Raw genomic sequence first — 58,722 nt, forward strand, 5'->3', positions numbered from 1 at the left:
TTCTCTCTCATTTCCCTTCCAGCTAAATATAAAAATTTTTTTATGAGGGAAGATACCAAAAATAGAAGATAGTAAGGATAAAAAATAATGGCACAATAACTTATATATTGTCAAATTATTAACTGTTAAGTGCATTATCTCCTTTTTAGTATTATCGGGTTGTTGGAGTCGCAAACTGAAGCTAGAAACGAACAGATGGTGGAATATCTAGGACTTTGGATCAATTTTTTTTTATACAAGAGATAAGCTCGACGAGAAAAAATATTTTATCGTTATTTAATAAAATACGCATTACCTTAATAGTAAATGAATGTTAATTCCGTATCACGGTTTAAGTAATTAATATTAAACAAACTATAAAGATAAGTTTATATTCGGTTATATTATCGAAAAAATACTTTAAAGAATTGTTTCGTATACGTGTTACAATAGCACATGTCTGACATGTGCCTGAATTGTAGCTAGATACAGAGTGCCCCCTAATTTTTTTTTTAATTTTTATTTCTAAGGCGGTCATTTTCAAAAATAAAATATTAATATTTTCATTATTTTTTACTTTTATTTACAATTTTATATTATTTAAATTAACGTGGTTTATTTTAATAATTATTAAAGCAATATTTATTCCGTTACGCGAATTAAAAATCGCTCCGTAAGATTTACTTTTTGGAACCGGTTTTGCTAATTGTAAGGTATAATATGTTAAATTAAAGTCGATTAACTAATTTATTTATTTTTTTATAAGTTTTTAAATTTATAATGTGCGATAATTTAAATTAAAATTGTGTTTGATTAGTATTAATTAAAAAACATATTTAATGATGTAACGAGCGGTTCCCTCAGATCCGTGTCGTTCCGCCGCGTGTTCTCTATATTAATGGTTAAAACCATAAAAATCTAACATTTAAATAAGAATTCAGCTTTAATTTAATAGTTATTTCTTTATTTTAACAAATTTACTTTAATTTTCGGCATGTCGAAGGTTCAGTGGATGCGATTCAACGCTTTATATTAAAGGAATTCGGAAATAATTATCGCCGACTCGAAAGCGTTTTTACGTTTAGTATTTGAAATAACGAATTAAAACATTTGTTTTTCTTTTAAATAAAGCGATGTTTCGTATGAAACACCTTGAAATATTTAAATAAAATTTTAAAAGTATTGGCGTCATATACAATGGGGGAATTAACAGATGTTTATGAGAAAACGTTATCATTTTCCCTTGGTAAACGATCCAGATGATGATTTGGAACCGAATATAAATGCCGGGCGCAAGCAAATCTCTCTCTTTACAGTCACTCGTACAGGTGAGTTATGAACTATGAATATTTTATTAATATTTTCCCGTTTATAGGGAATAAATAATATTTAATATAAATATTTTATAAACTTACAGAAACGAAAATGAAAATCGCTTTCTTTGTCGTCTGCTTAGTTCTTGGCTCGGCAACTTCGTCGCCATTACAACGTGAGTAATGGAAATTCATTCATTTATTTTAAAAAAATATGTAATTCAGTTGAATTTTAAACAAATTTCGTATATTTAACGATTTAATCGAAGTTTATCCCGTAGATTCTTTTGGATTGGAGACGTTGTTGGAAGAAGTCGGCGAGGGATACCAAACAGCTTCAAAAGTGAGTACCTTCGTAGGGCCTTGGCAAATTTGAATTAGGGGGCCCCACGTATAGAATTGAATCTTCAGATTTCTTTCTTCGGGGGGAATTTTTTGAGGGAAAATATTTTTATATAAAAAATTTTTTTGAGGCCTCCCCCACCAACGGAGGAGGCCTCCCCAGGCAGTTGCCATTTTTGTTCACAGGATACGCGCCACTGGTTTATTTATTTATTTAATGATTAAACTTACATTTTAATACTTTTTTTCAGTAATTTAAACTGTTTTTTGTATGTTTTAAGGTTGTGGAAGTCGCTCACAAAATCGAAAGATTAGTCGTCACCCTTAAAGAAACCGTCCCCCATCTTTATCACGAATACAAAGACGTCATAGAGTTGCTGCGTGAAGAAATTGGTGAAATTGTAAGCGATATAAAGTACTTACTGAACAAACAAAGTAAGTTTATACATCATAGAAGCATTGCTTCCATTCGAGTGTTACGTCAGTAGCTTACTGGGAGGGAAGAGGAGTTTCTGATGACACCCCTCCTTTATTTTTCTCCTCACTCATCACAAATTGAGAATAATTCCTGGTTTAAACTTCTGGCGTTGACATAATTAGGGGGAGGGAGTACCTTGATTTCTGATGACTGGTGATGATGAGGAGGAGGAGGATTTCTGCTGATATAATACTCGAACGGCTCCGTATTGGAGGAAAAAAGTCATTATTTAACGGAATTTCTTTGATTAGATTACTACTACGGTTTTGATTTATTGGATGGCTTGACCGAACTGACGGACGGAACAAAATTGAGTACTGTTCTTCGATTATTGAGTCTGGCTGACAAAGCTCACAAGTTTGTCAACGACCTAAAACACGTGAGTGTGAGAAACATTTGTGTCGTGTAATGCGTCCGGTTAACGATTATAATGGTTTCCTGAGTTTAGTCACACGACTGTTGAACAGTTTGGTTTTACAAATTGAATGGGCACATCGGTCTCCACTTCAAAAAAATAAAATCAACTTCAGAGATATTAAAATATAATTAACACTAGTTTCTAACGGTAGATGGCTCTATGATAAATATTCAAATGGTCCCAAACATTAATTTTCACTTCACTATTGATTAAAATTCTTCAACTTGATAAATTTAATTTAAATTGTTAAAATCGTAAATAATTTGCGTTTATAACATGTAGAAATGAATTTCTCAGCTGTTAAGAAGTGTAAATTAAATTTATACAGTACATATTTTCGGGATATGCTAACAGTTATATATATATAATTGCTCAAAGTATCATTATATTTCTCTGAATGCATATTTTATTTTTAGGCTGTTCCCGACGCCAAGGAAAGGCTTCACAGAGTCTTGAATGACTTGGAAAATTCCATGACTGACTTAGTTCATCACGTCATTCGGGAACTTGGTGGAGATAATTTCCTTGCAGCTGTACCTTTCTTAGAAGAATTAGAGGAGATTTTTGATGAATTTGCCGATAAAACCTTAGGCAAAGTAAGCTTGAATAAATTTAAAAAACAAAAAAACAACAAATTAATTAGAATAATTGATATTCGAATGCAGAGTACTATTATGTTTTATATAAAATTTACGTATAAAAAGTAATAGTAATAATAATAATTTCTAAATAGAAAATTGGTCTTGAATCCAAGTTTGATTTGTTAAATCATTTTTAAACTGAAACATAATGCGAAAACTTCAATATTCTTTCAGAAGATTCATCTTTTTATTCAAATAAATTGCAAGTAAAAAAATTTTTTTTTAGGTAGTTGATCTTGTTGTTGCTATGGAAGGCGTTATTCATAGAATTGAGGAGGAACTTCCAGTCGTAGCTGAAGATGTGAGACATTTGATTCGTGACATCAGACAAGATTTTAAAGATATTATGAGAGATTTGAAAACCACCTTTTTGGGTAACATATGGTTTATTGTTAAACTTTAAGTTGTAATTAGTTTTATGTAGCATCTAATTAAGATTTGTTAGATTATTGTGAAAATAAACCCAAACTCTCCTAATTTCAAATAATAAACTTCGGAAAGTATTTTTAAAAAAATCAAATTTTTAATAGACTAACGACATCTAGCGTGTAAAATTTTAACTATTGTTATAACAAATGATATATATTGATGTTCATTTACAAATGTAGGTTACAGTTTTCTCGATGTAATGGGAGATCTGACCGATGGAACCAAGTTGGGTACAGTTATGAAGGTCGTAAGTCTCATTGACAAATTCAATACTCTCGTTAAAGATGTCAAACAATTGGAACCAAGGGCAGAAGCTGTGTTAGAACACAGCGTTAGCGTCGTTGCCAACCATGCCCAGGAGTTTTTAAATCACGCTTATGATCTTTTAGACAAACAACAATATTAATTAAACTTGTAACGAGAATTTGAATAAAATAACATAAAAAAATTGCAATTCTGTTCAATTTATTCATTTATATAGTTTTTTTTTTAAATCAGAACAATTAAGCCATACACATTTGTTAAAATTTTACAAAAATTAGCATTAATATTTATTTTCATAAATTTAAATTTACTTAATTAGTTCTTTCAATAACAATATCGAAGAACAATGCTTAAAACAGTTTTATAAACTTATTGCTAAAGTATTGCGTTATGTTACAATATCACACATTATTCTATCAAAATTCATTATGAATTAGTTTTATATACTTATGTAAACTTTATTATATATATAATGTGACATTGATCGGTACGAATAGCCCATCAAAACAATTATTTATATTGCCACCGTAACGAATTAAAAAGATCGCAGATATAATTTTCTCTTTTAGAAAAAGCATACAAATATTTCAAAATTTATGCAATTTCCTACAAGAAAAAATTTATATATAGTACTATAAGTTAAATCAAGTCTTTGCATAATCTTGGCAGCACCTGATACTTTTGATTATTAATTTAGATTGAACGTTCCTGCGATGTGTAACATATTAGATATGTAAACATTAAATACATGCTATAAATTTGCATATTAAACTTATAAATACTAAAATATATTCCTATGAAAAATTATGGCACTATTTTATAAATCTTGCAATATTTTTTTTTAGATAACTTTCATGATTTACATAAAAACTTCTTTTAAACATTCACAATATATCTCTTATAAATAAAAAAGTAAATAAATAAATAGCAATTTTACAAAAAACTGCTTTGATATGTAAAATATACATAATCATGTAAAATTGTATAGCATGGTTGTAAAGTTTTAAGAACTTTTTTAAATATATTTTTAATTAAGTATTTTTTTTCCCCTTTTTAATTTTTTATGGTAAAACTTTTACAAATTAAAATATATTTTTTCCTTTTATATATATGTATATATCTATAATTTTAACTAATTATTCAAATCCTTAATTATCATGGAATATTAATTTTTAACACAACTGAGATGGAAATGTCAAAAAATAATTGGATTTCTGCATCTAAATTTGATCTTATTTATCTTTATGGTAAATTCAAAATCAACTACAGGGTGCTAAACCTTTAAAATTAAAAATGATATATTAATTCATATATTAAATTTAATTAAATATATCTCAATTTATAAAGTGGCACTTGATATGTTCCTGATTTATATTCAGTAGATATAAGACTGTTTAACCACTCCTGAATATAAATTAATCAAAATAAATTATACAAATTTAATAAGCTGATATCATCTTTGATATGATTTAAGATTTATAAGAACAGTTACTTCAAAAAAATTAACAAGTTAAATATGAATACTATAATTTATATATAAAATAACATAACATGTATACCATTATTTCAGTATAATAGCTTCAACAAGTTTTACTGTATTACTATGAATATAAAATGTTTTTAAGCAACAATATTCATTTAATTAAAACTGAATTTGTTAATGGCTAACAAGTTTCTCAACAGCAATTCAAAAATTAAAATTCTCTCTGCACACATCTTTTATTTATTGTTTAAGTAATGCCATTGTTGTATATTCATACCAATATTTTAATCATAAATTCAATTTAAATATCAGTACTGGAATTTTGAAAAAATTCTTTAACTATAGATGCTTCTTGGATTATTCATATTATGTTTGTTTCCAATAAAAAATTTTTTAATCATCTTTCTATTTTAAAAAATCTTTGTTTCATTAAATAAACTAGTTGTTCTCTTTGGTGTGTTTTAAAATTTTCATACCATTCTACAACTTTAATTCGCCTAGCCGATTTTTCCTCTTGTGAAAGACTTTTCTCTTGTTTTAATATAGCAGGCAATTCTGACCAATTCTTTACATAAATTATTGGTGCATTTAGAGATTTTAATAAACGGAATGGTGGAGGAATGTTTCTGAATGCCGATGTTTTAGAAGATGCACAATTACCTGGAGTGATTACATCTTCTACTACAGGAACAGAACCATAAGCCATTGCTTCATAAATTCGATAACATTCACTGTTCATTCCAACAGGACTCAGTGTTAGATCACTTAATTTAAGACTATGAACATAAGTTTCTAATGTTTCTTTTGTTTCGTGTGGTTGCCACCTGAAAAATGAAATTAGATTTATGTAGACGTAAACAATAAATAGGAAAAAGAATTGTTAAAAATAATAATTTAGGAAAAAACTTACTCATATCGTACTTTAATAATACACAATTGGCTGAGATTGTTTTTCTCTAAAATTTCTAATAAATACTGTCTAGAAGATTCTGGATAAACAGTTCCTAGGAAGTTACATATAAACGGACGTTCAGATTCTAAGTCTAACTGTTTAGAATCTTCTTTTGGAAAATTTCTGTACCTGGATGAGAAAAAAAAACACTAACTCAAATAATCAGAGATCAATAATGTAACGTAAATGCCAATACTCACGTTGCAACACCGAGAGGCCATTGAAAAAAATAAAAATTATCTATTAATGGACTGTCATAGACTAGAAGAGTTGCATTTATATGTCCTCCGTTAAAAGTCATATATGGCAGGATCCAATCATTTTTACACTTTTCATCACCTAACAATATTAGTATCACACCGTGTAGGTTTTTGAAATATGGCAAATAATTAAGCCAAGTTTTGGCAAATGATACTTTCTGATCATTTCTTCCATTAAGAATCAGAATGAGATATTCAACATCACTTGGAACTTTGGTGTAAATAACACCTGGACCTGTTCGAAACCTAAAATTTTAGAACAAACTAAAATTATTATGATAATTTATTTCATAAAACCTTAAATCATGTAAATTTATACTTCTTATAATAATAATTCTAATAAAATTTTAAGTCTCTTTACAGATATAAATATAATAAAAATTACATATACTCTGTGTAATTTATTTCCTTTCATTTTAGTTTAATAGCAAATGTTATAATTTTAACAGGTGATAAACACCTACTTAGTTAAAATGTTTGTTAGTAGATGAACTGTTTTCAGCTTAAATTAAAATTTTTATGACTTTGTTTTAAAGTAGTTAAATATTAAACATTTTAATCTTACTTAAACTTTATATTATCAATTTTTCGGAATCCATAACTCCAGACACCATCCATTTTCTTTTCTGTTTTGCCATTGAAAATATGCTCCCATAAATATAAACCTACACAATTACAACAAGAATTTATGAATTTCACAGAAAAAACAGATTTAAAACACAAATACAATCATAGAACAGGTGGTTCATATTAACAATAGTAGTGAACATTAAATTTATGTAAATTGCTAAAGTAATCAAATAAATTTCTGGCTAAATATACTGAAAATCAATTATTTTTGTTTATATTTTTATTGTGAAATTTAAATAAATATAATTTGCTGTAATAAAAATATTATCTAAAGTTACAAATAAACTGATATATACCAAAACACACAACAATAAACTAAAACTGCTAGATTTCTGTTACTATTTTTACACAGAAATTAGTTTTTAAAGGGATTCAAGACTAAAAAGCAGAATTACCCTTCATAATTGCAATAATTAGATTAATATAGATAAAGTTTTAATTTACAAATAAACAATCTTCCAATTTATTCTTCAAGAGTAAGAGTAATCTAACTCCTACAAGACAAACATACCTATCTAGTTTAAGAGCAAGTTCAAGCCACAATCTGAGTTGACTTTTCTAAATGTTATAACAAAAATAAATCTAAAATTTTAATAATAATAATAGGTTACAAATGCTGCATACTTTTAGTGTCAAATTCCTTTAATTGTTAAATCTATGCAAAAATATTAGCATAAATATAGCTAAATAAATCCAATCATTGTAGTTTAATGTTCAGAAAGATTAATATTAAAAAAATGCATATACAGTACTCTGCTCATTATACTTATGAATAATGTTTTATCAAAATTAGCAGATCCCAAAAATACAAGTTATAAAAATGAAAATTTTACTTATGGTAATCAGAATTTGATCATTGTTGTTATCTTCAAGTAAATAGTTCTTTTGCACTTTTTTTTCACGCTAGTAGTCTCAAAATGAGACTGATAACAATAACTTAAAATGCTTTTATGTTATCAGTTTTAACCAGTGTTTTAAATTAATTAAATTGTCTTAATCATTATTTGCTCACAACACAATAGTTTAAATTTCTGGCATTGCACTAGTTGTTGAAGTTGGTAACAGACAAAACAATGATTATTATTAATTAATTAATATGTCAGTTATTGTAATTATTATATCTTCAAATTATACATTTTTAAATTGTTTTAACATGTTAATGTCAGAGAGTCGGAATTTCCTCTAATTGTAATCTTATTCACTTACTATGCCCACAATAAGTAGCACCTACTGTATAAATAAATATGCTAATACTCTGTTTAATTAAATTATTTTTGTTTTCTATAGCATAGAAAAATAAGAAAAATTCTTACCAATTGCTGCCTTTCCCCATATTTCAACACTATACGTTTGTTGATCAAATATTTTTGAATCATTTGACTTTGCTTTGTGATATTGTTTACCAAAATCCAAACTATGATTATTCCACCATTTTACTGATGATCGATCATTTACTAATGTATGTTGCTGTTCTCTTTCAAATTCTTCACCCCAAGGATTCCATTCTTCTTCTTCTATAATTTAAAATTATCTTAAATATAATTTTTCAATAGGCCTATATTTAAATCTTTGTAAAAAAATAATTGTTAAACTGATTTTCAATTCAATAAATCATCCCTTTTCATTTAAAATTATATCAAAAATGTATAATCTAATATTACTAAATCATTAAATTTTATAAGTAGGAATTTCATAAAAAATTTAAAGTTAAGATTAGTTGGTATTAACAGTTACAAATGAATCAATTTTTTATAAAAAATTCTTTCCACCCTGTAGCTAAGATCCCATTATGGATTTGGCCAGGCCCACAATGGAGTGACTGGCGGTGAGGGATGGGACCTGACAAATCCAGACAGACCACCCCCTGAAAAATTCCTGGAATATTTTGACCCGGATCCTGGGTCTCCAGAGTGTTGGCTGCCACCTTAACTGCTAGCCATCCAACAATCAAATCAATCAATTTAGAATCATCTAGAAGAAAAAGGATCAAACAGCTGCAGGTCAATTTAAGACATTAATAACTTTTTAAAATATTTCTTTTATGCTAATGTAGCATGTATGTCTCTATGTAAAAACAGACAAATTACAAAAAATAGTGAGAAGAGGCCATGGCACGTGGCAGAGTCAATCTTTGTTTTGACAGTCTCATCTTTTTTAATCAATATGCAATATATCCTTGCAATTATATCATCATTGCAGAGATTTTTTTAAAAACACCTTTTGCATATTGAGGTTGACATGAGCTTCAACATAAAGCTTCATAATGGCCTTCTTCAGACTATTTTATCCAATGCTGAAGTGTTAAAAAGGTTGAATTATGGAAAGACTTGTTTTATTTTAGTGTTTCTTCTGACTTTGTAAAATTTTTACTGTAGTTATCATTCTGGTTTAATACTTTCTTTTATCGATATTCATTTTTATTTATTTATGGATTATAAAGTAATACCATGGGCAAGAAGTATCTCCCCCAATTAACAATACATGATCTCTTTAAATTACAGTAAATTTACTTTATTTTTTTACTTATATATACAATTTTTTTTAATCAAAATTACTGAAGGTGTAATAGTTTTTGGCCAATAATAACCAAATTTTAAAAACGTATATTGAATTGTCTTTTATATAAACAAATTTGCTGTCGTTCTTATACATATAATAGAGTAAATCAGAAGAAAATAACACTATACATCCATTTACAAAATAATTTGTTTTTTTCTTCTGGTAGAAAACACACATGGAAGTAAAAATAACTTAAAATTTACCATATCAGAGTTTTATCTATTGTTATTTTGTTATTTACTTTTGCTTATATTAGCTGTAAACTTAGAGAAATTCAAATAGAGTTTGATATAAAATAATTGTTATATGTGTTAATCAATTTTTAAAAATAAACAATTATTATTTTATGAAATTAAATTTTATATTTTTTCTAACTCAATATTATACTTATATAAATAATACTTAAGTATGCAGCAAATACAAAAGTTAATAAAACATCACATAAGCATTGATCATTCTATGAAGTTAACTTGATACATGACAAATACTCTTTGTACTTTATTTAATATAATTATCGCAAAATGAAACAAATTATATTTGTTATTCGTAGTCAAAGTAATATGATACAAACAAACATTACACTGGTTATATTTTTACTATAATTGTACATTTAATGATATTATAATATCATTTGATACTGTTGAGTCTATTAGCAAAATGGAAAATTTAATTACATATAATAAGACAGTTAAAACATATCTCCGCAGACAAAGATACGATGTTTGGATTTATAAGTTTTAATAATGTAAAAATATAAAGTTTTGTAATTGTTAATATGTTTTAAGTATGGTACATATTAAATCTCAATTCATTTTTATTAGGCTAACCATATTTACAATTCAACTAGGTTCAGTATCAGTAAAAACAGTGCCCTTTAAAATTGATTTTATCTATTTATTGATCTATAAATTTACGATATAATATCAATGTGTTTCTATTCAAAGATTGATTCTACAATCAAATATTAAAAACAGGATAAAATTGGGAACACCTTGTCACCCCCATTTTTATTAAAATTTTCAGATCAGTTTCCTTTTCAAAACAAAAATTTGTTTATACTTTGTGGGGGAGATTAGTTCTTTCAGTTCACTGCATTACTTTGTAAATTTTCGAAAAATGAATAAAAAATCATAAAAAGACATTCAGAAAGTATCACATTTCAAGAGAGATAAAATGACATTGATATAAATCTAGCATATAGCAATATATATTCTGTCTAACCAAATGTATTATTTGACTGTGGCAATAGAATACATTGGCTGCGTTCAGCAGACTCAACAGTTGTAACTGAGCAAATCGGTAGCCGTTACGTAGCAATCTGGATCTGCCAAACAACAAGTGACATTGCATTGGAACAAAAAGCCTCGTTACTCAGTTTCAGATAGCTAGCGTAAATGAAAGATGCTACCAAATGTGACGTCCAAATGCCAAACATGTTCCAAAAGTGCACTACTGTAGAGGGCATTCAGCAGAAAAACACTCAACTGCTTCGGAACTGTTGAGTCTGCCGAACGCAGTCACTAATAAATTCGCAAACATTTCTCAAGTGGAAGGAGGCCAGTTTCAAGAAGAAAATTAGAAGAAAAGTATATATTAATCTCAATAATTTCAGTGTTCCTTTGACTTTCTGCTCCTACAGATACAGCCTACAGTGTAGTAAGGTCCCATCTCACTCAGAAGTGTAATTGTATCATAATTTCATTATCATTCATAAAATGTTGTCTTATTACTCTTGTATTAAAGTTATTAAAAGCTATCATTTGATGATTTAAAGTTCTCTTAAAAATAACAACAGCATTTACCTTATAAATTCATTTTTAAATCAAATATATTTAAAAATATTCATTTTTTCAAAGATTTGAATTTAAATAATACTCTCATTTGATTGGTAGAAGTTACTTTTACGTCAATGCACACGTATTTATATATGGAGCATTTAACTAAAAGTAACACTTACCGTTTAATTAATTCAAAAATATATATATTTACCTGATATAGAAAATATATGTTTTGGTGGTTTCCTAGTCTTAGTTGGATTCTTTCTTAAAAGTATATAAGCAGTGTAACAAGTTAATAAAAAGTAAACTACCACAACAAAAATAGTTACTCTTTTTAACGTCAACCGCATCCCGCCATCTTTAAAAATTATTCCGATTAAACCTTTATCCCTCCGGTGATGGTTTATACGATACGATACTATTGGATGTTTATAGGATAAGGTTTAATAGCTATCCAATCAAATCGATGAAACGAAAAGTTATTTGTTGACGTTAAACGCGTCGATAGATGGAGCTATTATATTAAAAATTTGAATTTTACGTATGGAAGGCTTGAATTTTTTTTTTTTTGTTTTTGTTTTTCGTTTTGAAATTATCTTTGAAATCGAAAGTTTATAAAATTTCTTACTTCCATTTTTAATAGTGTTTATGAGTGTGTTTGCTTTTATATTTTGTATTGGAAATTGATTATTTATTTTTGTTAAAATGGCGGATGCTGAGGAAAACGTGTATGAAGCGCACGTGAGTTGTTGGAAGGATCCGGCCGGTGTGTGTACCATAGAAGCTACTGTTGTCACTGGCTTCGAAACGGTTGCCAAAGAGGAATGCGAAGAAAAACTCACTTGTTCAGCCAAAATTGAGAGAGGAAGAATATTTTTTGATATTCCATTTGACAGAGTTTCAGAGGTAGCATTAGTTATAAATCTCCATATTTTAAGACGTTTAAACTGTAACTTTTTATAATGTTAAGTTTTAAACATAATTACTTAAAAATATAATTCTTAAAATCTTTAAATCCAGCATTTTTGGCCAGCTTAACTAGCTATTGACAAGTTGAAATCAGGTTAATGTTACCTTAGGTAGCCAAGATGGCGGCTCGTCTCTAATTCCAGAAAGGATATGATTACAGAACTGTAGGACATGGGTTCAAAATTATTCAAGCATTGCAAATATTCCAGTAGGGTGGAGATTCCTATTGCCAACTGCTTTTAGTAGACTATCGTGTGAGTCAAAATCTGTGCGTAATGGGTATGTCTGAGCTGGTTTAGGCAAGCCGTCTTTGCGGGAAGTAGGAAAAGATGATCCCATTCTCTATGACATGTTCGTATTCTTATAACAAGTTGCCTCACTTGTGATGATGGGAAAAATTATTCTGCAATGCCCCTTCTGGTAGTCTACCACCTGAGGCATGTCGGATCTTTAGAAGATAACATGGGCTCCATGTTTCTGTTGAATATTTTCTATAAAATGCTTATTATTGAGCTTGCCATCTTTTCACAGTTGACACATTTGTCAGACTATCAATGAAAAACTTCCATAAACAATCGTGCAGCCTGCTGGTCGACTACCAGATGACTAGCCCAGTAATTAAATTTTTTTTTCAGAATGTAAACAAAGGTCTAATAAAAAATGTTTTTTTCCATTGCAAATAATGAACATACTTTATTTTCATATATGAATTTTGCTTTTTGCATTACTACTCATTGTAATAAAAAGTAGCAGTCTAAAACAGCTTTAAACAGTCAAATACTAGTGCCATTACCCTGTATTAAAAAAAGTCACATGGTATATAGTACAAGCATTGAAATTAAACAAATAATAGTAACAATAAAAATTATAACAACATTAGGAAACAACAAAATCTGAATTACAAAAATGCAAAGATATTGGCTAGTTTATAAGCATAAATGTAAAATAACATAGTGATACAGAAACTCATTGGACAGTTTCATACAGTGGTTTATGTAACTTCAGTTTTATACTGCATTTATAAATCTTTAGAACTTGCAAAAATTTGGCTAAGACTGGACTAGGCATTTAGCTTTGCCATTCTAAGTGCCAAAATATACAAATAGATCATTTTAGTGCAAAAAACTGTTCACCAAGACTAATGCATTGTTATATGATTTAAGTACAAACTCCTTTTGTTTTAATTTTAATAAGCATCAACGAATGGGGCTTGTGTTGTCCAGAACTCTGTTCATTAGTTGATTCTAAACTAGTTTACAGTTCCTAACTAGAGTTACACTTGTAAGATGTAAGTGATTTTTAGATAAAAAGCATTATAGCTATGATCGAGAAAAGATCTTGGCTGGATTTTCTACAAAAAGTGTTTCAGGAACTTAATAGAATGGGAGAAATGCTATATGTTCAACAGGAGAATAATTCTCCAAGATATCAAGTCAATAGAGTTATACTTAGGTATACTGCCAGTGATTGACAACAAGGAAGATATTTGTTCTATGCTGAAGTTTATAGATGAAGAGAACAGAATTTCTTCAATGCCATTTTAAGTGAATAATGATTGTGGACTTAAATCTTTTATTTTGTACTATGTAATTTGTCTTGTTTATGTCTGTTTCTTTTGTATTTAAACAAAAAAAAATCTCTAAACAGTTGCCTTACATGTTTCTGAAGAGCTTTCATGCTTACAGATATAACATTTGCTCTATTTGCCATGGACAAACAATTTTTTCCCTTTCTCTTTCCCAGATTTGCCACTCTAAATGTGTTTATCCAAAATTAAATTCTCGATTAAGTTTTATTGATTTTTGTATTATTTTATCCACTTTTAATAATGTATTATAATTCTTAAATTAAATTTGTTATTTTCAGGCCTTAACATTACATTCAGTTGACAATGTTTATGTGTTGATGACAGAACCAAAAGAATTTGAATTTCCTGATGAGAAAGAACAAGTGTTTGACAAGTTAAAGAAATTAATATATGAAATTGATTGGCCTACTGGATTAAATGTCTGGAAAAAAATTTCAAAGTACGAAAATAGATGTTTAGAAGAATTGTTTCAGTGTAAATTCACACCAGAAGTGTCAGAACAAGGCGATGAAAAGAATTTAAATATTCCAAAATTTCGAGTGACTTGTAACAGAAGTGGTAAAAATCATTGTTTCACATCTATGGAAGCTGCGGCTGAATTTGGAGGTGCCATTAATGATCTGTTTCATTGGAAAGTAGCCATGAAAAATTATGACATTGAAGTAGTTTTAACTATTAGTGAAACAAAGCTGTACGTGGGTATAGCTCTTACTAAAGAAAGCCTTCATTATCGTAATTTGGAACATTTTGGACCTACTTCTCTGAGAGCAACAATTGCTTATAATTTACTCAGGTATAATTTAATAACTTTGTATTTTTATTTTCATTTTATATTTCTTGTTGTATTAATTGTTTTAATGAAGACAAAATAAAAATTTTTAAATTATATTGACTAATATTAAATTGTAGAAAAGAAAATTTATGTCTGAAATAATGAACAAACTCCATTTGGTGATAGAAGTTAGCTATTATTTGAAATTTAATTATACACGGTGTTCAGAAATTCTCATTACAAACTTCTAGAACTTGTAGAGGGGAGTGAGTACATAATATTTTGATTGGGAACCCATGTCCAGAAACGTACCGTTTCCAGACATGGTTCAATTCAGATGTTTAACTCTTCCACTTCTGCTTGAGGAATTTGAATTAGCTGTGACGCAGTGCAATTATTAGGTAGCTATTCGAAAGGAAACATAATCAAACATTTATTTATCACTTAAGCACATTTGTTTTTATTAACACTAAAACTTGATGTGTCTTACATTATTCCAAAACAAAAAAGAACCCAGCATGCTGAACGTACAGAACAGTACTGATGCATTAGAACAGCGGCTTGAAGTGGCAACCACCAACATTCTTACAGACATTATACCTACGAAGCATGTTCTGGTACACACTCTCCATCCCACCTGGGGTCTCTTCAATTTCTAGCGCAGTGGCCATAACTCATGCCAGCAGATTTTCCTCTGTCTCTACAGGAGTCTCGTAAATTAAACTTTAATACGAAGTGAAGTGAACTCACTGTGTATGGCTTTACCGAAGCGGGACTCGAACCCGCAACTTCTGCTATCCGTGCAGACACGTTACCAGTACTGGTAACCTGTCTGCACGGATAGCAGAAGTTGCGGGTTCAAGTCCCACTTCGGGCCGTTTATTTTCTTCCAGTTAGGCTTAAATTTATTTAAATTATTTAATTAAAATTCTAATTATTAAATTTAGCAAGAGATGGCACCTAACGCCTAACTCTAGTACCAAATTATCTTAAATTATTAATATTACTATAGCCATTTGCTAGCCCGATGATTCGGCAGTAGTTGATCGTTATCTATAATGGGCTAGTAGTTGTTTATTTGCAAAAATTACATAAAATAATGTTAATGAAACAGTTTTTTCTAATGTGTTTTCAGTTGTTATCACTTTATTTTTCCAAGATAGTCCATATAAACAAAATATCAATCAAAGTTGAACATCCTTATCTAAAAACTTTTACAAAATATAATTGCTAGGCTCCAGTAATCTAATTGACTTGGTCCACTAGGCATACTTCCAATGTTTTCTACATACATTCAACTGGAGAAAATTCATAGATTGAAAAAAAACAGAAAATGCTGTCGAACTGAAAAAGTCTTTCTTCTATTAATATAACAGTATCTGGATCTAAATAATCATATAATTAGATTTCTATTATTCAAGACAGTTAAAATAAAACAAACTTCATACTTTACTGAGAACATTTTATAATATAACTATGCTTTTAGTCTTACTCTTCAGAGTAAGAATAAAAATATTTGAATATGGAACAAATACAAATTTTTGAACATCTATGTTGATAATATGTTGAATTTACATATAAAAGTTTTAAAAAATAAATAAATACAGTCAAACCTGTTCTTATGCAGTGAATAGGGACCGCATAAAAAAAGTCTCATGTAGAAAATAATCGAAACCGTACGAAATAACTAGGAATTGCTTTTTTAACTCCTTGGGCCTTTTTCTGCAACACCTAATGGGGAAAAAAATCCTCTAAGAATTTTAATTTTTATATTAATTAATTATTTCCACTTAAATATGAATCTAACATTAAAAAGTTAAAAATAATCCTTAAATACTGATTTTATTTGATAAATATAGCTGCAGGAAGTGTTATTTCATTTAACAAGGCATGAAATTTCACCTGCAGTCTAAAGCTGGAGGGAAGCTAACTTACGGCATCTGTTCAAATATAACATAATATTTATGGTTTTTATGCTATTAAAATAAGAGGGGACCGAAATAAACATATGAGAAAAAAATTTTACTGAATAAAAAATGAAAAAACCTGCTGATGTCATAGAAAACAACCAATAGAGTTTTTAAAAATTTTACAGGAGTCAATTATGTTCCAATTTGATTGAAATTTTCATATACCGCACAAAAACAAATCGCACAAATAAAAATCGCACAGAAAAAGACCGCACAAAAACAGGTTTGACTGTATAGAAAGTAAATCAAAATTTAATAAAAATTACTTTTAGAAAACAATTTTATAGTGTTATTGGTTTAATCAACAATTAAGTTGTAGCTTTTTGTAAGAGCAAAACTAATTTTCTTGTAATTAAGGGGCCGTCCATAAATTACGTAAGGTATTTTGGGGTGGGTGGGGTCAAGAATTTCTTATGATTTCTTACTCAGGTGTAGGGGGTATTAGATCTCGTTTTACATAATATTCTTATTTTTATTTTTTGAAGCCGGCAAATTGAAGCCAAATTCAAAACTCCACCACTCAACGAGATGGAGTGGTGGAGTTTTGAATTTGGCTTCAATTTGCCGGTTTCTATTAAGAATGCTTATTGTACTAACGCCATCAGGTGTGACATGATAGAATAATAACGCTAGCAGACACATTTTTTATCATGGGAGAAAAGCCGTGTGGTGGTTTCTCTTTTTCTTTTTATTAGAAGTGCACCACTCCTATGGGTGTATAACACTAAGAATACATAAACCAAAATACATGATACAAAGTAAACAAAAAATTAATATTCGGCTTTTAGTGAAAACTAAAATGTAAAACTAGAAATTAGAAATTACAGTAGTCTTTTCTTCCATATTTTTTGAACATAATTGTAAAAAGGCATCTGGTGAACAGTGGTTTCTGAACAAGCTTATCAAGTGGATATGGCCACCTGAAACCAAGTGTAAAGATTTCTAATTTCAGAATAAGTCTATCTTGATCGTAAATTGGACAATAATAGATCATATGGTCGATGGTGTCTAGGTTTTCTGTAGAGCAAAAGCAAGAGGCAGTTTCTGCCCATTTATACATCACCAGGTGACTTCTAAAATTATCATGCTCAGTAAGTAGTTGAAGAGTAGCAAACGTTAAATCTTTAAGTGGTGATGAGAACCTGCATTCAACAGTAGAAAAATAAAGTCTTGTTATTCTACTAGTTTTACTGCTCAACCATTGTTGATTCCACTTTTGCATAGCATTGTCATGAATATAATTTTTAAGGCTGCTACATGAGAGAGGGATGTGAGTGTAGTCCAGTCAGTGTCCTTTGAAGCTGACTTAGCCTCAAAGTTGGCTTTTTTATTTCCTAGTATACCAGTATGGCCAGGAACAAATATAAAAATTATCTTATTAACGAGATTTTTAATATGGTGCTGGATATATGTGGTTTTATTGCTATTGCAATTGGGATTTAATAGAGCTTTTAGGACAGACTGAGAATCACTGTAAATGTTGATAGACAAAGTTTTGTTTGGTAGTTAAGTGGCCCAACTGAACAGCTTGGTAGACAGCATCTTCTTTAGCTTAATAGATGGGGGTATCTGTACCTTCTAACTTTGGGCAAAATATGTCAGTTTGGAGGAAGATACAGATACTTGAGCCCACACTAAGACCCATCTGTGCAGATATTAACATCTGCATGATTATCCATGGAGGAAGCAGATGACACAAAATGTACTCTGGCGAAATGTACCTTGTTTACAGGATGATCATCAGAGATAGGGTAATTGCAATGCGAGAGCATATGAACAGCCATAGATAGGAGTAGAGCCTGTTGTTGAGCCTTTGATGTTTGTAGTTCTGATGTAGTAGTTTAGAACATTTTCTACAATACATAGTGGCAAAGGAAGGAACTCTGCTAGTATCAGAGAGGCATTAGTACAAACAGTTCTGCAGCACTTTGAAATTCTGATGGCAAACTGTCTTTGAAGAGAGAGTAATTTACTTGCTACTGAATTTTTACTAGTTCCATGACGTTCATGACCCATCTAGAGGCCATGTAAAGTAGTATTGGTTGTATTGCCCCATTATATAGAATTTACAAGCTTTATGATTTAGTCCCCGGGTGCACCTAGCACATTTTAGCAGCATGTAGTTTATTTTCTTGGCTTTAGCCAAGATGTAATTAATATGGCAACAGAATGTTGTTTCTCTCTATTCTCTCTTGTTTTATTTTGTATGACATTTCTGTTTACACATGCTAGTCGATCTGTCAAAGTTTTTTGCATCATTTTGTTAAAATTAAAATTATTATAAAAATGAATATTATGACATTGATTAATGATAATAATTATTAACAAGCTTTTTATTATTAAAAAATAAAGTTCTTAAAATAAATTGTTCATTTGAATTCATTAAATTTTTATATTTTTAAATTTGTTCACATAAAGTCTTTTATAAATAATAGTACATATTAATTAACTAATTAATAATTATATATTTTGGACCTAAGGTTTTTAGGATTTCGTAAAAAATTTTTTTGTTAAAATCTTTCTATAAAATCATGCCTAAATATTATGTAAGATAGGGAAGTGGAGGGGATCAAAGAAAATATTACGGTTTCTTACACAGGGGTGGGTGGGGGTCTAGAATGGCCAAAATCGCCCTTAAGTAATTTATAGTGGTCCCTAACACCCTTTTTTTATTAGTAATTTCTAACAATTTAGCAAAATTTAAAGAAAGTAAATCATAAGAGGGCTTGGGAAAACATTTCTACAGTTTTAAGTGTTCTATGGGTTTATCATCAGAAAGTACAAGTTTAAGTCCATTACAACAATTTATTATTAAGGAACTATATTTATTTTACATTTAGTATATATGATATTTTTATTAGAAATATTAAAATTTAAAAATGTATATAATATATTTATTGTGTGGTTGCAGATTAGGTGCTATTGCTCCTCAAGATATTGTATGTGATCCAATGTGTGGAGGTGGATCAATTCCAATTGAGGTAATCATATGAAAGTTGTTTAATACATACAAAAGTTCCTATTAAACTATTAATTTCATTTGTTACAAACATGTTTGATAAATAGGAAATGATTAATTTAAGAATTAATTTAATAATAAAATTTAATTTATCTTTATTGAATAAATTAAATGGAATTATTGAAAAATAACCTTACAAGACCCACTGTCCTGTAGGTACTAAGGGAACCTTTTATACATGCTTGTTATGGGTTGGACAGGCCCATAATGGAGACAGTAATAAGGTGAGAGACAGAGCTCAACATATCTGGGATGATTGCCCATGAAAAATTCTTGAGAATGCTTGTTAGATTCAATCTTGAGTCCCCTAGAGCAGTGGTTCCCAATCTTTTTGAAGTTGGGGAACACTAAACTTTGACATTTTTTTTTGCGGAACACTTACAATACATCAGCTTTGAAGCAGGGTGGCAAACCTTTTTGAAATCAAGCGCGCTCGGTGTAGTAGATGACATTGGCATTTGCTGATTACATTCCCATACAAAAATTCTTTTACATTGTATTGATATTTTTTTTGCAACAATTTTTAATTGTATATTTGATTTTTCACGGAACACATGAAGTGGTTTCACAAAGCACCCGTGTTCCATGGACCATGGATTGAGAACCACTGCCCTAGAGTACTGGGCTGATACCTTAACTGTCTTGACCAGCCAGCTGTTCAAATCAAAACAGTCAAGTATAACTTCAGTGTAAAATAATAATGACTCAGGTTGGCATCATTAATAGTCACAATGATGCATGAGTGCAGGACAGTTATGCTGTGCATTTCCAAATGTTGACAAGATTAGAAAAGTGGTATCAAAAAGTCAGCAATTACTTGATTTTTGTGGACCAAAAACTTCTATATGCTAAAACTTTTAAGATACCATTTGAAGAAAATATTCTGGATTTTTTAATCATATTTATTGTTTTCTTTATGCAGTTTTGTTTTGCATTATTTTGTATTTGTGTATGCAGTCTGGCATTGTTAATGCCAAACTGTATACACAAACTGGAATTTCTGCAGATGTTCTTTGTCATCCTCTATACAGTAAGATCTTGAGCATTCTGACAGCTAATTTAGTGGATTTGTTTATGGTAAAAAAGATTAATTTAGTATTTTATTCAATGATTTCAATTATTCATACATATATAGTTGTAATATTATAAAAATCCAAACTGTCTAATTAAGTTAAATACAGTAGTTCAAAAATTAAGTCAAATGGTATTTATTCTCATTATTTCCATTGAGAATTTAATGCTGTTTTATGAGGTAATACTTAATGATAATCTTAACATTAATATAAATACAAACCTTAATTCTATAACTGTGGGATCTGGCCATTTACAGAAAGTTACTTCTAAAACTTCTAAGGACTGTTATATATATAAATATTGCAGTATTATAAAAGGTAGAATCAAGTTTAAATCCAGAAATAATACAACCATTAGTGCTTCCAAACAAGATTTTATGTAATATAAACCCCAAATCCAACAACAATACTTATACCTATAGGTGAGATTACATTAAAACTCAGTTGATCATCATGATTTTCTGTCTTTATGATCATCAGTGTCTTCAAGGTTTGCAATGTTATCAGGTGCATCAGAGTCAGAGGAAGTACAGAAGGTGAATTTTCTACATAGGAATGAGTCTTTAGTCTTATTAACAAACTCTTCCACCCACTGTTGCAATGTTGCTTGCTTCTGGTACTCTGGATTTTTGTTAATCAATTTTCTTTGAATCAAATAAACAAACATGACAGATTTACAAACTAGTGGCAGCAGATCCAAAACATGCCAGACTGTGGAACTTGATCAATGACAGAATACCAGATTAGAGGTTTAACCTATATTAATTTTATACTATACATATTGCATTTATGTACTTGGAAAAATATAATTATGTATGGATCTTTAATTGTTAGAATAATACTTTAAACAAATGCTGCTGAACCTATAGTCATGTTTAAGTAGAACCGATTTGAACAATTTATAATGAGATTTTAGTTAAATTTCAAAATTTTATGTATTACATTAATAAAATTATTTAAAAGTCTTTTAAAAACATATTATTTTATATTATACGTGTGTCCACTTTGGACATTCTGACAGTATTATTTTATTATTTAAACACTTAGTGCCAGCGGTGAACTGACAATTGAAATTATCCCAGGAAGTTGCTTGAACCAGGCTACAAACCTATTTTTTCAAAATGATTAGAACCGATTTTGTTGTATTTTTCTTACTAATTTGGTTTAAAAATTTAAAAAAACTGCATTTAAACTTTATCTCTCCATTTCATAATTGTTTTCATTTAATTCCACAAAAATGACGTGTGAAGGATTGGAATGAAAAAATGTGTATGTGTAATCAATGTGCAAAGACAATCGTCTTTATATGTTTAACATTTCAGCTGATGGAATTCTTTTTCTCATAATTTATCTCAAAATTGTAAAATGATACAATAAATAAATAATTTATAAAATTTTAAAATTCATAAAAAATATTAATATTTTTTGTTTTTATTTTATTTTTGGTTTTTTCTGTCTTATGAGTATTACAAGAATCTTTTTTAATGCCCATTGTGAGTTAGATCAGGCTCATGATGGGATTGACCAGATAGTGAGGAACAGAGCCTGACCTGTTATGCATGATACATGATGCATAATGGATTTGCACCCATGAAAAATTCTAGGGAGTTTTAATCATGCAGATTCACTCTCAGGTTCATCAGAGCAATAGGCTGACACCTTAACCATCTTAGTTATCAAGTCATCAATATTAACAACAGGAACACACCCTAAAACTTTTATGATGTTGACCTTTGTTTAGACTATTCAACTGTTACTAGATTTGTTTCAATGCAATAGATATTTATAAATCACAGGCTAGTTATTTAACGGATGTAATTGTTTATTTATATAGAAGAAATTATATTAACGTATTGAATTGTAGTAAACATTTTTTTTAAAAACTATTTAGCTTATGTAAATTTTTCAAATTTTAAATATATTTCTTTTTTTAATTAGGGTGCATTAAATTGGCCTAATTCTTTTCATATCTGTGGAGATAATCATCCCTTAGCTTGGTCTAGAACACTGCAGAATGTTCAAGCAGTAAACAGAAAATTAGCCAATGGAAACAATAGGTAAGAATTTATTCAGTTAAGTAATAAATTAGAAAGTGCCTTTATGTATTGAAAGCTTAAATGAATATATTCATGGTAATTACAACAATTGATATTTTTTTACATATTATGAATCATAATTTATTAAATTTATAAGCTCTATTTTCGCTAGACTTATTACACCATCATTCAGAAGTCTAGCGAAAAAGAAAAGCCAACATAGAGCTTATAAATTTAATTCAAGACTAGGCAAGAAGCGTATTATAGAATTCACAATTTATTGTTATAATACTATTGTCTATTAGCATATATTGTGTGAAATAGAGTAAAATATGAATGTGTACATTAAATTTAGGAAATGGTAGAAAAGATCTAACAAACAAAAAATTTCATTTTCATTCCTGATCTTACATTTAATTCAAGAAAGTTACATCAAGAAGAGTAAGGTTGATTGATTTGTTGTAGTAGTACAACACATGGGCAACTGCCAAGGGTGAATTTGTTCCAGGATACTTTTCTATGGGAAACTGGTTCTATTTAGATGCTAGACACGTGAAAAGAACCCAGAAAACTCCACATGGCTACTGGTCAGGCAAATGGTAAATTAAAGTAAAAAGTGTATTTAAAATTCATCCCTTTTATCTACATTAAAATCAATAGTGAAAAATAAAATGGAATATTTTACATATTAGTTGAGGAAAAGTAAAAGCAAAACGTTCATTAAAAAATTAAACACCAATATTTTTATTTTGAGAAATAATTTCCATCATAGTTAACTTCTCCAATGAACTGTAAAATTATATACTTTTTCCTTAAAAAGATTCGGTTTTTATAATTTAAATAAATTTGCTATCAGTACCTCTTATTTTTGACTCTATATGTGACTGTCTAGCAATAAAGGATTGATAATTAGATGATGAGCTATTTAGAGAGTGAGATGGGAGTGAGATGAAAATTTTGCCATCGGGTCTTCATAGTGTCAGTCATTTACATCATACAAGAAAAATGTTATGTTATATTTCTCTGATATTAAAATAAAATTGAATATACAAATAGAAAGTTATTCTTTTACAGTTCCTGCAAAAATTTTCCCACCTAAGAAGTTTTTTTTTTTTTACAGTGGTCCCTTCAAAAACTTCTTAACAGAGTTGTACAGTATATCATGAACTCAGTGCAATTCTACCAAACAGACCTGACTTTTAATTGTTTAGTGAATGGATAGATAATAAAAGGATATCACTAGGTACCTATCAGAACCTTTTCATGATGAATTACAAGATGTCAAAGATTCATTGAGTGATAACAATTCTGAGATAATTTAGCATTACTTTAAAAAAAGCCATTTTTTTAAAAATTATTTATCAATATCTGATTTAAAAGTGACACATTCTTTATGAGACAGACAAACAAATTGATAATTTTATAATTTGGAACTGATATAAATTTATACAGAATTTTTTTACTCTGTTTATAGACTATACTGTGCAGACTGTGCAAATGAATGATTTGTCATTTATATGAAATTTTTCCATTAGATATTAGATTTTTTATTTGAATTTGATTCACTGGTAGCTCTTAATTTCTCATTACCAATGATGATCTGTCATCCTTCATGGAAACATCTTCGAGTGTTTCATCATTTAATGAAAATTTCTTAAACCATTTTTAGATACTACATTTACTATTGTGTAGATTTATGCTTATGTTATATTGTTCTGAATTAATTCATATTTCATAGCTATGAACTGAGTTTATCACAATTACTCTTTGAAGTACAAATATTGAAAACTCAGTTGATAATAATATTAAAATCATACAAAATCATACAAAATGTAAGATTTTGTATGATTTTAATGATATTAATATCTACTCAGTATAAAAATATTACATTTAGTATACTAAAAATACTGGAGTTTTATAAATTGTTTCTATCACTTATATTAGAAAATAAAGTTTCAGTAATCAATATAGAATATATAGATTTTCTCTTATATTGGTGGTTCTCAAATTACGGTCCTAAGATTATTAATGGTTTGCAAACGTGTGCCAAATGGGTCTTCAGACTGACTCATAGTCATTTTTCCAAAATGAAATTCCATGCTGTTTAACCAGAAGAGAAAACATTTTTATGCATTACTTATCATATATGTGATAGATAAAATATTGTGTGTATAACTAAGAGAGATTTATGGGATAGAAAGTGGACGAAGGCTTAGGTGGTCCATTGTTCGTCTGTGACTTAGTATAAGTAGTCTGTGGATCAAATAACTTTGAGAACTACTGTTTTATATTATGTTGTAAGTTACATTTTTACAGAAGTATAAAACTATTTTTAATAATTTTTTTTTTAGTATTCGATTAGATATATTTCAATGGGATGCCTGTTCACTTCCATTAAGAAATAGTTCTGTAGATGTATTTGTTACTGATTTGGTGAGTAAATTTTCTTAAATGGTTTTACAAATTAGCATTTAATATTGTTGTGAGAGAAATTATGTTAAACTGCTCTTTTCGTATTAACAGTTAATATAAGTAATACTTATTTGATATTTTTATTATTAGAAATAATTAAAAAATAATAATTTTTTCGTAGCCTTTCGGAAAAAGAATGGGATCTAAATTTGATAATCGCAAATTATATCCAAGTTTACTTAATGAAATGGCAAGAGTCTGTAAAAATACATATGGTCGTGCTGTACTTTTAACTCAAGATAAAAAGACCATGACACAGGTAATATTAAGATTCAGTGTAAAATATAGTCAAACTTCAATTTAGCATCACCATTTGTTCACCTCCAAAATTGACACTAAATGGAATATGGCCTAAACTGATGAATTCCAAATAATAAGAATTATATATATAATTAAGAAGTTCATATATTAGTTTGAGAGTTTCAAAGTTGTGCAATTTAGTGATAACAATGTCATTTGCAGTGCAAAAACATATCTTTAGTAATTCATAGATATTGAGGGATTCCTTGTTTAATATTTATGGGGAAGATGTGTTTGTTAGTATTCATTGGCACTTTATGAGAGTAGCTCTAATGAATACTGACAGCAGTATCAGAGACTATTTCAGAGGATGCTATATCAAGATTTGACTGTATTTCATAAAATAATTTATAGTTATTTTTATCATTTTTAAACTGTTTTTACGTTGTTATATACATAACACATAAAAGAATAATAAGTCTTCAAATAAAATTAAATATTTCAAAACTTTTCAAAATATCAAATATAATTAATGATCAGTGATCATTTGTAAATAGATCTGTAGAAAAACTTTTTTAATGTAATTTTTGTTATATTTGTGTGTGTCTGTTATTTAACTTTCAGTTATTTGTAACTACATTAGGGAGTACATTGTAACTACAACCATAGGGTCTCTCCCTCCCTGTGTGTTCCAAGATCTCTTGCAATGAGTGGAAATTTGCATAAAATAGCAAACTCCATTAGTTATTGAATATTTCCTATATTAACAAACCTATCACACATTATTTTATATAAATAAAGACAAGCAGTCACTATACAGTACAGTCCCACAAACTTGACTTAATATGAATTGAAAATGTGACAAGTTATTAAAAATGACAAGACTCCTGTGTCAACAGTAAAGCGAGAGAAAAGAGATTGTATTAAAATGCAGGTCAAATTTGACCATCTCTTCATTGATGAGAGCACATTGCCAACTGTAGTAGAATTATGCTAAATTAATGAATTTGTTTAGCATGCAATGGCATAATGATGATGCCATTGGATGTTAATAACATTTTTGTTAAGGTATGCAAATTCATATACATATTCACATATCATTAATGACTGTTTATATTTGTAGTTAAATTTTATTTTGAAAAGTATTGGCTATTCAGTAGCTACTTTTCACTTAAAAAGGAACTGTCGAAGTGTCTTTTAATAAATATTAATAAATTTTAGTAAATAATCAGGTTAAAAGTATACAAACTCTATATTAAATTTAGATTAACACTTCTAGTGAATATTACGAGTTAGTAGCAATCAAATGTCATACTATTTTATATTAGTTTAACACAAATATGTAAATTTTTAGTAGTGAAAGGATTGTAGAGGAAGATGACGATATTACATTTACAGAGTAGAATAAGGAATAAACTCAAGATAAGGTGGAAGAAGACTTGAACCAGAGGGGACTTAAGAGAGAAGAAACTCTTGATAGGGAAAAATGGAAGAAATGTATAAGAGAAGGAAACGCTGACCCCATAGAAACATGGGAAAAGAAGAGGATAAAGAAGAATAGGAATAAACTCAAATAAATATTATATGAAAGATTAGATTGTGGCAGTTGGCAACACTGCATTTGACCACTTTAGTTCTGTAAAATAAACTCATGACAACGACCATTGGACTCCATTGTCTGTCCTGGAATCATTCATTCGACACGAAGATGACACTATTTGCAGATGTAATTGGATTGATCAACATAACCGATTTTCATTTTCAAGAGGTACACCTTAGTGGCCTCTTCACTAGTGAGCCAGATGTGACCTCCGCAACATAGTAATCTGGACTGGGTGATCTCACGACACTGACCATTTCAAAACCTGAATCCCACACTTCATCAACAGGAATCCAGATAGGCCTCCTTTTTTCTCTCTGCCAGTCAAGCAGCCGAACTAACAGTTAGTCTGGCTGCTTGACCAGCGTGGAAAGACCAGGTTTTGAAATGGTTGGCATTGCTGGGATCGCCTAGTCCAGATTACTACGTCATGAACGTCACGTCCGGCTCATTTGTGAGGAGACCATTAAGGTGTACCTCTTGATAAGGAAATCAGTTATGTCGATCAATCCGATTACATCTACGAATAGTATCATTGTCATGTCAAATGAATGATTCCAAGACAGACAATGGAGTCAATGGTTGTTGTCACAAGTTTATTTTACAGAACTATATACAAGAGTTATAATTACATCAACCATGGAAACAGTGATTTAGAGCGCGCGGTGAGGTGAGCGACGTCCACCAAAATGTGGAGTTAGCAATGGTCTGACATCGTGTAGGTTGGGGACTGTGGTCAAATGCCATGTTGCCAACTGCCACAATCTAATCTTTCATATAACATTTATTTGAGTTTATTCCTTATTCTACTCTGTAAATGTAATATCATCATCTTCCTTTGCAACCCTTTCACTTCTAAAAATTTTCATATTTGTATTAAACTATTATAAAATAGTACGACATTTGATTGCTATTAACTTTGATTAACACTTCTAGTAAATACAGTGATACCTCGGTTTTCATCGATAATGTGTTCGAAAACAATCGGCAGTATCCGAAACCGATGAAAACAGAGGTAATTATTTCCATATGAATCAATGTAAATCCAATTAATTCATTCTAGACACTCCAAAATACATATTAAAAACACATTTTATAGTGTTTAATACTAAAAACAATAAGAATTTAATATATAATGAATATAAAACACTAATGTAATGAATAAATGAACATTTAACATGGCATTCGAAGAGCTGATTGCTCTGGAGACTTTCTTTGGTTCCATGATGGAGTTAAAAGGAAAGGAAAGCAATAGAATTGTTTGGCTTTTTTAAACTCTTTCCACCCTGTGGGCACTAAGAGGGCCACTTTTAGCAAGGTCATTATGGGTTTGGCCACACCCACAATGGGGCGGCTGGGTGGTGAGGGACTGGGCCCAACATATCTGGATGGACCACTACCCGAAAAATTCTTGGGGATTTTTCGACCCATCCGGATTTGATCCCGGGTCTCCCAGAGCAGTTGGTTGCCACCTTGACAGCTCAGCCATCCGGCTGTCGTGGCGTGGTTTGGATAGATGTGTGGGCTAATGCTCACACAACGAGAAACAAAGCCACACTGACCAGGAAAATGCGTGGGTCGCCTTTTGTTTTTGAAAAATTATCAGCGAGGTCATATGGGCGTGCCAACGAAATCTGAGACAAGCAACAAAAACGAAACAAATTTTTTGTGAAAAAAATCAACGAAAACCGAAACCGACGATAACCAAAGTCAACAAAAACCGAGGTATTACTGTATTACAAATTTAATATAGAGTTTGTATAGTTTTAATGTGATTATTAACTAAACTTTATTAATATTTATTAAAAGACACTTTGACAGTTCCTTTGTAAGTGACATTCACATTGTGGCATTTTGCAGTGGCACCTTGGAAAAAGGTGTTATATTCTTTGTTAATATGTGGAATTGATGCTATAATCAAGAGTTGCCAGTGAAGAATGATAACTTATTTGATCTTAGGGTTAAGTTATAGATGTAAAAATTAGATTACATATATTTTGTTCTTGAATGACATGACGAGTTTTACAGAATGTCAAGTATAATCATTCGAAAAATGAGGACATGTCAAAAATTACTTTATTTAAGATTTTCTCCTTCTCTAAATCTTTACAGTTTTTGTGATGATTTATTACTATGTATATTAAATAACATTATGTAACTAAATTGTTCCACCATTGTAAGAAATAATTTAAATCAATAAACATTAAATTAAATTAAATTTTATATTGTATCATAATTCAAAATTATCCAACTTCCTTCCTGGTCTGCTTAACCTTCTGTCAATTCATATATAACATCCAGTTTTTAAGTTAATGTTATATGTAGTTAAACTTAAATAAATAAATATCATATTTTTTAAACTATAATGTAGAATCGATAAGTCTTGATATTAACTAAAATATATCTTGAAAGATAAACAAAAAGAATTAAAAACAAACAAACATCAATATCAGTCCATTTATGAAATTAATCTTCTTTTATTTGCAGACAATAGCAAGATATGGTCGATTTTGGAGACAGACTCGTGTTTTGGGCGTAAATATTGGAGGTCTGTCGGCATGCGTATATTTATTAAGCAGAACAACTGTGCCTTTCAAATCCCAAATTTATAACGTACCAGCAAATGTCTCTTGTAACGAAAAGGTACAAGATTGAAATTTTAAAATTATTTTGAGTTTAATATGTTTTATTTAAAGTTTAAAAAAATATTTATAAATATATATGCAAAGCATGTGTATTGTATTTATATACCAAATAAAAACAAGTTTTGTTTAGTTTCAATGGGAGTTAACCATAATATATTTTATTATTATAAATTATTCATCAAATCTTTTACAAATTATTAATATACATTCTTTTATTTACATACAACTTTATATCAATAATGAAATTTTAATAATAATTTCTATAAAGGAATCTATTTACATAGCAAAATTTCTTTGAATTAACTGCATTTTTTCTAACAAGTTTTCTTTTTTTGGTTTATTTTAACAAGTGGTTAATATAAAAATATATTGAAAATACAACTTGAATAACAATTAATAATGTGAATTTTGTTGTTGGCTCAAATTAGAAAAAAAATTTACAAATTCAGTTTAAATAAAATGATTTATATATATTAAATTAAGCATATAAAACTGTCCGAAACCTCACTCAAGGAATAAAATATTTTATTTATTGTAATGTTTTTGAGAGGAATCTTCTTATCTTCAGCAGTACACATTAAAATTTAACTACAAAAAACACCTGAATACCATTTGAACAAACAATATATCATCGTATAAATTGAAATAATTCTACAAAATACATTCTATGAACTGTTATTCATACTTCTTGGGTGAGGTTTGACAGTTTCATATATGTATTTAATGGAACATGGAGTCTCTTTTCCCAAGTTTCAATATTTATATATATAATTTATTATTTAATATAACTTTTAATGACTGAAGAATTTTATTATTTTCACATTTAAACATGAACAAGATAACAATTTATGTATTTCATTTAATAAAATTTTTTAGATTCTTTCCAACTTTAAGCAAGAATTACTAAAAGTATTGTAGTCATCACTTAAAAATAATTAATCTATAAATATAAAATATTTTAGACGAATTCATTGGAATATAAATCAGGTGCATTTTCTGGCTTAAGTTAAGCTACCGGAGATTGCTTGAAGTAATTTATTTTTGAGGGAAATAGTTCTATTTCTGCTGCTTTGCTTTTTGTAAATGCTATTTGCATATAAATAAAAATGTTCATATTGGAAATGAAGCAACATTTGTAGCGATGCTAAAAGGGGTAGACACGACATGCATTTTCTCGTCTAAAACATTTTGCAAATATTTTGCTATTTGTGGCAGCCGTCTGAAATTTTATCACTGGTGCTGCAACAGCTAAATTTAAGCAGAAGTTGCTAAACTGGCTTTTAACAAAACAAGTTTAAGCATCTTTATCAGGTAATATGCCCATAATTTCTCACACATATTGAAACTAAGTTAATAAATTAAAAATTTAGTTATGTAAAATTTAACATATATCTACTTTTATCAAAACTTAAATATAATCGTATGTCATTTTCAAACTAACTTACATTAATTATATATATTTAAGACATATTAGCATCATACTGACTTTATATGATATCACATAAAATCAATATTACTATAAATATCTATATATCAATAACAATTGGTCTGGATACTCAATTAAAATAAGATAAGAGATTCTTTGTAAAGATTGAATGGGAGTGAGTAAAGAAGGTCTTCAAAATTTAAAGAATTAATGCTTTTAACATTAATTGCTTTTTATTATTTAGTATTTTTTTAATGAATTTGGATTGATTAAATTAAATTATATTCCCCAAAAATTAAAGTTTTATTGATGAAATTCCAGGTAGCAAGATTTTACTATAAAGAAAGTATTGTATATATCATTAATATATTTCATATCTTGAAATTAAATAGAAATATTTTTCAAATAAACTATCAAATGAGAATAAACAATGATAAAATAATAATTTTATAGACTTTTTTTTAGCTGTTTTTGGTATTTTAAATTAAATTTCCATGTACAAGCAATGAAGTTCTTACAATTTGTAAGTGAAATCTATTTATGTTTTTATCAATTATATAAATTTAAAATGCATAAATTTATCAAAGTAGCAATATTTTTTGAAATTCATAAAAGTAACTAAGATAGTAATCAAAATAGAAAGTTATGGCATTATTCAAAAATATATATATTTAACTTCTAAATATTTTTGATTTTAAAGGCTATGGAATCTAATCTGATACTGCAAAGAAAATACTGAATGCTATGATATTATTAAAATATATATATATAAACATTGTATTCTTTTTTTTAACACTTCTTATGGTACACATTCAGAAGACTAATATAATAATATAATTGGTATGTCACATGATGTGTTTTAGTTAAACAGAATATCTGTATATTAATTGAAAGAAGTTTCAGTTTTTCCAACTTAGTTTGAGTAAACAGCCAGGACCCCAAAAATATAGTTCAAGAATCCAATTAAAGATTTTATTCTGTAGATGATGTTGCTGAAGAGAGATTTGATAAAAGTGTAACGGTTCAGGTGTGGCAAAGTGGCAATGTATCGGTACAATGTTTAGTCTGTGGGACAAATATGTCAGGGTCTAATCCCCTGTTATTTAACTTTAATCTGAGCAATTTTTTTTGTGTTTTGCATTTTCGTTTTATAGAATACTGAGGTCAATAAATGTACATTTTAATTACTAATACCATTTTTTCGTCACTCTCTCCCAACTCAACCCCACCAACCCCCACAACTTCAAAAGCACAAGCAATGCCTTATATCCACAGCTAAAGTTAAAATTGTGTAAAGTGTTTCAGTAATTATTGTTATGATTGAAATATTTGAAACACCATTTCTTTATGATTACATTGAACACTAGAAATGTCTGTGAGAGCTGCATTCAAACAGTGATATTTCGTGAAAAGTATTTTGAATTTTAAAATGTTTTTGTGTTTTTTGTTGCTTAAATTTATTAAATAATATATTTATGATCTAAATGCAAAATTAGTGTGTGTGTTTATTATTCATTTAGTTTTGCAAATTGTAACTAACATATCAAAATATGCTTGTAGCCAAGATATGAAGCACAGTATTAAATGATATATGCATTTTTAAATAATACATCTGGAAATTTTAAAGATAAATAAATAAAATTATGTTTATTTAAAACAAATTTTGTTTTTATTTATTTATTTATAAGGTTTCCAAATAAGTACACTTGAATGTTATGTTATATTTTGTATACAAAATATAACATAACATTCAAATGCATTTGACATTACTATTATCACGTATATGTATCTGTATGTGCTAACAGCAACATACTTACCTGAATGAAAATAAAACTCAAGGATTATTATGTTAAATATTATTAAATTTTCATAAAATTGCATCATTTCCTAAATAGGCAATAGGGGTTTCACCGAAATATCTGTAGCTTCCTGTACTTTTTTTATGTTTAGATAAATACTTATCATTGTATTAATATAGCATAGATGAGTAGTTGACTATACCATACAGGTTTGTCTAAGTACACTCTATAATGATTGCTTAACAACATATTTATTTCAGAACACATTCCCATTGTTAAGTAGTGCATATCTGTAAAAGTATGTACTGTACCTATGATTTTGGATAATGCTTCATCTTTATTATTTATTTCTACATTTTTTTAGTAATTATTTTATACATATTATTTATCTTTAAAATTAAAAAATAACAACAACTTATTACTTTCCCGTCTGTTATAAATAAGACAGAACGTATGGCAATTGGTCAAAAAATGACCTCCCAAGAATTTTACAGTTTTGGACTCTGCACCTTGAAATGTTGAGAAATGCAAAAAGAAAGAAATTGGGGGGTTTTTCTGTATATATGTATGGATGTTAGTGTGTGTCGGGGCATGATTTTGTTCACTCTCTTTGAAGCTTAATAATTCCTGTGCATTTCGTCAAAAATTTCTGAAATTTTGCAGGGAAGTTTGTGTATTAGGGGGATTGATACCGTTAAATTTTGGTGGTAAAAGGTTAAGGGGATGGGGAGATAGAGTGGGCTTATGTATCAAGTGGAGATGACTTAATGAAAGATTATACTTGTTATTAGCATTTATAATTTTTTATGTACCTTTTCGTATACTCAAAATTAAGCCATTTGCCATTTTATAATAATTAATAATTTAAAAACGTTTTTAATAAAATCTCATAACAGATGGCTGCACACAATTTTTAACTCTTGCTGAAAAAGTTACACAGCTTTTTGCAGGATTTTTTTTTAAATTTTAATTAAAAGTTATCTTTCAATACTAATAAAAACATTAAAGTTATCTTAAAGAGTTTAAATAACAATTTATTAGTGATGATAATGTCTGATAGTACTATATACATAATTTAAAAATTGCTTGAATTAATTATATATTATTTACATTATAATTATTTAAAAAATGTAAACCACTTGGAGATTTATTAGAAAAAATCCAGTCAATGTTACAGGAATTATTTTTATATCTAAGTTTAAAAAATTATTTATCTACACTTTGTTCTTTTTATTATGATTGAGCTAATTTTATTTCATAAACATTTTTTAAATTAAAAAAAAAATTAACAAATTTTACTTATTTATGATATGAAAGTTTATGTGCAGAACTAAAAAATAATTGAAGTATCTTACAGTAATTTAATTCATTGATTTACTCTTACTTTCTGTGCAAATGAATAAATAAACTAGGCTGAAAATATGAAAATGTAAATGGTAAAATCTCAAAATATTAATACTTCAAACTTATTTGTTTGTTACATATAAACTTTTAGCCTTTTAAAGTACAGTAATATATTGTGAAGGATATCGTGAATTATGCTTCATGTCCAGGACTTGTTGTCGAACATTTTCGACGAGAGTCAGAATATTTGGACGAACGGGATATTCATTCGGCACTTTTTGGCTAATTACTTGGCTGAAGATATAGTAACTATGAAAAGTAATGAATCATTTATCAAATCTTTTATCATATTTTACTTATAAATTAAATAGTTTCTATGTATTAATTGTGGTGTGTATGTATGCATATGCATTGCCCTACCATTAATATCAAGACCAAGGAGTTTTTTAACTCTTTTCACCATGTGGCAGTAAGAGGGCTTCTTATAGCAAGCCTATTATGGGTTCAGCCAGGCCCATAATAGGGCAGCCTGGTGGTGAGGGACGGAGCCTGACATATCTAGACGGACCAGCATCTGAAAAATTCTTGGTGCTTTTTCGACCCATCCAGATTCAATCCCCAGAGTGGTTGACTGCACGTTGACCACTCGGCCATCCAGCCATCCAAGATCAAGGTTTTAAACATATTTTACTGAGTTTGTTATCTTGTACTGAAATCTTTGGTGCTGTGATGGCCTTACTCTTTGCGGCATACTCGTCACCAGTTTTTTTTATAAATATGAAATTTTTCTCTATTCACCCTTTAACAAGGCCACTAGTTTAGCTATGTTCCTCAGACAGTCCTTGCATGCACACAACTGATTCTCTAGTCCATGCCAAAGATATTAATAGAAGGGCACTGTACACTCATAAGAGCATTTATGTATATTTTTTAATGACAAGCATGCATTGCCATATGAATTAAATGATAATTAATACAGTTTTATATTAGATATTTTAAAATGATATAAAAACTAGATTCCTACCGAAATTCTTCAGCATAATTTAAATGGACATGATCTGAGATTCTGGCAGAGTAACTAACTAATGTTAACAAAACAGATAATTGCTGATGGAGTAAAACACTTTTAGTCGGAGTGAGAATTTCATTATTTGAAGGAACTGTTAATACTAAAATCTGGCACATAAGTCTTGCAAGAAAATTCTCCTGTATTTAGAAAAAAGACATAATTTATTACTTAATAAATATTAATTTGTTTGTAAACACTTGTCTAATCTTACCAAAAATTGCTGATCAGATAAAACTTTCACTAACCATGGTATATTATAAGTTTTCTGGTTTGTGGTTAATTCCTTTTCCTGTATTATTATTATGTAAGTTTTATTGCTTTATTAATTAAATTAAAAACATACAAACAAACAAAAATTACCTGATAAGCGAGTTGAACAAATTGATAGAGAGCAGCAGTAGATGTATTTGTTAGTTCTATTAAGGACCTGATAAGCTAAATTAAAGATAATTTAATATATCTCTTAATGTTTATTATTTATCAGAAATAAGATAATACAAATTGTTTATTATTCTATATACATACAGGTGCTTCAGGTAACATTTCCCATTCTTCCGATAAAAGTTGTTCATGCGACGTGATGATATTTTGTACAATGTTCTGATAATTGGCCGGAATCCAAGGTTCACTAATTAGAATTGTTAATAGTTCCTGAGTCCTTTGAGCACTAGAATTTAAATGATTTAGAATATTATACATAAATCATAATTAATTTTAAGCAAATTTACTTTAATGTATTTAGTAAATTATTCTTCTAGTTCATGCTTGTTTTTAGATGTAGAACTTAGTCATGTAAAATTTAAAAAATAGTTTATTTAATTAAAATAATTTATACATAGTTTATAATACCAACATTATGCATTAAATATGAATGAAAGATGATGATTTTTTTATCTCTCCATTGATTTAAAATTCAATAATTCAGAAATAGAAATGATTACTTTAATACATCACTGATACAGACTAAAAGTAGAGTAATGCAAGTGCTATATTATATAACAATTATATAAAATTTTGATTTTATAGATATCCTCTTTCAAAGAAAACTTTAAAGTAAAAGTTTTTCTTCATTAATTGGATTACAACAGCATGGAATTAATAATAAAATTTTAAAAATAATGCTTTTAAATTGGTATTTACGCTTTGTTCGTTAAATGCCTGTTTCTCTCCGGTAACGTTTGAGTTTCTTGCAATGCCATTGACAATACCATTATAATAGAAGAGGCCAATCTATAGAAGTATTGAAAAATTAATCATTTATTTTATCTATTTTAATTAATTAGTAAATAATAAAATTATTCTTACTTTAATTTATCCATAATCTCTCCTACTGTAAAGGTTTTCAAATGGTTTGGTGTCACGACCAAAATTCTCAACCTTTCCACTATCGTTGGAAACAGGTGGGGATCCTGAAAGTTTTCAAATCGTGAGAACCTACCATTGAATGATATCATAATCTATCTGTCTACAATATTTGTATTGATTTTTCAGACGATTTCTAAATTTTACTGACAATAGAAGTAATAACCATGCATGTAAATATATTGCTTACATAGAAAAATATTTTGTGTACTTCGACAACGTAAATATTCATTAAAGTAATTCAATTATCAAATATAAAATTATTATTATTATGTTGACATTTAAGGAAGAGGATCAATAGATAAAATCAATAGTCTTTCTGGAGACAATTTTAAAATGACTAAAAAATCCATATTACATACTTCATATATATATATATATATATATATATATATATATATATATATCTGGGTTATATTTTTACATATATTAAAAGTTTATCTTATATTTCCAATATATTTTTTAAAATATTATTCAAACATCTAACAGATTTTGTTTTTCGTTTCATACACATTTAAACCATAGACCTTATCACATAGTTTTCATTTTCTGGATCAATCCTTGACTGCTATATCATTATTTTGTCTATAGCATACACGCATCAATACAGACAGCTGGGTGGCCAAGGCAGTTAAGGTGCCAACCTATCACTCTGGGAGATCTGTGATCGAATCCAGATGGTCAAAAAACCTAGGAATTTTTCACAGGTAATCTGTCCTGGATATATTGGGCGCCATCCCATATTATTCAGACAAACCTGTGATGAGTACAAATAAGAAGCCGTCTTAGTGTGTACAGGATGGAAAAGGTCAAAAATGAAATATTATAGCACTTATGTTAAGCCAAATACCACATAAATAATGTATATTTTTTTATTTCTTTCCATATACTTTCAAACTTAAAAATTTACAAAAATTCATCATGCAGTTTATGTGCTCTCCAACAGTCCTTGTTGTTTGCCATTGCTGCTTTGTATATAGAACAAACAGCTAAGTATAGAGCTTATATTAAATAGAATAACTTATTACATAAATACTACAGATTTTGTTTGTGTTTTCATACATTTTTGCACCAGACTTAAAAATCTATAAGAATTCTATTGGCATAGTTTGCATACTCTGGATCGATCCTTGTTGTTTGCTGCTGTTTTATCTGCAGCAGAATAGTACAAGTGTACTCAGAATGCTACTAAAACAATATAAAAACATCATTGGTGAAATAACTATTTAATATTAATATTTGTATTTCCTGTGTAAACAAACCTTGAGCATTAGTAACATTAATTAGACCCGTTCAATAAAACTAGCATTTCTATAACAGAAAATCAATTTATATAGTAGATAATTTATAAAATTAATTTGTCATTAATTTGCATGCAATATTATTTAAATTCAAACTTAATACAATTATTTCCAAGAAATATATATATATATATAAATTATATACATTTGACTATTTGCATATCTGTAAAATTATTAATTTATCCTTGAAAATATTTTAAGATTTGTGTTTGTAGATTTTTTGATTAATGGCATCTAATGAAACTAGCATCACGCCAAGAATAATTTTTTTTCTTTTTTTTTAAAGAATATAACACTCTTTCTAAGCAAAATCAATTATATCAACATGCATTAGCATTTAATCTGAACAATTGATCAAATTTTAATCTTGTTACTATAATAGCGTTTTCTTGTGAAAATCGAAATTTCTTTCCTTATTTTTGGGCTGCAATTTGAAAAAATTGTAGACCTATAAATTCCCATTGTCGTACGTCTGTCTGTCTTTACTTAATCTCGAGAACGGAGTTAGATAGATGACCAGCATGACTCTATTCTGACAGAAAAAGTATGATGTACAGGGACAAGCCACTACTAATTTGAGGTGGAGAGCATATATTTTAAAGTAAATAATTAGAAAATAACACAGAACGGCAAATAATTGCCCGTTCTGTGTTATTTTCTAACATTTAAACTATATTTTTAACCTAATTATATGGTTGGTATTATGAATCTATAGCTTAGGGCCTGACGTTTTTACATGTATCATTATTTGGTGGAGGAGAAGGGCATGTTATACGTTATGCTATAGGGCACAACAAATGTAAGTCCAGCCCCGAATTTATCTCATGGTTTAATATAATAGCAGAGATGACTGGTGTGGTTCTCTTCGAATTCCCAACAGTAGGCTTCAGCTTACTGTCTGGAGATCAGTTTTAATGGGCGGATATGTTGGGCCCGTCCCTCACATCGGTCCCCCATTGTGGGCTTGCCAAATCCACGATGGGTATGAATAAAAAAGCCTTATAGTGCCCATAGGGAAGAAAGAAGGGTTAAAAATAACACAGCAGAATATTTCAATAAATTAGCTCAGAATACATTGCTTACGTGACAATAGAAATAAGTACAATGAAACAAACAAGTATCTAGGAAACGTAACAAACAGTATAGACAGTAAAGGTCAATAATGTAAAAGTCGTAAATTCGAGTGAATAACATTAAAATATTTATATACGTTCACATCACTACATATTATATTACATCTTAGATCTATATTCGCCCAGGAATGGTGTAAAATCACGTAAAAAAATGAAAGAAATTCAAGTAAATTATAAATTAATGCGTCTCCCTAGAGATACCAAGAAAGGCAATTTAAATTAATCATGCCCCATTTATAATCTCAGTTAAGTGATCGATCGATCAATCTAAAGATCAATCTCGATTCGTTTCTATTTTTAAATCTAACTTTTACGAAGGCAGAGGCTCTTATCTCTCGAGTCCTACAACATTATCTCCCCCAGTTCGAATTGTTATTATAGAAGTATTGAGGTCTTTACGTCTACCAAAGCTACACAACATTAGATCGATACGTAGTGTACACTCGATATGATCGATAACCTTGACGATTTAATGTTTTATAATTGCAACATAGGTTAGATATTGGATAAAAGTGGTTAAAGAGCGTCTTCAGTTTAAAATTCATTCTGTGGTTTAATTTTCCCCTCTTGGCTCTTTAAATTATTAATCGCCCGAAAAATATCCCTGTAAATTAAATGTACGAGATAAAAACGGATGTAATTTGTATTCTTTACATACAACTTAACAGCGAGAATGACGTAGAATGAGCATGATGAGAATTATAACTAAGAAACTTGGGCAATATTCTAAAAATACAATATATATAAAATGCTGAGTGTATATAAACAGTAACGCAGTCCCTCCCTGATATTTAACGTGAATATAAATATATTAAAACTCATCTAAAAATGGATTGTGCCCACTAGTCTCCGAGTTGATAAAACCGCAAAACTCTGGTAATTTGGTCGCGGGTTCGGGCCTCGCCACGTGTAGTTTTCCGGGTTTTTTCACGACTCTAGCACCGGATTTTCTTCACGTTTCTAACACTTAAATATGGGGTAGTTTCCGATAGAAAGAACCCTGAAGGCACCCCCTTTGCAGATCTCCCGAAGCTCTTATTCCATCAATTCCGCTCCAATCCTAAGATTGGTTATACTTTCGGAAACAGTTCCAAAGTCTACTTCACTGTACCTAAGTGAGTAATGGGAGTCATCGTCCTACAGAGAGGGAGGATTCATTAACTAGAAAGGTTGATAGTTCAGTAATTGGAGCGTTCAACTGCTGTAAGCTCAATCATAAGAACCTTGACCATATTTTTATTCAATAAATACGTGAGCCACTCACCTTCCAAAATAGCTTCCTAGCCAAAGACGACCTCGTTAACTCCGCCTGAAAGTTATCCATTAAAACTCTCAATTGAGCCATATCATCTTGATTAATTGCATTTAGTTTACGGTATACGTCGAGAAGAATTTGGTCGAAGTGCTCTCTGCAATGTTAAGAACCCCATTAAAGAATTATTTAAAAGAGTAGATACATACACGAGGATGAACTCTGAACTTTATATTTAATATTTAATTAAAATATTATAATTAAAAATATATATATATATTGATCTTGAAAGCAATTAATCACGTGTTAAAGGCTCTACCAAGTGGCCTATCAACACGCAACGAGCTTGTAATCCCGTCGACACGAATGTTGATTTTCAAAGGGGGTGCAGCATTGATGACGGTGTCAACGTTCTTAAAACGGAACAACACGGCTCGTATTATTTTTCTATCAATTTGATATTCAAATTATAAACCTAAAAAAGGTCCCACGATTCATTTATAACCAATGATTTCCGTGATAAATACCTGTTTGATCCTTTGTTGAAATAAATTTGATCATTCTCCAGGCGAATCGTTAATTTCTAAATTTGAAAATAAATTCGTGTTTAATGGATATTTTTGGAAGAAATTTGGAAAATATAACAAGATACTCACCACTAATATCCTGTTCCAAGCAGCGATTAAGTGTCTAAAAATTGCCGACTGCGCTGTTAAGATGTATAAATGTAATTCGGACGGATGTTTAGGTGATTTCTTTGATTTATTAGTCGAACTGGAAATGTAATTACGAGTATATTTAAGGATATATTTTAATATATTAATTTATTAAGATAAATTTTCTATAATTAAGCTAATAATTTCCATGTATTTACTGGAAGTAAACCATTTTGTTTCGAGTTACGCTGGTAGTTCGGTGTATTATTATAAATTTATTTCGAGCATCGTTAATGGATGCAAGAAATGCTCTCAAGCATCCTCAATGGACGTAAAATGGATATAAAAATTCTTTAGCTGTTTAAGTGCATTCGGTTCGTCTAAATAGTGTACACTTTTGCGTCAAATTGACAGTTTTTCCGTAAGAAAACTGGAAGAATGATGTCAAATTGACGTAATATCGTCGAGTGTGGATGTGCGTTAAGAATTTTGACTTAACGTTGTCCAGTAGTCCGTGTAATGGGTAAATGTAGTCGAGTCAAATTAAACTAGAATCCTTTAACGAGCTTTGGATGGAGTGGAGTTAAATTAAATCTGTTTTGACGTCATTCTGTAAACAGAAATTACATTGTTACACTGAATAGAATTTGTTAAATATTTTATTTTCGTTCTAATTTAGTCCTGTTTCATTATATTAATGAATAAAATTAAATTTTTTTTTAAATTTAGTTTTCCTAGATATAGTCCCTATAATGAATCTAAATTAACAATAATTGGGATTTATATCTACAAGGTGGCCCACACTCAGTTAACCGATACGTCACTTGGATCGTGAGAATCAAAGAAATGTATAAACTTTAGAATGCTGTAAATTGTTTGCAGAACATGAAGGACCCCATTCGGAACAGATAGCTACAGTGTAACCTTTATATTGTAAATGATGCTTTTAGTATTAAGCATTGTCAAAATTGTGAAATTTACTTATTTTATAACAAATGAATATCCGAAAGAGGTATAATCTGCATCCATTTTATCCGTTTTCTATCCATTGATGATGCTCGAGAGCATATTTTGCATCCCATTCATATTATTAAGTGAACGAAATTCTTTTGTTTCAACAAAAAAAAAAAGATTAAACAGTAAAAAAAACGTTTCAAAATAATTTTAGTCTTTAACTGAATATATTAATAAATCTTCCTTTAAAAAAAGTGGATTTATTGCACAAAGAATAAATGCTGGCGTTCAATTGTCATCGTTAAAACAAACCAGAACGTATAATTTTACTGCTTGTGTCGAAAGAAAAGAATGTGCAGAACATAAAATAACCATTAAATCATAAAATTGGAGAGAGTTTGAATTGTTTTGTTGTAATAACATTTTTACGCATGAGTACGTTTTAGTTTTTTGCTCCAGATGATAAGTGATTTTTTTTATAATAACATAAAGCAGAAAAATGGATAGTGTGAGCGCCAGTTTCGTCCCGACAGATTACCAGATTGCTGATAACATTCTTTAATTAAATCTAGAACAAAAATTGCAGTTAATCCTCTACAATACCACTAATCGTTATAGTATTAGTCACGTGTGAGCATTATTCATCCGCACGAATGCTCGTTAAGTAGATTAATTGATGCATACGAGGGAGGAATTCGTGTAAATTTATTATTATTATTATTATTATTATTATTATTTTATAAAATTGTAAACTTACTCCTCCGAATTGTCGGATAAACTACGTCGATAGTCATGCTTCTTAATTAGGAATAAATGGTCTGCGTAATTTCCTAAAGCCGTCTGTGCACGACCCGAAGGTGATCTCAATTGTAAAGTGACGTCGTGATCTCCGGGTGATAACAGCTGTTGAGAGACCGGAGGCACAGAAATTGGCCTCTTGTGGTCGGTGACGTGTAAGAAACTGTGGTTCCTTTAAAAATGAAGGGTTTTTTTTAAGTAAGGGGGTGATTAATGAAGCGCTTAACTGTAACAATTACCTGAGGTCATTTCCTAGAAAGTTATCTTCGATGGGCGATACTATAGAGCTTCTATCCGTTTCTAACTCGGATCTAACTTTATATCTACTGAACAATAAAAGTTTTTTGAAGATGGATTTCCTGTGTTTCTTAATGTTAACGTCATCCGATGCTATTGTGACGTCGCTTTCGTGTATAGATTCCTGATGATCGTCTTCCGCTACGGGCTGCAAACCGCATTTTCTCCTCGATAATAAAAGAGACGATAAGAAACGACTCCAGTTCCATTTTTTTCGCGATTTCGATTCGGGTCCTGGATCTGAAGCGGATGATCCTTCGGCGGATCGTATGGAAGCACGTGATCCTGCATCCTCCCTGTAAGAGATGTCTGACATTTGGGATAACGATCCCGTTAACGATAGAGGAACCTCTCCATCTTCTTCTTTAGATGTTATTTTTATGTGCTGTACATTTTCTCTTTCTGCTCCCTTTAAAAATTCAGGATATTCGTTAATCTGTAGGGAGCAAACAATAGAAAATTAAGGTGCATGTTCTTCATCAATTAATGGATTTTTAAACTGTGTTAATATTAAATATATATATATATATATACTGTAATTAATACTAAATTCTCTCGCAAACTTTATCGCTTTTGTAGCTTTCTGTTAAATAGAAAATTCATGCTGATGGAATTATAATTAGATCTTAATTCTTTTCTATTAAGTGAAGTGTTTTAGTGGAGTAAGGCCAAAATAGTTCCGGTGATGCTCTTTTTTTAATTCGTTTAAATACGGAAAATCGCTCTTTAATTCGATTTTATTAACGTCATTCACACGGGAATAGATTTAAAAAATCATTTAGAATTTACGATAATTTAATCTAATTTATAAAATTGTTAAAATTTATAGTAGAAAATTTGAAATTTTATTCGAAATTGGCTCTTCTCAATTTAAAGATAGGCAAGATTGAGATTATTTAAGACAGTAATAATCCGAATTTTAAATTAAAACTCACGAAAAAAATTAAAAGTAAGAATTTATTTTCTTTTTAACTAAATAAAAATAATTTATAATATTTTTAATAAAATTCTTAGAGATTTTTCTGATTTAAAACAAATTACTCATCTCCGCATCTCGAAATTTCTCCTAGAAAACTCTTAAATTTCTAAGTTATTTTGTGCTTATCGAAAGATAAATTTTATATTATTCGATGCCAAATTAATAAAATCTTTAATTCCGGGTTATAAATTCTAAAAATACGGGTCAAGTTTTTTAAAACGAAGTTACTATTATGGGCGGTTTAACAAGGCAGCACTCGTTTCACTGCTCCATATATGAATGGGAAGTGATATAAATCTGTAATTTCCTTTAATAACATGGTGTTAATTGTATTTAAATTGGTATAAGATGATCAGAGATCGTATATTAAAAGAAATGATTAACTTTCTAAATCGATGCTGTTCTATGTTTGGTATCTGAGGCAACAAACACTATGGCAACGGAAAACATTTAGCTTTCGAATAACCATACAAAAATTCGAGTAAATATAAAATTACAATATCTAGAACACCCGTTCGATTGTGTGATCTTCTTCCCTCTTTGATGAGTAGGTAGATCATTAATAGGCTACCTTCACATGTGCTGTGTCCTATATTTTACCATCCAGGGTCATCACGTATATCAGAATGACACGGTGCTCATCATTGATGGGTCAAGGATAAGTCAAAGTAGGACAGATCGCTTTATTTATAATTAAATTCGTTTATATAGGATATTTTCGCTTAAAAACAAGGAATTCACTTCGCATCATTAAAATTAATGTAAATTTGTATCTGTTACATTAAACTACTTTTTACTTTAGAGAGAAAACTCGAAAGGTCGGCTTTCCTGTATAGCTACCGAGATCGCACGATAAGCCAACTTTACAGGATATGAACCTGTTTTCGCTGATTTTTCTAAAAATTTTATAGATTTTTCTATGAAAAAAAGTATTAAAACCGTATTAAAGTACGTTGAATGTCAATTTTGTAGAAATTGGTCGATTTATTTAAATATTCTATAAAAAAAAAATAAATAGATTTTAAAACGTTGGATTCGACCTATTCAGAACTCACTCTCAGCATTATATAACTAAGGAAAACTTTAATAATTTATATAAAGTTTATGTAAATATTAGAAAGGTTACTTTATCATTATGATGTTTTCATTCTTTAGAAGAATTTTGCGTAATCTTGATAGACAAAGTTGACATTACCTTAAGTAACTAGAAAGGAAGGCTGTCAGCATCACCTGCTCTCTATGGACGATTTTCCTTTCAGTTATCTTACATAACTGCCTTTTTAAACATAAAATCTTTAAAAAGGGAGAGAGATATGTAAGAAAATGCAGAAAAGAATTACAGAATCAACTCGAAAGAGCACTCCAGACACGTGCAAGTGGGTATTACTCATGTGAAATTCAAACAAAGCAAAGTAGGTTAGTCGTATTTACTTAGCTGCCGATAACCGTTATGAGGTGCAAAGAAATTTATTTTACGATTAGATACGATTAAAACTTACCACTTCCAACCTGACGACATCTCCCAGATGCACAATAAGTATTAATTCCGTGGGGGGATTATCGGTGACGTAAACGTGTTCGTCAGTGACCACCACGAACCTGAAAGTCGGTTGTTTATCGTAACTCGAACTGACTACACAAGGCTCGTACCAGGAAACTTGGCAATATTCTTGAGCTAAGCATTTTTGCAAGAAGCTTTCCAATCTCCCGTTCTTGCGAATCCATCCATAATCACGTGCGTTCGCTGCCATGTCTGCTTCTACACTGACTTCTTCCAATCAATGATAGACTGTCAACCTTTTGTGTACTTTCGTCGAAACGGAAGTGACGTTGCCACCTGCCGTGACGTTATATCTTCGTTTCGGGTAGAAAATTACCCCCTATTTTCCCTAGAAAATCTGGCTAACGTGGTAGTAAACTGAAATTTTCTCCTTGAAAGTAACTATTTCGGTGTGAGAACTTGTAATTTTTTCTATATTGCATGCTGTGAAGTTCCCACTAAGACGTTTAATGATCGTAAATTAATAATAATCAGTGTTTTTACGTCTTACTACGTAATTATGTATGGAAAATAAGGAAATTTAGCGTGTAAAATACATAATATTCGGCTCTAAAACCAAAATTTCAAAGGCAAGACTTCGATTTTTGTATAGGAACCGACTCTGTATACTAAATTTAAAAATTTTATTTAAATATTTTGCAATTATATCAAAGAAATTTACTATATTTAAGGCTTACATTGATAAATGAATGTATAAACAAGCTACATCTGCTCATTAAAGCAGCTGCATCCAAGTTACAAAATAATGTTTTTAAGGCTTATAATTAAAAAAATAACAGGGAATTTTCGTTGAATTTTCACTAATTTTGTTGTAAAATATATTAACCGAGCCGTCTAAATATAAATATTCTTCTAATTATAATATAAATGAGAGAAAAATACTACGAAATGCCTGATAAACTTTCTCTCACGCATTTTGCTAGAAAACTGGGTCACGTGTTTACGATTTAAATTTTTGAATTTTTTTATCAAGTCATCTCGCCATCTGGTGTGCGAAGTTGGAAATAATTTTATAATTATTAAAAATAATAACACTAGTGAAGTGTTATGCAGTCGTCGTGCATTGCATTTTAGAAAATAAATAAATAATCGATTTATTAGCTTATAAAGGGTATAATAATAAATTTTTATTATAATTTAATGGAATATAATTATCTAGTGTCGCGACTGCACGTGATAGTGTTTTATACGATAGCCTAAAAATTATAACTGTAGTAACTTCCGTTTCCGGTTTGGATTACTCTGAAAATATATTATCTTGTGTAAATGATAAAGTTTTTGGCACGGAAATAGTCTTTATGTGTTAAATTTTTAATTATTAAACTGTAAAATAACTCTTCTTCAATTTATGTATTAGTTAGGAAATTATATTATATTGTTTTATAAAGTTATATGCCAGAAAAAATATCAGATATAATTACAATGAAGTGATGGTTTCTCAATAATGCTGATTTCAATAACAATTTACACGTGTACACAAGGTCAGGCACGTAAGTTTGTGCATATGTGAATGCTGTGACTGAACTCGCTTAAATGTACAGTACACGTATACGTACTGTATACATAAGAGCGTACATACATCTAGGCACAAGTATAAATATATCTTGCTTAAATGCATGTATATATGTACTGCGTGCGTACTGTACTGTACATACTATACGCTCGATAATTCGAACCATTTTTCTTAAATTTTTCAGCCAAATTACTAGATTATGTTTTTAATGTATGACAAATTTGTAATATTAATATGTATTAACGAAAATATACAGTAAAACCTGTATAAACCGGACTCGCACGATACGAATATTTATTCCGGTTTGGCAGGTTTCCGTTTTGAACAGGTTTCTTTTAATACAGAAAATCGCTCCGTCCGAAGAATTTTTCCCGTTTTGGCAGGTTTGTTTTATTAAGCTTCCTTTTTGAACAGGTTTTACTGTATATACCAAATACAGTATAAAATATAATGTATTTGTTATTTAATCAGAACTTTATACCGTACCGTTATTAATTCGGATTATTGAGAGTGTATTGTATGTATGACTGTACAAAATGGAGATGTAGAAAGGTTTATACAAGCATATACAGTACAAAAGACATTCAAATCAGACACATAAACACACACATACACATACAAGACAGACAAATACATGTGTACACGCAACAAGAGAGACACATAGCCTACACACACATAATAAACATAACATTTAAAATTCCATTTATGTAAACTTTTCTGGAATTGTTACTAATTATATAGAAAATTTCTAAAAAAACAAATCGAGATGAAATTTATTTTCCTTTGATAATATATCTATAAAATTGCTTAATATGTAATTTTGGCCGTTTAAAGTCGATCTTTACACGATTCAAAGTGATAATTACTAATTATAACCCCATTGATTTCAAATAATATCATAGATCAGATATATCCAATAAAGGACATTTTGTAATTGCAATTTAAGTCGACCTCTGAACAACGGCCATTGATGGGAACATAGAAAAATGGCCGTTGTTTGCAGGTTAATTTGTACAACTTTTTTTTCAGAAACAAAGTTCCAGGAAAAATTGGCCGCCATTTATTGGAGGTTTTACTATACTTAGGCTATATGATCTAATATTAAAGGAACATTATTATTGAGTAAACAAATCGCTATTCGCATTACATCAGAGAACAATCGATAGAATTTGCATTGTTATAGGAAAGCGATTTTCTTCACGCGAGACGTGTCCTACTTTCGTATTTTCTAAGCAGAAATCATTCGGTTGAAGGATTTCATTACTTAAAATTCCTCTCTACTAAAGTGTTTACCTATATTTTTCTTAATTATAACTGCTTAATTTAGATAACAATCCATCTAAAACATCACTTTAAATATTTTTAAACTGATAATTTCTCACTCCGTCAATAGATAATCAATACCGTCGCCATCGTTTTAATCATAATTAAGTTCCATTTTATCGCATTAATTCTTCGATATATGAATTTAAGACTATTTTACGTAGCGTTTTTATCAAATATTCTACTATGGAGAAAATAATTGATAAAAGAACGTCCTTCCAAATATAAATTTAAATTATTTACCGTTATAAATGCCCGTAAAATATTATTTAGTAAGTTTTATATAATTAAACTTGATTTTGTTCGAAAATAAAATGATTAAAAACAGTTTTATTGCTCTTCTTTAACGAATACCAGACCGATCTTGTTAAATAATGCTTATTTTCTTTTACAATTAAAAAAATTCGCGAATATTATGTACATTATGAACACATCTCTCTTCATTAAAAAAGGATTCTGTACAAAAAATATACAGGTACATAATTAAGATCTGATATTCCATATTGTGTAATCATCAGAATTCTCTTGCCATCTGGACTTTAAATATTCCGCGAAAAGACTCCTTGCCTTACTCAATACCCTCTGTACATTATGCTTCCTTACCAGCTTATCAAAATGCATAGCCATATCGTTATAGTCCATCTGTTTGGCTATAATAACGTCCCTATGCTGGAGAAGGATGGTTAGGCAGAGGAAGAGAAGGAAAGGATTCCCTCCCGCTAAATCCTGAGGATCGGGTAATGTAAATCGATCCCTGCAAGATAAATCAGTCATTCCCGAATCTATGAAGGCACATTTTTCTTCCAATAAAGTGTAATCGCCCGAATTGCTTTCTTCTTCTGATATGTAACCTTCGCTAGCCTTCGATGTAGGAGGATAAGTATTGAAGTAATCGTCGTAACGTCCGCTGGAACTTAAATCGTTACGTAGACAGTGATCTAGAGAAAATCGCCTCCTCCTAACACCTTCCAGCAAACAATCGCAGGAATGTGTTGTTAAGCAGTTCGTAACGTGGTTCCTTTCGTCGCTATCTAAAACAGTACACTGACTTTCGCAGAAATGTTCCTTCCATAACGCATCCGAGCTGTTGTTATCGTCGTTACTATTGCCGCTACTCTCCACGGCGGTTTCGTAACCGCTGCTGTGTCTGCTTCGTTCGTCAATTGTCAAAGAAAGAGAGAAGTCGTCAACCTCACTCAACGATACTTCACTCCTAGATGTAGGTGGAAGCGAACTCCATAACACCTCCAACATATGTAACGCATCATCAAAGGCGAATTCCCTTTTCAGTTCGAGTAGCAGCCACCGGTAACAGAAAATGAGATCCGTAGCACCCTGTTTCTTAAGGTAACGATGAAATTCTGGATCGTAATGCTGAAGAAGTAAGGAGAGATGATTAAACTTCAGCATCATCGATCGGCCATCGTGGTCAAAGTTACTTTTAAGCCGCTCCATTAAAGAACAAAAGCAGAGATACGTGTGTCCTTCGTGCTTCATGACCACCAATAATGGAGAAACAATATCGCTCATCCCCTGACAGTAAGAAACGGAGGGATGAGTGAGCGCGTACGTTGTTAATATATTAAATAGGGATGTTAAATTTTTATTATCGCTTCCGGAATAAAATTTATGAGTCCTATCGGTGCGTAGAACGTCCTTCCAAACATTATTACTCAGACGTTTCGCTTCGTCCGTTAAATGATCCTGCAAACGAGTCCAACTGTCTCGGAGTTTTTCATACTCTTCGTTCTTCCTAGCTAAATAAGCCAGCTGTTCCGATTGGCTGAGATTTTCGCTGTAGACATTTAAAATGTGCTTCCAGACGACAGATCGAAGAGATGGTTCGATGCCACCCTGATAAACAGACAAGCGTAGTTCTTTCGGCCGAATCAAGCGGCCATCACTATCAAAATAAGTATGGAATTCCGTATTGTTCATAGGATTCTTTTGATTAGTTCCAGGGTTGTTATCGTTTAAGTGAAAGGCCTTCTGCAAGAACGTGAAAGTCTTTTCCATCTGCAATTTAAGAAGTAGATATTAAATATTTATTTTCACAGGAGATGACGCCAGTGAAGAATGAAGGATACTTACTTGATTCAAGAAAGAATTAGCAAGTGAAGATTTTAGTCCAGAATCGGAGGAAAGAAAAGGCACGTCAATTGGAGCGATTATGTCCCATTCGTCCAAAGCTGTGAGGATGATAATGTGATAAATACAAATATCTTAATAAATTAACGGCTAGAATATTAATTAGTTACAAAGTTAATACCTTTATCTCGTGGAAGAGTTTCGATTCTTAACTGAAGAAAAGGGTGAGATGCTGCGGCAAATGCGGCATCTAAATCCCAGTCGGAAGCCAAAGGAAGATATTCAGAATTTCCCATCATATAACTGATGTTAAAATCCCTAATTATCGAAGAAAACGAGATTATTCGATGATTCGTTAATTCAAATTTCAAAATTTTTCAAATGGAAATTATTTTTAATCCGATTCGTCTTTTTAAATTCAAAAAGATTTTAAATGTATTAGTTCATTGGACAATATATCCGGAATTATCCAATCGTATGACGATTCGCTTATGACGTGTTTCTATCGTAACAGAAAAGAAACTCGTTGTGTGCGATCATAAAAAAAAAACTTCACAAAACAATAATAAAGTTTAATAAATTCGACACGAACCCTTCTATGTCGTAAATTTTCGCCAGAAGTGACTGCAACATATCAAAAGAAGTAATTTCGGGGTCGACACTAAATTTCCTTTCGACGTGTGGCGACATCTATAAAAGAAAATTACAGTTAAAATCGATTCCCATAGTGTTAGGAGGAAAAGTAATAATAATTAAAACATAATGAAGAATATGATGATCGAAAAATTTTATTTTTGAAAACTGGCGAGACAATATGACTCACATAACAGATTTTATAATCGAATATTACACAGGACATCTTTAGATTGCAGATAAAACTTTTGACTTTGCTTAACCTGAGATTAAATGTCGGATTTAGCCAATCACGGCTCGATAACACGTTCCTATGGAGGTTAACAACCAATAGAGTCCAACAATCTTTGGAATTTCAAAAAATAATGCATCGCCAACGCCTTAACAATTTCTTCGTTGAATGACCATTAAGATCAGATGCCAGCTGAGAGCCATTCTTTAGAAAAAAAAACCAGTCACTTCCTTCTACATACACTTTGACCTGTGAAAGACCCTGGCCTACATTTCATTGTTTTAATCATCTTAATGATTTTTTTTTTTTCTATTTTATCTGAGGCTTTTAATGGGTATCACAGAGTCCGGAATGATATTAAGACTAATCTGAATATCGATTCTGATTTCGAAGATATGCTTTCTTTAAAATAATTAATACGTTGTATGGGTTCAAGTGTTTAATGTAGAGATAAGCGGAGTATAATTATTTATGGATCCTATTTTTAGGAGAGACAACATTCTTATGTACAGAAATTAATTATTGATAAATAAGGAATTTTTATTTGGCTAAATAGGTCAAAAAAATGATAAATTGTGTTAAACATTTATTAATATTCTTAAGAAATTAGGCTATGTAGTTCAAAATCCTATTATAATTCCAAACTGTCCAATTAAAATATTCCTGTACAGGTTTTTTTTTTTTATTGTTATATAACTTAATGTGTTTTCATAAATCAGGACAATAAAATTATAATTTCTCAATTAATATTTCTTATATAAGTATAAATGTATGCTCTTAGATATATATATAAATCTAAATGTAATTAAATTGTAATATACAGGCCTTTCTAACCTTTAATTTTTATATACAAATATAAACCCTTTCAATTAAATTACTGTTCTGATTATATTTAATATATAAAATCAGAACAGCAATTTAGTTTACATAATATGCACTTTTATATATAGAATTTCTGTATTCGTGTAACAACATATTTAAGTAGTTATTTTAATGAAGAATGCCAAACTAAGTTACATATATATATATACATCTTAATTAAGAACATATGTAGTTTTTTATACTGTGTAGACCAGTATATACTATAAATGTATACACATGTAAGAAACTGTACGGTAGTTAGACAGCATTTCCTGGGGAAATACATTATCTGGTTGGGTGAGTTTAGAACATTTTTAACGACCCAAGCCGGAAAAAAAAAAATTCGACCTAAATATTTACTATATTACTAATAAAATTTCTATAATATTTAAGCAATTATATTTATTTCGGCGTGGTACGTGTATACAGAACTATGCGCGTTTCAATGCTATATTTAAATGGAGTAACATCGGATGAACAGCTTGTGTAATTGACACATAACATTCTTTCGATATCTACGCGTGTATAAGATATATTATAAAAATTGAAATAAGTAAAATTTCGAGTTTAATACGGTAATATTCATTGATACAACAAAACATATGCGAGTTTATATATAGTTAAATGAATGCTTACCTGAACTCGAACACGAATAGCTTCGCCGACATGATATCCTAATATGCCGGACATAGTGTCAATTAATAACCATTACATCAGAAGAGTATCAACTGTCGAGGTTTCCTAGATGAACAATTCCTTCCCAATGAGGCAAAGACACAAAATTGTCTTTTCCATCCATTTTGTGACGTCTTGCTTTACGTCAGTCGTCTACGCAGCCATCTAGCGGATAGATAACAATGACGTAAATGCCATCCTAACCAATGCTAACCTGTACGAGATATTTAGAAATTAAAATTGGAGTTATATTATTTTATTAGTAATAACCATAAACGAAATTAATTTTTGTAATATAATCTTCGTTGTATATATATATATTTATTTATTTATTTAAAATGAACAATTTCGAATTTAAATTTTTTTTGTTGGCGGCAGTTTTTTTACGTTAAAGGGTTATATTTTGTTAAAAATCGATAGGAATTTTCTTTATGTATTAAAATACCCTTCAGTATCTGAAACGAATGCTGTTTAATTTATTTTAATTATTAAAATGAATTTGTCTAAGCGATTCTTTAACGGCGCATCTGTATTTTGTTGCAATTTTATTACTACAGTTATAGATATTTTATGATTATTAAGTTAAAACAATCGTTTAACTCGCTAAAGAACGGACATAAAATGTAGGAATTTGAAATTATAACGTTCCCAATTACAGAAAATATCCTCAAATATAAAATTTGTATTTAAATTTCGAGTAAAGAACAAGTACCGTATTACCTTACTAAACATTCAATTTCCTTATCTACAAAAAGTAAAAATGCTTACATATTAAGAGGCGGAAATTTTGTTATTGCTGATATTTATTCTTTTGTTAACAAATTTTTTTAATAAGTTATGAATAAATTTAATGACAATGAAGATAATAAACTAGATTTTAATCCGTTAAGGATTAACACTCGATAGGGATAATGTTTCCGATTTAATCAGGATTGAGATATCCTGTTAACGTATATTTATAATAATTATATTATCAGTTAAAAATTGTAATTAATAAGATAATTCTATTTAATTTTATAATTTGATAAATTAAATATTGATTGTAGATCTTAAAATATAAAGGCTACGGTATAATATTTAAAATATATATTTGAATATTATATTGAGTGTTTGGATATTTATCAATGTGTTAACATGGCTCTAACATTAAACAGATTTTATAACGTTAACGTGTACAGAATGACAATATTCTATTTTTAAAATTCAATATTTATACAAGACTTTTATGGAATTTTATATTGAAAAATAATTATAAGCTTATTTACTTTAATCTAAGCGAGTTTGTAAATTATAATAATAAATTCTGACAATTAAATTTTAGCAATAATTACTTATAAATGAGATTTTCCTTCATTTATATATGAATATATTAATTACAACATTATAATAGCGCTGTTGTATAGTCAGTCGGTACATAATTATCTGAACCGACGGTGCGTATAATAACATGCAAAATATTTAGAAGATTAATTGTGAATTAATTAGAGATTTTTAATGAAGTCTGTTTAAATTTTTTTTTAAGTATCGCGTATTTTATATCGATGCATAAATATAAAAGTACGAGAAATCAACAGATATGTATACCAAAAGTAAAATTATCTACATATAAACCATTGTTTGTATGTTAAAAAAAATATATAGATTTTGATTAAAAATCCATGGTTACAGACATGTTGCAAAATAATCAACAAAACAATAATTGTGATATGGAGAAAAAGACAAAAATTCAGATATTGTATCATTTTGATCTTTAAAATAATAAGACTTTTAAAATATCATTAAAATTATCATCCTTACAATTAGCTTACAATTACATAAATTAATTTATTCGTTTCTTAAATGCCAAATTTAATTCATTTTTAATATAATTTCAAGACTATATAATATCTTACAACATTTTGTTTGATAAATGCAAGCCTATTTATGTTTCTTCCTCTTCTATATCAATATTTCAGATACATATACTTGTTTATACTTGATACATGTGAGAATTTTATTGAGTTCATCAACCTGTTGAACAGTAGGACTATAATAAATGAAAAGTTTTATATCCTGATTATTATCTCTAGTTTATGTTTATTCTCATATAAAATCTTCTTAGTGATTTTATATAATAATAATTCCAACCTTTTAAATTAATTTATTGAATGTTTGCATGAAGATTTAAAGGATTTGATTCTAAAAATAGAACAACCTCAAGTTCAATTTTTGGATCATTTATTTAGTCAAGATTAATATCTAGGACTATTACTTATTGAATCTGATAGACACAATTGATAGAAATTTCATCATTTAATGTATGTACTTATTATTAATACATTACAATGCACAGGTGTTAAGTTATATCATTAAAAAAAAGTTGCATTTTTATTAATTAGATTATCGAAACATTTTAAAATTAATTGTAAATATTTATAAGTTATTCTTGATTTTTTTTTTAAATAATTATTTTTAAATACAGACAATTATATCTGAAATATCCTACTTATAGTCGTTTAATCTGTTTGTTAAAATCTCATCTTATCTGTATTTAGAAGGTAGTAAAGTGATTAACTCGACCCGTGAACGCATTATCAATTGCATACAGAATTTTTCTCGAGTTATTTCATAAATGAGATTGCACTGTCCTGATATATATCACTAAGGATAAAAAAGACCTGTCCTAATATTATCTTAACAATAGATGGATTGGCTACGTGATGCGAAACTCGTAAATCTTTCGAATTATTTAAACTCTATAAAAATATTAAATCGTATAAAAATTCAAATTTGTATATACTGCTACGTGTCAGTTTAAAAAAAATCACTTAAAAATTATGCGAATATATTTCACCTGTTCATGAAGATAGAACTACATATGCACTTAAATTTTATATCAGTTTTTAAAGTTTTAATATTGTATAAAAGAGATGATGATTACAAGTTAATGCTCGTTAAAACTGCTATAACGTGAATGAATTAAGCAGTAATTCATATTGTATTATTCAACGTAAATTTTCTACAATATTGGACAACAGTTATATTGTAATATATTAAAGATTCATAATTTAAATTTTAAAAATAATTTAAACAGTATTTTTGAACATTTATTAAAGAATTTCAACGATAATTTAGAAATGTTCGATTATTTGAAGTACTTTAAAACGTTAATATTTTTCACTGAAATCAAAGATTTAAAGTATTATAATTTTTATATTCTATCATTTTAATATCAGAAAATGATATTCGAAATTATCAAGCCTAGAATAAAATCTAAGAAATGTTACTCATAATCATTAGACCTTGACTAACATTTTTTGAAAAAAATTCTTTCAATTTATCTCTTAAATCGATTTGTCCTTAATATTTTACTTTTACAAATTGCCATTGCAAAATTTCAAATTATTTAGAGAGAATTTACAATTAAAATAATAATAATAATAAAATGTAAGCAATTTTTATTTTGGTCGATTTAACAAGAATTTGAACTAATTATAGATCTGTATTTGCTTATGTCTTGCAATTCGTTAAATTAAACTGGATTGTAGGTCAAAGTAGTAAGCTCGTTAATTTGTTGTAAGTCTTTCAGTAGTCATATGACACAGGAGATGCACGTGGCTGATTCAGTTTAGATGTTTAAAAGCTGTTTACTGCAGTAAAAGATATAAATTTCTGGTAATAAACAATAAACTCGAAGTTGATAACGTAGCGGGTAAAAATTATTTTATTTTTAAACGTTTCTCTACTGTTAAAAATAGTAAGAAAGGTACATACTGTATACACTGTATATACTATTGTTTTACACTAAAATAAAAAACAAAATTGATCTATTTTTAAATATAAAATATTTATTTCTTGAAAATTGTTTAATTTATAATTTAAAAATGTTTAAAATTAATTTTTAATTGGCTTATTTAAAATTTATAATATAAAAGTTACATTAATATCCAATCAGATGAGTAAGAATTCAAATAATTGAATTCAAGCAGCATATTGGTTAATTTGAAAATTACATTAACGCGTGATTGGGTTATTTAAAATTCAAATATTCAAAAAATAAACAGTGTTTAAATTTAAATTCTAAATTATTAGTATGGTTAAAATTGTATTTTAACAATATATTTAATTCTATAACAAATTTTGTTATTTTTTAAAGACATATTTAACAATAAATTATTATTATTATTTATTTCTGTTTATCATAATTAAAAGCTTATAGAATTTATTAAAGTAAAATTAAGAGTAAAAATAATCAGGGTAAGAGTGAAGAAAGTATTGAAGTAAACATGTTTATTTATTTGATATACAGTCTTAAAGATTACAAATAAATAATCTTCTTAACAAATTATCTCTTGTGTACAAATTCCTTTAGATCTTTAGCAAAATTTTACGAAATTTTTAACTGTTTTCGAATGATTTATTCTATTAAAAATTATAAATTTTTTGTGTGAACTTTACTTTCAAATGGAAATTTTATTATTTTTTTCTTTTTTATCATTTATATGGAAATTTAAAATGGATCTAATCTTGGCCTTTCATCAATCATTCAGGTAGAAAGGTCGAAATATTTTGATAATTTATATATTTTTTAAAATTTTAATTTAATTATTTTTTATATAAAAGTGATAATAATAAATATTACATTATTATCCCTTTTATAAAATATTTTAAAAATAACGTATTAATTTTATATTATTAAACAAAATTTATTTACTTTTTATCCAAGGTAAAAGGAAATTGAATTAAAAAATTTTCAAATATTCAAAATTTAAATTAACGTATTTATAGTGAAATCTACCAATCGGAATTTTCGTAACAGCGACGTCATTAACGGTTTAATTAAATTTAAATTTTTAAATATTTAATACGAATGATTTTGATTCGTTTAGTTGAATCTGGCTCAGTTTTAACGAATTTTTTTTTTTTTTTTTTTTTTTTTTTTTTTTGTTTAATGAGATGATTTTAAATGCGCAATTTTAAAAATCTGATAAATTTAAAAATAACAATAATAACAATTTAAACTAAAGTCTTATAAGATAATTGCCGAATGTACTTGTAAAGGATAAATTTTATTATCATTCTGTCTCGAATTCGAGTCACCGACCCAATATCAGTACACGATAATGTAATCGTCTGAGATTGGGTTGTATCTATATATGTTTTTCAGTTTTTTGGAATTTTATTTTAGCTCATAACAAAAACTCTTATAAGAATACGTTAAAAAACTACTCTTATAAATAATTAACAACGTGATTTATTATAGAAAACATTAAGGCAAGAGTTCTTTAAGATAAAGTAATAATTTTTCTCATTATCCTGTGGCTGCTGAATGGATCTCTCCTCCTCGATGGCATCATCTTGGATGTAGTCTCAGGGAAGAGATGAGGGGGGAAAAACATTGCTAACATCTTAAGAATGCTATTATAGTATTTCATTTTAGTTTAAAAAATCTTTATTATTTGATAAACGTTATAAATCTGATCTCGTGATTACACGTGATAGAATACGTGAAATCTGTTTCTAAGGTTAAAAAATTGAAAATGAAACATTTAATATGAAAAGATAAGTGAGATTTTT

The 58,722-nt window shown here is 29.1% G+C and overlaps 5 protein-coding genes across 6 annotated transcripts; 2 read left to right on the forward strand and 3 right to left on the reverse strand.

The window, feature by feature from the left end:
* The first annotated feature begins 1,363 nt into the window (after positions 1-1,363).
* On the forward strand, positions 1,364-4,006 carry LOC136975791 (uncharacterized protein PF3D7_1120000-like). Its single transcript, XM_067270912.1, has 7 exons — positions 1,364-1,468; positions 1,574-1,635; positions 1,916-2,069; positions 2,364-2,491; positions 2,947-3,126; positions 3,398-3,545; positions 3,780-4,006. The coding sequence occupies exons 1-7, from the start codon at positions 1,405-1,407 to the stop codon at positions 4,004-4,006; spliced, it is 963 nt and encodes a 320-aa protein (XP_067127013.1). The 5' UTR covers positions 1,364-1,404.
* LOC136975790 (ribitol-5-phosphate xylosyltransferase 1-like) lies at positions 3,787-12,019 on the reverse strand. The gene is made up of 6 exons (XM_067270911.1): positions 11,738-12,019; positions 8,503-8,703; positions 7,125-7,224; positions 6,500-6,805; positions 6,258-6,428; positions 3,787-6,171 (listed from the first exon to the last, which is right to left on the reverse strand). Exons 1-6 carry the CDS (start codon positions 11,874-11,876, stop codon positions 5,745-5,747), a joined length of 1,344 nt encoding a protein of 447 aa, XP_067127012.1. The 5' UTR covers positions 11,877-12,019; the 3' UTR covers positions 3,787-5,744.
* Positions 12,020-12,080: 61 nt separating this feature from the next.
* On the forward strand, positions 12,081-50,927 carry LOC136975797 (tRNA (guanine(6)-N2)-methyltransferase THUMP3-like). The gene is made up of 8 exons (XM_067270922.1): positions 12,081-12,432; positions 14,362-14,876; positions 19,737-19,806; positions 22,856-22,974; positions 25,305-25,386; positions 25,547-25,684; positions 29,753-29,908; positions 50,735-50,927. The coding sequence occupies exons 1-8, from the start codon at positions 12,232-12,234 to the stop codon at positions 50,786-50,788; spliced, it is 1,335 nt and encodes a 444-aa protein (XP_067127023.1). The 5' UTR covers positions 12,081-12,231; the 3' UTR covers positions 50,789-50,927.
* LOC136975795 (uncharacterized protein C12orf56-like) lies at positions 34,106-46,203 on the reverse strand. Of its 2 annotated transcripts, XM_067270919.1 has the most exons (13): positions 45,780-46,203; positions 43,244-43,737; positions 42,964-43,176; positions 41,253-41,370; positions 41,124-41,179; positions 40,609-40,753; positions 36,854-36,957; positions 36,689-36,778; positions 36,074-36,215; positions 35,909-35,983; positions 35,760-35,837; positions 35,504-35,685; positions 34,106-34,788 (listed from the first exon to the last, which is right to left on the reverse strand). In XM_067270919.1, the coding sequence occupies exons 1-13, from the start codon at positions 46,029-46,031 to the stop codon at positions 34,635-34,637; spliced, it is 2,103 nt and encodes a 700-aa protein (XP_067127020.1). In that variant the 5' UTR covers positions 46,032-46,203; the 3' UTR covers positions 34,106-34,634. The 2 variants fall into 2 exon arrangements, with proteins under 2 accessions (XP_067127020.1, XP_067127021.1); XM_067270920.1 differs by lacking the exon at positions 34,106-34,788 and having other exon boundaries at positions 35,510-35,685; positions 35,794-35,837.
* Positions 48,988-53,380, reverse strand: LOC136975796 (TBC1 domain family member 25-like). Its single transcript, XM_067270921.1, has 5 exons — positions 53,128-53,380; positions 51,358-51,455; positions 50,947-51,083; positions 50,769-50,866; positions 48,988-50,693 (listed from the first exon to the last, which is right to left on the reverse strand). The coding sequence occupies exons 1-5, from the start codon at positions 53,179-53,181 to the stop codon at positions 49,161-49,163; spliced, it is 1,920 nt and encodes a 639-aa protein (XP_067127022.1). The 5' UTR covers positions 53,182-53,380; the 3' UTR covers positions 48,988-49,160.
* Between the last annotated feature and the right edge of the window lie 5,342 nt (positions 53,381-58,722).

The sequence above is a fragment of the Centruroides vittatus genome, unplaced genomic scaffold (genome assembly GCF_030686945.1).
Source record: "Centruroides vittatus isolate TY-2023 unplaced genomic scaffold, ASM3068694v2 contig_388, whole genome shotgun sequence".
Lineage (NCBI taxonomy): Eukaryota > Metazoa > Arthropoda > Arachnida > Scorpiones > Buthidae > Centruroides > Centruroides vittatus.

Coding starts and splice junctions, on each gene's coding strand:
- LOC136975791 (XM_067270912.1), top strand. CDS start 1,405: ATGAAAATCGCTTTCTTTGTCGTCTGCTTAGTTCTTGGCTCGGCAACT. Junction 1,636..1,915: donor GATACCAAACAGCTTCAAAA/GTGAGTACCTTC, acceptor GTATGTTTTAAG/GTTGTGGAAGTCGCTCACAA. Junction 2,070..2,363: donor GTACTTACTGAACAAACAAA/GTAAGTTTATAC, acceptor TTCTTTGATTAG/ATTACTACTACGGTTTTGAT.
- LOC136975790 (XM_067270911.1), bottom strand. CDS start 11,876: ATGCGGTTGACGTTAAAAAGAGTAACTATTTTTGTTGTGGTAGTTTAC. Junction 8,704..11,737: donor ACATATATTTTCTATATCAG/GTAAATATATAT, acceptor TTTAAATTATAG/AAGAAGAAGAATGGAATCCT. Junction 7,225..8,502: donor ATGGGGAAAGGCAGCAATTG/GTAAGAATTTTT, acceptor GTAATTGTGTAG/GTTTATATTTATGGGAGCAT.
- LOC136975797 (XM_067270922.1), top strand. CDS start 12,232: ATGGCGGATGCTGAGGAAAACGTGTATGAAGCGCACGTGAGTTGTTGG. Junction 25,387..25,546: donor ATGTATTTGTTACTGATTTG/GTGAGTAAATTT, acceptor ATTTTTTCGTAG/CCTTTCGGAAAAAGAATGGG. Junction 25,685..29,752: donor ATAAAAAGACCATGACACAG/GTAATATTAAGA, acceptor TTTTATTTGCAG/ACAATAGCAAGATATGGTCG.
- LOC136975795 (XM_067270919.1), bottom strand. CDS start 46,031: ATGGCAGCGAACGCACGTGATTATGGATGGATTCGCAAGAACGGGAGA. Junction 41,180..41,252: donor CTTGGAACAGGATATTAGTG/GTGAGTATCTTG, acceptor TTTCAAATTTAG/AAATTAACGATTCGCCTGGA. Junction 35,984..36,073: donor AAATGTTACCTGAAGCACCT/GTATGTATATAG, acceptor TCTTTAATTTAG/CTTATCAGGTCCTTAATAGA.
- LOC136975796 (XM_067270921.1), bottom strand. CDS start 53,181: ATGTCCGGCATATTAGGATATCATGTCGGCGAAGCTATTCGTGTTCGA. Junction 50,867..50,946: donor AACTCTTCCACGAGATAAAG/GTATTAACTTTG, acceptor TCATCCTCACAG/CTTTGGACGAATGGGACATA. Junction 50,694..50,768: donor CTAATTCTTTCTTGAATCAA/GTAAGTATCCTT, acceptor CTTAAATTGCAG/ATGGAAAAGACTTTCACGTT.